General features: G+C 38.2%; 3 protein-coding genes across 3 annotated transcripts; 2 read left to right on the top strand and 1 right to left on the bottom strand.

The window, feature by feature from the left end:
* Nucleotides 1-4,279: 4,279 nt before the first annotated feature.
* On the bottom strand, nt 4,280-5,217 carry LOC124131934. Its single transcript, XM_046495467.2, has 2 exons — nt 5,133-5,217; nt 4,280-4,883 (listed from the first exon to the last, which is right to left on the bottom strand). Exons 1-2 carry the CDS (start codon nt 5,193-5,195, stop codon nt 4,491-4,493), a joined length of 456 nt encoding a protein of 151 aa, XP_046351423.2. The 5' UTR covers nt 5,196-5,217; the 3' UTR covers nt 4,280-4,490.
* A 25,124-nt stretch (nt 5,218-30,341) lies between these two features.
* Nucleotides 30,342-46,861, top strand: LOC125379964 (C3 and PZP-like alpha-2-macroglobulin domain-containing protein 8). The gene is made up of 5 exons (XM_048395884.1): nt 30,342-30,649; nt 31,448-31,538; nt 40,388-40,585; nt 40,886-41,320; nt 46,719-46,861. Exons 2-5 carry the CDS (start codon nt 31,454-31,456, stop codon nt 46,859-46,861), a joined length of 861 nt encoding a protein of 286 aa, XP_048251841.1. The 5' UTR covers nt 30,342-30,649; nt 31,448-31,453.
* A 10,466-nt stretch (nt 46,862-57,327) lies between these two features.
* Nucleotides 57,328-69,936, top strand: LOC124132029. The gene is made up of 4 exons (XM_048396473.1): nt 57,328-57,698; nt 58,369-58,459; nt 67,352-67,549; nt 67,851-69,936. The coding sequence occupies exons 1-4, from the start codon at nt 57,390-57,392 to the stop codon at nt 68,309-68,311; spliced, it is 1,059 nt and encodes a 352-aa protein (XP_048252430.1). The 5' UTR covers nt 57,328-57,389; the 3' UTR covers nt 68,312-69,936.
* Nucleotides 69,937-72,089: the final 2,153 nt, after the last annotated feature.

Genomic DNA, 72,089 nt, shown 5'->3' with positions numbered 1-72,089 from the left:
CAAGTGAACTTACCTTAAATTAGAAGGGAGAATTCCGTGAGCCAATGATCAGTCAAGGAAATGTTCCAGCATTTTTTGTGAGGTTCAATGTGTTGATATAAAATCAAGGACCTCTTTTTATAGTCTAAAAAGTACAGGAAACACCACTGATCAACGTCGGAATTCTCTTGATTTGCAAAAACAAACAATGTGTCCTTTAATTACAATTTTGGTTGGTTGAAATAGATTAGGTAATTTACTTATAGGAATTTGATTGGACAGGTCGAAATGAGTTCTTAAAGGATGTGTCACGTGACCGTGACACGATGGTAATTGCGTTAATTACATCAGATTAATTATGGTTTGTTTTTACAGCTGCTGTCTGGATGTCTAATAGCCGTCTCTTAATATTTATGCGTGACCCTGGGGTCAAACTCCAAAACGAGGCTAACCCCGCAAGCTGTCAAACTATGACATCATGGCCGCCGAGCACTGCTGTGTGCTTCAGTGCATGCCGGATGCACGTTACGACAAATCGGTCAGTTTCCACAGCTTCCCTCAGGATGCTGATTTGCGGAAACTTTGGATAGTGGCCATTCGACGCGACGAAGGACCGTTTTTTACGGTAGGTAAACTTTTTCATTCAGCTTTTTCCGTTTGCATCACTTGTAACTGTCACCTGTCAAACAGTCGTGTTGAGCATGATGCTGCTTGCATGCCGTTGTCATATAGTCCTCATATAGTCAACACGTAGTAATGAAAGTAAATTACAATCAGAGGCAGGTATGATACTAATAAAGTGAAAAAATGGGCAAATCGGCATGTTGCTCTTTTCAGCTTTTTCTTGTGCAACGAGTCGCTACTAGGAAACATCGCTCGTTCGTGACATTCGAGATACGTATACGAGACATCAGCGGTCTGCATCTAATTGTTGCCGTAGTTTTGTTTCTTAGATGAATAGAGATAATAAGACTTTTGTATGCTTTACTGGTGATTAAATCGGCACAGACTTAATTTCTGTTTATATGGATTAAGGCATATTCCGATGAGGTACTGACATTTTTATCATCTGTCTTCAGGTAACAAAGAAAACAACTGTCTGCTCCAACCATTTTCTGAATGAAGACTATAAGTACACGCCAGTCAGGAGAACCTTGGAGCAAGGGATTGTGCCATCCTTGTTTCCCTGGAGCTCTGCCAAAAAAACAAGGAAAGGTCCACCATCAAGACAACCCCTCCAACCCATAGCAAGAATGAGAAAACAAAGGTAATGGTTTATTAATGTCAAGTGATTGAATCAGACACAAGTCTATACATAAAACATGTCAAATACCATGTTTGAACATCAATGTGTAGTGTTCGCGTTTGATTTTGGGGGTCAAAGTAAGCAGGATTATATGTAATTCTCAGTAAGTTATTTTAATGAAATAAACTAGCAACATCATAAGCTTAAACCCAACAGGTCAGTTCATTTTCCTTTTGTTATACACTGACCAGAGACCATAAAATAGAGGGATGGTCCTCCCCTACATTTAATCATAAACCATCAGCACTATTTCATGGTCTAGCACAGACAAGGTTTCATAAAACTTTTTGAGAATTGAATACAACTTTATCATTACGGTAATCTCAGTTTGACAATGTTTATGTTTCAGTTTGGAGAACTTGCAACAAGAGCCTGCCTTTGTGAAGCCTGATGCTGGGACACAGACTGACCTCTGCCTTCCTGACATCCAACAGCTCCTGTTGCGGATCCAGCAGCTTCAGCAGGAGAAAGATGATCTCAGCAGGCAGCTTACTGTTGAGAGATTTGGTGTTGAACGTTTCTCCCATGATGATGGAGATTATCACTCTTTCAAAATATTTTTCGACTTTGTCAAACTCAGTGCTTTTAACATGTGCAGCAAATATTATGTATGTTCAGATGATATCTCTCTTGCAGGAAGACCACGCAGTATGCTTCTCATTGATGAACTTTTCATGTGTTTTGTACGACTAAGACTTGGCACACCCGATCAAGACCTGGCAGTTAGGTTCAATTGTCATATTTCAACTATCAGCAGGAAAGTTATCACCTGGGCCAATTTCATGTACTTTGTTTTAGGATCAATACCGATCTGGCCTTCTAGAGTGCAGGTGGATCGCCACATGCCCCAGGATTTCCGGTTGACATACCCATCCACAAGAGTTATTTTGGACTGCACAGAAATCAGGCTTCAAATTCCATCTGCCTTAGTGGTAAATTCCATGTTCTACTCCCACTACAAAAGCAACTGCACTCTAAAAGGCCTGATTGGTATTGCCCCACATGGAGCTGTAACATTTGTTTCATGTCTCTTCACAGGTGTGATGTCTGATGTAGAAATTACTAAACTTTCAGGGATCCTAGATCTTGTAGAATCAGGAGACAGTGTCATGGCTGATAAGGGCTTTACTATTGCAAGTATTCTCAGTGAGAAGGGTGTTGGTTTAAATATTCCTCCCTTCCTGCATAACTGTGGTCAGTTTACAGCTGAAGAAGTTGCAGAGACCCAGAAAATTGCATCTCTTAGGATTCATGTGGAGAGACTTATCAGACGAGTTAAACAAAATCACCTGTTTGACTCCACAATCTCTATTGCTGAACTGGGCAGCATTAACCAGTTGTGGACTGTTGCCTGTATAATATCAGGTTTTCAGGGACCTTTGATTAAGAGTTTTTAACATGTTTAAGTGACGAGTAGCTATAGCAACCGATTTAGATTATTCTTTTGCCAAATGTCCATGCTGCCTAGATTTAGTTCATGTAGCTACTGAATATGGTAATGTTTATCCCCCTTTATTTACAGAAAGTCGAAGATCAATGTGATAATCACATAATTGCTGCTATTAAGCTCCTGCTGTCTGTCATGATGCTACATGAAACCAAATGCTATACAGTGTTTTGACTGTTTGACAAATCATAAATCTGAAACTGGGCCAAGTGTTACGTGTCAATTCCCAAATTGAAACAGTATGTTAACCCAGAAATCTTAGTCTGAAACCAACAAACAACCAACAGGTGGTATACAATCAACAAATATATTACAAAATTAACTAAAATTGCAAATCAATACAAAGTACTGCACAAGTGCATACAACAGACATTATCAAATGCTCTGTTCAGGGGGTTAAAGTATCGTACAATTATTGTCACCTGTGTGACACGTAATCCTATCAGAATCGATGTAACTATCATCAACCAGTGTTTTAAAGCCAACTCATTGCTGAGTATTTTTTTTAAAATTGGCTAGCATTATGCACAACCACCAGTAGCTGAAGTGATGACGTAAATCCTGCTGTGGTATCATACAGGAAGCCGAGGCACTGTAAGTCCCCATGATCCCCAGCAAGGTGGCCTATAGTCTGTGTTTTAAAACTGTTTACATGAGATTGTTATGCCCAAATATGTTCCATAATTTGTTTTTGAATGTAACTTTGTATTCATGAACAAACTGTGTACATATCAACTTGGTCTCATAGCTATATAGCTGAAATATTGCGGATGTGACATTAAATTTTAACTCACTCACTCGCATACAGATTGCAAATGTCCATTTAATGATAATCACCGATAGTTATTTAGTTTTGCACCCCAAACATATATGTTGTAGAGAAGTGCATTTTTGTCATGTTGATATTAATAACTAATGTCGGTAAAAGTTGACGTCTGAAGTTAAACTTGATATTCAATTGGATATCAAAAAGAAAATTCAACTCTAAAACAGTGCTCCAGAAATATGATACATGTGGAATGGATGAATGGAAGTGATTCACAACACTTATATAAGTGTTTATTTTTGTACATACATTTAGTGCAGCTTTTACTCATTGAAAATTCATTCTTGTTGAAAACTGGTTGCAAAGATAAGCTGTGTTATTTATTAAATATTCTTGTTGATATATTAATAATAGGGCTGGCTATAGATATTGATCTGAGTGATTGATAATCATTAACTAAATATCGATCAATTATCGATAAATATTGGAGAAGTAACTTTTAGCAAGTATGCTAAAAGCTCAAGAGACAAAACAACATATTTCATTTCACTGTTGAGTGGTGACACATTTATGCATTACTTTGTGGACATGTCAGATATAACAAAATTAGTTGCTTTCCGTCTTTTGCAATGGACATAACAAGTCTGCTTCTGTAAATTAAAACTTTACTCATAACAATAGATTATATAAGATATTATCGATGACACAATTTTCATATCAATAATCGTTACAAATTGTTCACATCAACAATAGTTTTGATTATCAATCTTCTTTAGCCATCCCTAGTTAACGATGTTACATGACATTATGAATGGTCATTACAATTGTTTTTCAAGCTGTGATGTCAAATACTTGTAAAACAAGTGACAAATCGTTGTCTAATGGCCAGTATTAAAACAATACCTATCACACTTAATAAGTTTCTGATTTCTTATTCTGTAGTTACTAGTACCTGGTGGACGGAGATAATGACATATTTTTACAAGATAATTTTAGAATAGGATATAATCAAAGTAGAACTTATCAGCTTTGTCTTTAGTTTGCTGCCCGCTATCTCTGCAGAAGTATATTCTCTCTAAATGAGTGGCTTTTGTTGACCATACAAAAAAATCACACCACACCAGGCCAGACATGGCTAGCTGCATCTGTATTTGGTGATAGTAGTTGTCATTTTTCTTTAAGCAAAGGTTACCATTGACCATGGTCAGGTACTGTAGATCTTGGATGTCCTTGTTACTAAGGTCAGGGCACTTGATTTCCAGGAGGCCAAATGGTGGAATGGTGCTTGGGTCAAGCACCTTCCTGTCTGGTGAGGCAGCCATCCAGGAACACTTGGGGTTGATGACAATACCAGACGGATAAATATTTATCTTATCATCCTTCACCTGAAAGTCAATTTTAGATATTTTACCTATCTAATGTGTGCATGAATAACTTGTGATTGTCAAAATGGAGATAACTGTTTCAAAAACCACAAAAATGAAAACAATCAAGTTGAGTGATAGAATGGAATACACTTATGTACCAATTAGGTCAATATAATGAGGAGATACATATTCAAACATTCCATAAAATTGTTTTGTTGCATTTTACATGCACCAACACAGTCAGTGTCAAATTAAGAAATATCTCACTCTGCTGTATGCTGCAACAGCAACTGGCTCATTAGCAAGGCCTTCCCTCATGGCCTCAGTCATGACACTTCTCGTCGAGGTCCTCAGCTTTTTGGCATAGTTTTCAGGATCTGAATACAAATAAAAAGTATATCAGTTTCAAAATGAAAATCAATCAATATTTATTATAATAACTACATATAAGTTATCTGATTTGTGTGCTAATATTCTCATACACATTCTTGCCATAATTTTTAAATTTTAATTGTTTACCTTTTTTTCGCTTTGATATTTCTCCAACTTTGGATGCAGTTACTCCGTGGGTCCCCAATCTCTTCCACTTCTTATCTGCAGCCTGCAGCCTGGTAGCCTTCTCTATCTCCACAGCCTCCTCCTTGCTGATCAAGAGTGAGTCAAGCAGGGTAGTTTGAGACACATTAGTGACATGGCTGTAGTGATTGTCCCCAGTATTGTCACTGTTGACAGGAAGGTCTGGGAACAAGGCATCAACAATATTCAACAAATATGATGGTGAAAGTTTCTGTTGATGACTGATTGAGCTGCCCTTGTGAAACAAGCCAAACCTTGTATTCACAAGAGGTTGATAGGATTCACCAGTAGGGGGTACAGTGGTGAGCAGAGATGAGTCAAGATGAGACACAGTCAGCTTGTCAAACAAAAGCTCAAATGGAGGAAGTGGTGAACGGATTGGGTTGTACAGGGTAGATTTCACAGGTTTATGCTGCTCATCACTGTCTCTCTTGTAGCCAACAACTTCTACCTCCTGAACTGACATTCCACGAATCTTGTCTCCCCTTGGTATGTGCCATGTCTGTGGCAATGATGTCTTGGCAACATCTTGGGGGATAGACCTCACTCCACACAGCTTGTAATGAGCCACAAGATGTCCCAGTGATGTGTCCACAGCACTGACTCAGGCCAATTGCACATGAGCAGCTAGCAGAGCTGACACTCACCGGCTCAGAGTGGAGAATAATCTGCATATAGAGAGAAATAAACCAAATACTTGTACTTGTCTGCAACATAGCATGGTGTGGTGAGAGTACTGAAATAATTCAGTGGTAGTAATGGTTTTAAAAATAGATGTAGCCTTGTAGTGTTATTTCCATTAACATCATTAATTGTAATGCTTTGAATTATTTTCAGTAGCTGAAAATTCCAATCCATCCAATATACTGGCTGGTTCCAAAATAGTAATATGGTCATAAAAACGATTAATATTAGTCTTTTCACATGTTCACCCTAGCTGCTATCTACCTGCACTCCTGGTAATAACGTTGGGCAACATGGTTACAGGGATAAACTCAGGCAATTGTGAGATTCATTCGTACCTGAATATCATGTGGGGATTCGTTTTTCCGCTGTGAGCGATAGCACCTTGCAGTCAAGCGGCAACAGTTGTCATCACAAGAAGCTGCAAAATGGAAATACAAATGTATATTTTATATTTCTAGATCTATGGGTATTTAGTATTCACGCAAATAATAGATTAAGATTGTTCTTGTATACGTTACCTGGTACGGTTTGCATAATTTTGTTTCAATCGTCAACTCGGGAAATAGATGTAAACTTCGTCATGCATGCAAGGGAACGCTGTCAGCCGTCCGAACTGCGCACTGTGTGACCTTTGAGCGGCACTCTGGCCTGAAGTTATATTCCGTACTCGGTACTCACTTCCAATATGTATAATGACTTTGAATTTATGCATATGTTCCAACTTACAATCGACTATAATAATATTTAATACACATCTTTGAGTTCATGTAAATATATCAGCACTTGCGAGCACATGAATATGACAACGTCAGTGTGACCTGCCAAAGTGAAGTGATCGTCAAATTGGTATAAAATGAATGAGAAAGTTACCCTTTAGACTGGATATGAAACCCTCGCTGTAGCACTTGAACCCCTTGTTCAGCTGAGAAGTTCCTGCACTCCTAGAGTTAGCTTGAACAAAGTTCTCCACGAATGCAAAAGTCAAGCGCGGTACGCGAGTCAAGTCGCTTCCGGGGATTTGTTTTGACGCCATAGTTGTAGTATGCGGAGAAAGCCTCGTTTTGGAGTTTGACATTGGGGTCATGCATAAATATTAAGAGAGGTCTATGAGTTTTTAGAGGATTTGTCACGTGGCCGTGACACGATGGTTATTGCGGTAATTACGTTAGATTAAGAAAAGTTTGTTTTTACAGCCGCAGTCTGGATGTCTATACAATGGTCATTAAGGTAATTTACAGGTAAAGAAATCAATAGATTGGATTTTCAAGTAGACACTGGTGATAGCATCACGTTGATATTAATTAGTTTTGCTAGGTCAGCTTGGCCTTGACATTGTCAGCTTGCACAAGAAAAAATACCCATATATACAAAATATACAATTTTGTATATTTGATATTTCCAAAATATACAATTTTGTATAGTTGGTATTTCCAAAATATACAATTTTGTATAGTTGGTTAGATTTTACCACTGCTTCATTCAATTTCCTCACCTCTTATAGAATGTTTCACATAATATGTGGTTGCAAAGTTTACTAATGATACCGAACAGTATAATTATTGCATGTGACAATAATGCTTTAATACTATTTTCATTATGACAACTATATGATGTTATGAAATAATTTGTATTTCGTTATGTTTTAGAGATCTTAATAACAGTTTGATCAATATAAAATGCGTACGCCAGCAACAAGTAGTTGAAAGTAGTTTTAAACATTGATGTTTATCATTCCAAAGCTCTGTTCTCCAGCTCAGTTCATCTTTGTTTACGAGAACGTTTTTAATATGGGCAATTTTCTTCTTTCGGGACATTGGAGCAGTCATAATATTCATAACATCATAAATATTAAGATTACAGGAAATTTTAACAACTTTAGTACTCCATGAACTTTTACATAGTAACCATTTTCTTCATCAAAGCGTTACAAGTACTGTTATTAAATCTTGGGGTAGTCTAAAAACATTAGCATGTAATGTAACAAACGGGGAGGAGAGACCCATGTCTCCATTAGTGGCTATACATGGAGGTACCGTTACTAACACCAAGAAATAATTTACCGGCTCTATTTTGGATTAGATTAACGTTTTATCCTCATATACCAGAGCCATAGAACATTACCGGCTCAACAAGACTTTCATACAGTTTCATAAAAAACATCATAAGACATACACCCAACAGAATAAGACAAAGCATGGCTGGCAGAATTGTACAACTCTTTCACAGTTTCACATATCTAGATGCTCGTCAACCCGTAGTCCCAGATAACGATATGATTCTACATAGACCAGTGTTTGCCCAGCGTAGAGGAATCTGGTTAATCTGTATCACTTAACGAGTTTGAATAGCTTACTCTGCCCACAGTCGAGAGCAGCACAGTAATTAGTAGTTTAGACCAGGCGAATACACTGGTCACACTTGACTGGTCTGTCTGATGATTCGGTCACCTGCCAAATGGGATGTCTGACAATTGGGTGTGAACCTTACAGAGGAATTTATTTTATGAATGCGTCACGTGTTTCAAAAGAGATGACCATTATCTAAGTAAAATACTTCTAAGATCATAAAGGACATAACATTTAATAAAGTGAAATTCATTTTCGACAAACTTTTATGAACAATTTTAAAACAGTGCGGGCAGATTCTATTTTCTCAAAGGTTTGGGGGGTTGTAAATCGTCCTGTTTCGATCCAGATCTAAAACTAGCTAAAATGCGACGGTGGTCCCTGTATTTAGAACATAAGGAGCAACAACGTTACGATCATGAAAGTTCTTAATGTATTGCCCTTAACATTATGTTTATCGTTCCAAAGCTTTGTTCTCCAGCTCAGTTCATCTTTGTTTACGAGAACGTTTTTAATATGGGCAATTTTCTTCTTTCGGGACATTGGAGCAGTCATAATATTCATAACATCATAAATATTAAGATTACAGGAAATTTTAACAACTTTAGTACTCCATGAACTTTTACATAGTAACCTTTTTCTTCATCAAAGCGTTACAAGTACTGTTATTAAATCTTGGGGTAGTCTAAAAACATTAGCATGTAATGTAACAAACGGGGAGGAGAGACCCATGTCTCCATTAGTGGCTATACATGGAGGTACCGTTACTAACACCAAGAAATAATTTACCGGCTCTATTTTGGATTAGATTAACGTTTTATCCTCATATACCAGAGCCATAGATCATTACCGGCTCAACAAGACTTTCATACAGTTTCATAAAAAACATCATAAGACATACACCCAACAGAATAAGACAAAGCATGGCTGGCAGAATTGTACAACTCTTTCACAGTTTCACATATCTAGATGCTCGTCAACCCGTAGTCCTAGATAACGATATGATTCTACATAGACCAGTGTTTGCCCAGCGTAGAGGAATCTGGTTGATCTGTATCACTTAACGAGTGGTGAATCGCTTACTCTGCCCACAGTCGAGAGCAGCACAGTAATTAGTAGTTTAGACCAGGCGAATACACTGGTCACACTTGACTGGTCTGTCTGATGATTCGGTCACCTGCCAAATGGGATGTCTGACAATTGGGTGTGAACCTTACAGAGGAAGTTATTTTATGAATGCGTCACGTGTTTCAAAAGAGATGACCATTATCTAAGTAAAATACTTCTAAGATCATAAAGGACATAACATTTAATAAAGTGAAATTCATTTTCGACAAACTTTAATGAACAATTTTAAAACAGTGCGGGCAAATTCTATTTTCTCAAAGGTTTGGGGGGTTGTAAATCGTCCTGTTTCGATCCAGATCTAAAACTAGCTAAAATGCGACGGTGGTCCCTGTATTTAAAACATAAGGAGCAACAACGTTACGATCATGAAAGTTCTTAATGTATTGCCCTTAACGTTATGTTTATCGTTCCAAAGCTTTGTTCTCCAGCTCAGTTCATCTTTGTTTACGAGAACGTTTTTAATATGGGCAATTTTCTTCTTTCAGGACATTGGAGCAGTCATAATATTCATAACATCATAAATATTAAGATTACAGGAAATTTTAACAACTTTAGTACTCCATGAACTTTTACATAGTAACCATTTTCTTCATCAAAGCGTTACAAGTACTGTTATTAAATCTTGGGGTAGTCTAAAAACATTAGCATGTAATGTAACAAACGGGGAGGAGAGACCCATGTCTCCATTAGTGGCTATACATGGAGGTACCGTTACTAACACCAAGAAATACTTACGGGCTCTATTTTGGATTAGATTAACGTTTTATCCTCATATACCAGAGCCATAGATCATTACCGGCTCAACAAGACTTTCATACAGTTTCATAAAAAACATCATAAGACATACACCCAACAGAATAAGACAAAGCATGGCTGGCAGAATTGTACAACTCTTTCACAGTTTCACATATCTAGATGCTCGTCAACCCGTAGTCCCAGATAACGATATGATTCTACATAGACCAGTGTTTGCCCAGCGTAGAGGAATCTGTTTAATCTGGTTAATCTGACTGTTGGAATATTATCTATGCATTATCCTGTCTAAAAATCTAGATATATTTACAATATCATGTATGCATTTTTGAATCATTGTATTCCGGAGTGGTCTTCATATAAACTTCTTGACCAATCCGCTTCATGTACATTTTCAGAAAAACATAACATAACATGGGAATACCGTTCGAATTGAGCCTCGCCCAATTTCCCTGTGCGCTGTGATTTTTTATTTATTTTTTTTAAATGAAAATTTTTCAGGGACTAGCTGTGCTACCACACATGTTTAACCATTTTTACAGTTTTGTCTAATTTTAGCGATAATGAAAACTGAGTAGAGATAAGATATATTGATGAACAACGTCTTTATTACAGTTAGGAGCGACGCTTAGGTGTATGTTGTAACACCATTATCAAGCAAGTGATGTTGTTCATCCACAGATCTTATCCTCTCTCAATACTCCAACCTCCAAATTCCTCGCAAAGAAGATAATGATACTTGTTTTGAATCTTGCCATCGTACAAAATATTCTTCGCACAGTATTCAAGAAACAATGTAATATTAATATCATACTACGCCATCAGTATATGCTGTGCAATATTTGAGAGGTTGGCGCCTGTCGGGACGGTGTGAGATGCTAAAACTGTTCTTGTATAGTCTAGTATCCTTTGGCTAGTGACAGCTACCACTGTTTATTCCCATTCAAGTTGCTAACGGTGTTTCATCTAAACAGTATTATGGGAACGGAAATTAAAACATTACTTCATTCGTTATGCTACCATTTTTGAATATATGTCCATGAGATTAATCTGTTCATTTTTCCGTATTTTTATTACGGAACTTATAGCTTTGTGTGGCACAAACGATCAAATAGTAAGATGACTACAATTAAAGGGCATTAATAACGAGAGGCTGTTCACATATATGTACATCATATATGTATCACGCGAATCATTTCTGATTTTACTCGACGTAAGAGCTAGAAACGTTACCTACTTCCGGCGCAGCGGTTCTAGATGTTGGCGCTATCTAGATTGGGTCCCTGACACATGCAGCTGAACTTTTATAAATCTATTTTTTGCAAATATATACTGGTCACTCCAACTAATCATTGTTACTAAAATATATAGGATTGTTGTCTATAACGTGTCCATTTGTATGTCTGTTTTACGTCTGTTCTACTAATTATTGACACTAAGAAACTCGTACAATTTTTTAAATCATTACTAAACGTGTTGTACTTGTCTACATCTGAATTGAAAAGTGGGAGAAAAGTTGCTTTCTGTATTTTGCCGCCTTTGATGGTTCTGATGATCAAGATGACAACGTCAAAATCTAAGTGTTCAGGAGTCGATGAGGATCCGAAGTTTTTGAATTGATGCAGAATCAAGGTTGGGGGTTATTATAGGCCTAATAGTGCACCACGTGATTTATGTCCAGGCCCCCGTGACATGCAGTTGTCATGTGACATGTAATTAACTAATTGAATTGCAAAAACAATTCCGACAGCAAATAACCGCATCCACAACAACAATGCGTGGATGCAAAGAAAGAAACCATTTTAAACCCCTTTCTGTATATTTGTATTTGTATTCCTTTCTGAAACTATCATTCTACAAACAGTTGTGTTCACCGCCCATTGTGATACTCCTACTTAAGAAAATAAAAAAGGATGTTTATTTAGTCATTTGACATGCGTTCATTGTAAACAAGGATTAGTGTGAAAGGATTACTAAGTTTGTCATCCAGTATAATGCACTTCCTCGATTAGCATAATTAGAACAGAGTTTGTAATTAGTTATATCCTGACTCCAGTTAACCAAGGCAGCTACATCAGTTGTGATTTAGGAATTTGTGGAATCTTAATGAAAATAACGACCGTCTGTCCCAAAAATACAAACGAACATTGAACACGCACAGTTGCAGATTTTCCTTTCGTACATTTGAGGGTGAACGCGAACGAAGCCGTGCAAGATGCTTTACAGCGATTTGTCTTCAGAACACATATTGAGCTCAGGTAAGTTTATTAATGATGATATTTTCATCCATTCATAGATATGGCGATCATGAGCGCTGACACTATATGTATTCGCAATAGAACATTTGGAAGACTAGACACAAATTGAGTCACAATATGACAACATCAAATCAAAGGATTTGTTTAATGCAACAGATTTAAGGCATTGAAATTGTACATTATTATAAAATACATGAGTGTCGCTACGTCTCATGTCAAATACATCAATGAATGCTTTATAAAAAAACTTAATTTAATATTACTATGAATTTATAGCTAAAATTATGGAGTCTTGCATGTCGAGCCAACAAACTATAGTACATATTATTCACCTTGGAATTTCTGTTTACTGTGCTTGAATTGCGGTGGGGTCAACCCTATTCCCAAAATGGACAGTTCCAAATACTACTGCATAAAATATTAATGCCAATTTGGAGAAAATTACCAAATGAATGAATGCAAGTAAAACTTAATCCAGGGAAAAAGAAAACTGTTCAATATCACGTCAAAGTGTGCCCAAGTGCAAAACCTAATCTTAAAATGAAAGGACTTTGGTATTAATATTTCAGTCAGATTATGATATTGGCGAGTTAACGAGGTAAGCCCTATGATTAATTGTCTTAAATACCTTTCTGGTGTCCACCGCCGTGAACCATACTCAATCACTCAGATAAATAACCCCTTTTACATAAGTCATGAACAAGCATATATATATTGCCAATATTTTGCTCCAATGTTTTGGATAATTGTACCAAAGAAAAAGAATTAATCCTAGAATGTCTACACATTAATTCATTACGGACGCTGAAATAATGTCGATGAGACGTTAATTTTTACCTCGCCCACTCACTGATTACGGACTATTTGTTGGCCAATAAGAGGTACAAGCCACGTGAAAATGTAGAGTGAGACCAACGTAGCCATTACACCTTTTTACAAGATGGAAAACATCTTTGCTGTTAGTGATTACATATAAAGAAATCTAACCAATTCACAGGCTATACGTTGTAGAACTGAATGCAAGTCATTCCTACCTGATACCATTAATAATTGGAATAGTCACCGGAAAAAAAGGATTATTAAACTTAGACAATGTTATATTCAGTTAAGCCATGATACCAGATTTTGTCACTTTAAACTTCCATCGGCTTAAAAAACACATCTCAGATAATACATCATGCATGCTCTTGTGGCTGTCACAATAGTACACTGCATTAATTTTTACACATGCCCCAACTACAATATATTTAGAAACGATTCTATTCTAAAGGTTAAGTGAGTTTCTAATCAGTGGTTTATTGGAAACAATTTGAACAGTGCCTAATTTAGCTATTTTGAAATCGGCCATGTACATCCGACATTCGGGTGGATTTGCACATATATAATAACTAGTAGTAAGACTTAATACATACTTTGAGACACATATTAAGTATTAAAGAGTTAAATAACTTTTCTTAGAAAACCCCTTTCCATCAACCGCACTGTTGACCTATCTTTTTTGTTCTGTTTTGATGTATTGATGTATTATTTAATACAATATGTATATCTCCCCTCATCCCAATGTTAATAAAAGGAAGCTTGGTGGGGACTTTTGGGATATAAGAAATGAATACAGACTGCCATATTGTCTGAATGTCTTAACAATCACCGGGTGTGACCACGTAGACAGGATATCATTCGGGTTTCTCATAATTACTCCATGAGCATGCTTGGTATTGTAGCTTGGGGATATTAAATGTAAGTTTGTTATCAGAGGAGATTGATAGTGAACTTTTAGTACCAGTTAGATATGATATCTATATGACTTCTTTCTGTTTGACAAAGGATTAAGGGTATATGTGTGGGTAATCCTTCCACGCTGATGAAAGAAAGTCACTCTACTAGTTCATGTAATCTACGTCAAATAAGATCAGAACACATGCATTATTACAACATACTCAGGATACCAATAACAACGAAATGTACAAATTAACAAACATGATCAATATTATTATTACATGTTAATGCCATGTATGTAAATATAGCTATATAAACATATGTTTAATTTTTCAGCTTGTGTGAAGTCGTCCATAAATACAAGAAAACGTATATTTTCCCAAAATTATATTACCCTCAAAAGGGCAATTATATTCATGTTACATTTTTTCAGTCTCTTTTTTAATTCAAATGACGTAACATTTATGTTACTTTGATTTTATTAGACCCATGTTGTTGTTACAGACCCAGGGATTGACTAGGTTCATTACATGTCATAAAAGTGCCGGGACATAATATGGTGGCAATACATTCTCTAATTAACACCTGTCACAAAGGGACGGGCAATTTGGGTTTGTCCTCAGGGAATGTGTTATGCAATTTGTGTATTCACGAAATAACATTCAACAAATTATGTACATGGTCCTGTGATGTAGGATTGATGCATTCGTACTTTTTATAAATAAATGAATTGCATTTTTTTTCTTAACCGTGTGCGAAATACGCATAATGTCGGAAAGCGCAAGTTAAATACTGACTTCATCCCAAAATAAATCACAAACCCTCTCTTATAATTTGTATATTATTCTATATTTTAATTATGTAAATCACGTTCCTGTCACTTTTAAAGTAGAATACGTTAGTCACTCAACCAATTCCATTATTATTTTCCCAAAGATCAAAGATAAAAGCAGTTATCAAGATTTATTTTCCATATCTTTAAAAATACTTAATCTTTACATTGAAACTGCCATCATGATGTATTATTATTATTATTATTATTTTTACTATTATTATTGATGTACATATGGTTTGCACCCAACCATGCGCGTGCCAAATTATACAGCATCAAGCTTTTAGAGCGCCAACTAAGTTTTCCAAAGTAGAAATTAAGCCAAATGAATATATATCAAGTTTCCTTTTGCTAGAACATATGCATGCTGTTGTGTTTTTTCAAGGTAATCTTCGTTCTCGCATTGATAACAATATTTAAAGAACAAGTATTATAAAATATAATACGGGAATATATTACACACGTTATTTACGCATCCGGTTGCTCATAATACAATTTTCCCCAAGGCCACCGTTTTAAAAAACGCGATTTTCCGCGTTTCCGCCGAGATTTCACATTATAACAATGTATATCTACAATGAAACCGACAGCTCAGAACAAACCAAATTCAACACTTTTAAGTAGTGATAAAATAGTTTTCATCCTCTGTGCAATCCACTCTGTTGGCATATGTGCACGAGAGCATGTTACAAAACACATCGCGGCCTCCCCGTAAAACAAATCCAAGCTCAAACACTTTCAATACAGAAGTTACCGCCAAAGCAATCGCCCCCGACAGCTAATCCCCTCTGTGCATTTGACGATAAAGTCTACTCACATACCAAGCACCGCGCCAGGAAAAGTACCAGACGCCTCAACCGCCCACCCGTCAATATCATTGCAAGGACAGTATGTACTCCCGCTAACAGTGTGGAGTACTAATTAAACCTTCCAGTAATGTTACCCGCCACTAAATCAGTTTTTTGTAACTTGCTGATACTATTTTGCACATACAAAACATTTATAGAGCAATACATAGCAATTATCCTCCTTTACCAACATATACAAAGAAACACAGTGCTCAACTTAAAACACTTCAATTTGCACATATATCATAATTATACACAAATACATAATAATTATCTCCCTTTACCAATATATACAAACAAAACAAATTTGGATACACCATATATACAAATTTGTATATTTTGTATATGTCATATATACAAACTTGTATATTTTGTATATATCATCTTTCCAATCTTGTATATCCTTTGGAAATATCATCTTTCCAAAGGATATACAAGCTTGTATATATGGATTTTTTTTGCAGTGTTGGCCTTGTGACAAAAGTGACATTTCAATGTTACATGAAACATGGCAAATATGTGCAAAATATATACATACAAATAAAGTATAGAAATAATTACATGAAATATATGGCAAATATGTGCAAAATATAAATATACAAATTAATATAAATATGTGAAATATGTTATCGTAAATTGTGCACTGTCACACTACCAACACATGGAGAGAGGACAATGAGTTTCAGTTAGGCAACGCCCTATTCGTATTCAATTTAGAACCGCTGTCTTTCGACGACAGTTACCTTAACTTGGTAAAAACAGCCAACCTCAGACTCGAAGTTCACCTCAAGACAGCACAGAGCTGTCCTCTCAATCCGCGATGTTCAAAGTGGATGAAGTGAAGAATGTATTGGTGAAGTAAAACAAGCGTCATGAATAGTCTTCAGCTACACTGTGCTGTTAACAACGACCTTGCACTTCGAAAAGGTGTCGTTGGGGTGTATGCTAGGGACACTCTTTTGAAAGTCAAACCTCTTACACGCCAGCAACGGGAATGGGGTTGCATTGTGAACACTGATGCTGTTCAATTACCAGGTCAACACTGGGTGGCTTTCTCTTTTAAAAATACCCAGACTCCATTTTTTTATATTGACGGACATACGCCAGCGTTTTATAACAAAGACTTTGTACATTTCATGAAAAAGCATTCATCAACATTTAGATATAAGACAAACGTTCTTCAGCAGTTTATCTCGAGTGTGTGAGGATTTTAATGTTTGTATTATTTGATTCAGAAATGTAAAACCCAGTCATCACTTAACCATATAGTGTCACCCTTTACAGATGGTAAGCCTCACAATGACCTCTATGTATTAAATTATATTTGTCGTTATTTCAAATACTGTTGATCGCATGTATGTAATAGGCTTAATAAAAGTATTTAATCTCTCCGAATGTGATTATGTTTACAGTCTAAAGGGGGATTTCATGAACAACAGACCATGGCTTGTCATGTTCTAACCCATTACAACTTTTTGAGACATCTTACTCTACAAAATGATTATGAACAAAACACTAGGCGACATAGTTATATGTCTAGTTCACAAATCAAAGCCGTCAAAGCTATTGTTAGACGTCTGCTGAATGGTCCCATACCTGCAACACGCAATGAGAATCGAAGGAACTTGCAGCTAAATCTATACAACTCCTATTTGAGGATTTTACGGCGCATCTCCATCAACACCACTACTGATAATAGTGTCAAACGCAGTATCATTCGACATACACAAATGATACCGTTTATCTTTAAATATACTCAACAACAAAACTTCCTGTGATACCAATATTTTAGTGTATTTTTCAAACAAGTAAAGTTTGGTTTTCAATATTGTAATACATGTATGGAATCAAGTCACAAAAACACAACTGCAACAGAAAAGCATGCATTCAATGCAAAAGTTGACTTTTATGCAAGTCCCATGCATTTCACAACCCAAGAATGGGTATAAAACTTGTGCGTTAACGAGATTCCATATGCATTGTTTAGCATCGTGCTGACAACAACCACTTAGAAAAACAACAAAATTACGTAATTATTCAACATTACGAAATGCCACGCCTGTACCAAAAAACGCGTCTACGAGCCATTGGTATGCTTGAAGCAGGATCGAGTCAACGTGATGTTGCAAGACAATTTAACGTCAACAGCAGCATCAACGCCAAAACCGACACCAACAGCAGTACCCGCACCTAAACCATACCCGGTTGTAAAAAGTGCCAGAAAAAAAATTGATTACTAAAAAAATTCAGATCGTATGCTAAAGGGTCACCGTGACCCCATACAGATGTTTCCTGTCACTCACGGGGATTGTACGACGCTTCAGTATTGATCAGTCACGAGTTACTTCCCTTTGGAAGCTCTCCCGTCGAGAGAGATAATATTTGCGTTTTCACGCTGAAAGCACGTTGTGTTTGACTGCTATTTCTTTAGCTATGACAGAATTCAACACGTTTTATACAGTCCCCACAGTGTAAGTACAATCATTTGTGTTCCCTGATAATATTGGTTAGCATGGAAAATACTGTTAACGCGAAAATTTGTTTAGTTTTCTCAAAGTTTCGTTGTTGCCTTATCGAAGTTGAAGTGAGTGAAGTGTCGTAATATATCAAAGAACACTTGCTTAAGGTAGTTTTGTTCCCAAAAAATAATTATAAAGATATGTAACTTTCAAGTTATAATAATAGACTTAATTAGGCTTTATTTGTATTTTTCAGCCTTTTTACCACTATACCATCACCACTAAATCATGATTATCATGCCACCAACAGAATTAAAGTGATGTCGGTTATAGCTGGCTGTGCTTTTATGTTTATGGAACAACTGGTCACTGTACACAGATTTATAATCGTTTTGATACCTTGGAGGACGTGGATGTCTCTCCTCATCCCGGGCGCAACAGAAGTAAGTCGCCGCGAAATGGGAGATGTAGATCTCCTGTTCATCCACCAGTGACTTGAACATTATGAGTCCACTGATTCAGTGGAATTGCAGAGGTCTTAGGACCAATTTTAATGAACTACATTTTTTAATCAAACATTTTACGCCATCAGCAATCTGTCTCCAGGAGACATATCTCAAACAGAATGATAACTTTGATTTGCGGCAGTATAGTTCCAACCATTCATATTCTCCTCCATGTGTTATAGCTACTGGAGGATCTTCTGTTTTGGTGAAGCAGGGAGTGATCCACAGCCCTGTTTCACTTCATACCAATCTTCAAGCTGTCGCAGTACGACTGACTTTGCACATAACATTTTCGCTGTGTTATTTACATAGTTCACCTTCCTCTGTGCTTCAGAGATCGGATCTTCGATCCTTATATGATCAACTCCCTAAGCCTTTAAACGTCCATAACCCATTATGGGGAAGTGTTAACGTTAATTCAAAGGGGAAAATTTTCGGAAAGTAAATGTTAGGGTTAGGTTAGGGTTAGTCAGGGTTAGGGTGAAAAGTAAAGATTTTATTTCTGATAACAATTTATGCATTTTCAATGATGGATCAAATACCTATTTACATGCTGCTACTGGAACTTATTCCGCTTTGGATCTGTCACTAACACAATCAAATCTATGAAAACGAATTTACGTGGTCGGTAGATTAAGACCGGATATGTTCAGTACTGTTACCGACCCTATTTAATCTTTTTCGGATAAGCTGAATGAAATTGCTGACATAACCATTCCAAAGTCCTCTGCACATCCACACATTCCAAAACCATTGTCTGATAAACAGTGCAAACAGGCTAGGAAGTGCAGGAAAAAAGCAGAGAAATATTTCGGCCGACATCCAACTGTAAATTATTTAAATCATGTTAAAATCACAAATGCCAAGGCACGCCGTTCATTCAAACAGAATAAGCGTAAGTCCTGGAGGAATGATGTCACTAAAATTAACTCTCGCACACCAATATCCAAGGTGTGGAATATGATTGTAAAAATTAAAGACAAAGGCTCAAAATCGACTGTCCACCATCTCAAGGAGGGTGACCATCTTTTAACAGATAAACTGCACATCACAAATAAATTGGGTGAAACGCTAGCCAAACACTCTTCATCATCGAACTACGATCCCAAGTTTAAAAAATATCAGCAACAACAGGAAAAGAAGAGGGTTGATATTACTTCTCAAGATGGGGAAGATTACAATGAGCTATTTTCACCCCACGAGCTAAATACTGCCTTAGGTCAAGCACACGATACTGCAACGGGAGATGATAATATTCACTATCAGAAGGATGTGACCGATTCATGTTTAGACACACTTCTCGATATATTTTATCAGATCTGGACATCAGGAAATGTTCCTCCTCCGTGGCGTGATGCAATAGCTGTTCCCATACCTAAACCTGGTAGGGACCACACTGATGCTTCTATCAATACACTAATATCCCTAACCAGCTGTGTATGCAAAACCATGGAGCGAATGGTAAACAATCGACTGGTGTAGTACTTGGAAACCAACAATCTCAATACAATGTGGTTTCCGTAAAAAAAGAAGTACCATTGACCATCTGGTACGTAAAGAATCTTTTGTCAAAAATGCAATTCTTAATAATCAGCATGCAGTATCAATCTTTTTATCCCCCGCCATGAAGTGGAAGGGGGATTTCGGAATGGGTGCCGTCCGTCAGTTCTTCCGTCCGTCACATTTCGTTTCCGGAGCAGATCTTGAAAAACGTACAATATTTCTTCAACACACTTGGCACATAGATAGGTCTAGCGGTGAACTGGTGCCCTTTGATAGTTTGGGATTTGAAAAAAAACATTTTTTTGAGTTTCCATGGCAACAACTTTGATTTAGACTGAAAATGGTGGTAGTCCTCGTTTCCGGAGCAGATCTTGTAAACCGTAGCATACTTCTTCACCAAACTTGGCCGTGGTAAACTGGTGCCTTTTGATAGTTTTGGATTTCTAATAAAATAACAGAGTTATTGTTATATGCAATGTTATACGTTCTGCAACAGCCTGTAAGGAAGTATTTTGTGTAATAGGGCTGTGAAGGGTTCCCTGCTTCACTAGTATACTTATACCAGAGGCCTTACCATTTGTCACCCTTGCAAACAAACTTTAGTTTTCATACTGACGTAAAAGCAAATAGTTGATCATCTGTTAAAATGTTACCTTGAGGTTAAATGCCACGGGGTTATAATGTTTAGCTAAACGTTTGACTTCATCAAAATTAGCTTAAATTCCTCGGCAGTTCTCTTGTATAGTATTATGATTCATCTACCTCTACCCTCTTTCTTTTTTGAAGAGTGGCCATGTATATGGTCACTTTTGACTGATTGGGGAGTCACTTCCATGTCTTCTAGGAGACCAAAGCAATTGTAAATTTGGACAGGATCCTGTGGTCCTTTTGGACATCTGTCCTTTTCTGATTTGTTGCAAATTGTGATCCCTTTGTTTAATTAAAGGACGCACTACTTCTGCTCATGTTTCTTCTGGTTGAGGTGTTATTTCTATTGGAGCTATTTCTGGTAGTTGCTGTGTTTGCACATTTGTAGGGGATGTTTGAACGGAAACTGAAGATACGTTATTAGATTGATCTGTGTTTAGAGGAGGATATGAAGGACTGTCTGTCTTGACCCTTGTACAGTTTGTTTGACACATAACAGAACTTTTGGTGTTTTTTAGAGCTGATGCGTACTTTTTTTTGTTGGTCCTGCAGGATAATTACCCCTAACTATCTTCCTTGCATCAACGTAGCCAAGATTTTGTTCAGACTTGACCCACTGCACTGTTGACCAAGGTATTCAGAGGAAGATGCCATATGAGCATCGTGGCAATAAGTACATGTGATGATTGCATCAGAAACAGAGCTTTCATGGTCTTGCACTATAATAGTGATGCACAGGGTTTGGCTTGACCAGACAATTGATAGTCACTGGCCCATCCTACTACCCGTCCAGGCGAAGTAAGGGTCCCTGTGGTGTATTTGGCAAAGGAACGCTGTTCCTAGAACCAGTACTAGTGCCCTCAAACACCAGACTCCCGTCCTCCGTCGATACAAGGGCGCAACCCACGAAAAACGGGTTGCCCAATTTGGTCGCCTTTTACGACCAGCAATGTGGTGCTGAGGACACATTCTTGTTTATCTTTCCCGGGTCCCCATAGGGAGCATGATAGGAAAGGTCGTGGCATCATCATAGCTTGGGCTGGCATCACCTACGACAAAAGGACAGATATGATGATCAGGCAAACGAATATGACCGGACAACATTAATTTTGTCGAATTTGATTAATTTTACGGCCAGTGGCCTACCATTTTACCGGTGCGTAGTTCAGAACTTTTGGTTCTAGGATGACAAAGCTCGTGCTCACAGAGCTTGTGTTTTTGTTTATCGTTGTTGACAGCAAAGGTGTCTGAACATTGCACTGGCCCGCCAAATATCCAGACATGTCATTGATTGAACACCTTTGGGATGTTCTGGGTCGAAGGGCTCGCAACCGACCGCAGCGTTAGACGAAATGCATAACAGCTTGGACAGGCCTTTTAAGGAGGCAAAGGATACGACATACAATCCGACGTTTAATGTCCAGCCTATCCAGAATATGTCCTGGCTGCATCGATACTCATGGGACATGGGACAGATATTGACTTGAAGATTGAATTCCAAAATGTCTTTTTAGGACTCCGAGCCAAAAGAGTGGTAGAATTTCTTATTACAGTTATTTAAAGTAAATAATTTATGTGTTTACATTTTAGTTTCTCATAAACCAACTATTTGCTGGGCGTGTATATCCATGTATATTTTACATTTGCAAGTGCCTGTAACACTTTAATAACAACTACTACTTCTACCACTACCCCTGCAACTGACAAGCTCCACTCTTTCTCCACAATTTAGCAACATGCCATATCCTCAAATCATACATACCATGATAAATTCTAACAAATGCATATTTAGGAGATAAACAATATCTTTATTTCACATTTGCAAGTGCCTTGAAAGTGTTTTGAACCGAAGCCTTTAATGTATGGATGTATAAAGTGGGGATATTTGATACCATAATCCTACTTCGATCCCAGCTGTACTGACGTTCGATTCAAGACGTGCTCGATGACAGATATTTGTTTTTTGTATATTTTCTTTTGTAATTATTGCCAATTATCTCCTAGCACATTAGCCGTTCGTGATCAGAACATGCCTGTTGTATTGATTTATGTGGGTTTGTTGTTTTCATCTCCCTCGTAGGTATCCTATGTTTGTCGTAATGGGTGACGTAAGTGATATGGTTCATTAGGTGAGAATATATTTTTGTATGTGGACATGCTTCATCTGATACCAGTCACACTGTATTGTCATCAAAGGCAAATCGTTTGTTTGTTGTTTAACGCAGCACTCAGCAATACTCTAGCTATATGACCTGTGATCTGTAAGTTATCGAGTCTGGACCAGACAATCCAGTGATTGACATCATAAGCATCGATCTACGCAATCAGGATACATGCAACAAACCAACTCAGCATGGCCGTCCGATCCCGTTAGTCGCCTCTTAACGATGACAACAGTTCCTACACGGGAACGGACAGTATCTTACACATATGTTCAGGGTATATTGAGCTGTTTCTGTACATCAGTCGCCATACTCATCTCCAAGTTGTTAAGCTTCCTTCCCAATTTATTGTCTTACATTCATTTTCCAAGGTGTATGACACATCGTCAAGGATAGATAGATTTTGTGATGTTCTTTAATAAATTTTCCTAATTTTTGCTTTAAAGGTTGATCATCTCAAAGGCCTACAGGCCGGATGTTGTAGTTGTCTTTCATGTCTTTTACACATTATGAGAAATACATGTGACACGTTAATAAAATGTATTTCTTCCTACAAAGGTTGTTCATTTCATTTATGACATCGCGATGTTTTTCCTTTCTGTAGGTGTTGTTTCGTAATTTAAGAGGGTTATATTGGTATTGTTTCAATTCGGTACGATATTTAGTTTTACAATTGGTTCATTATTTATTTTTACCCTTCCTGTTTTATAAGTCCGGTGATGATTCGGGAAAAAATTGTTTTTCAGCAACCCATGTTTGTTGATAGGTTGATGCCAATCACTGGTTTGCCTGGTCCAGGCTCGACCATTTACAGACACCATTTATATGGCAAGAATATTGCTAAGTACGGCGTTACACGCACACAGATATTGCACACAGATATTGCACACAGACACATATGATAGTGTAGTCTTCCTACAGGATGGAGTCTTGATGTATTGGTCGCACTAAGTAACTATTAGGGACCTGAAAGAACGTTCGCATAACTGTGTCATATAAGTATAACTTAAATGTACACGTTGATCATTAAGAGACCACTTGGGTGAATTAAGTTTTTTTGGTAGCGGAGAGTAAACCCGGGTACTCACCCCATGTCAGTCAGGTGACTAGAAGGTACCAATCCGTGGGTACCGAGAACAATGGGGAACCAACAACGTGGCACTTGGTTGAAGGATGAAATACGTTGTGACAACGTTATCTTATGACCATACTCAGCGACAATGTTTTCCAAAACATTTCTCGACATGTCCAGGAAATGTTTTGGAAAATGTTTCACTCTTGTGAATGTGTATGATTCGAGAAACGTTTTGGCGATGTTTTGAAAACGAATCAGGGCGTCGAATCGCCCATTAACAGTTAGGTCGTGTTTTGCTGACAATGACCAAAATGATCAAACACCAATACACCGACTTAATGTTGACAATATACATATGACTCTGACAAATAATCAGACACCGTTACCCTTCGGTTTGTACTAAAGGAAACAAACAAACAATGTCAGAAATGGTGAAGACTATGCCTTCAAACTTCAGTCACGTGATGTGACCCTTTCATTTCAAGAATCCCGTTATGAGCAGAGAACACAATACAAATGCGATCTTTGCATTCATTTATAGCCACGAACCCACTAACATTAAATAGAACATGGAATTAAACAAGTGTACTTTTTACGTTACCATATTTCAACAATAAGCATATATCTATAGTTAATCCAAAGATAAAATATAATTGCCAAAACATATTGGGGAAAAACTTGTGCAAATTTAATTACCACATGCTTAACATCGATCGAAACATCTCAGCTTACAGATTTTAGATGTTCATAAAACATATTAACTATACTGTAAAGAAAGTATCATAATAAGAACCATGTAATGTAATTTTGTTTCCATGTCTTACTCCGGCCTGTAAAGAATGGAGTCTAGGCCATACAAACCTGTGATGCATATTATGAACCGTGTCCCACAACTCGGGGTACAATGACACCCAATCAAACGTCATTTTGTCGCAACTTAAAGAGCTGTTAGGACATATATGGATTATTGGGGACATATGCTAAACCGGAATTCAAACAAGAAAGGCATCGCTGAGCAATTTATAGCTACAGTACGATTTCGAAGCGAGTATTGCAACCAGATTCGTTCAGTTTGGAGCACCATTTGTTTTGTCTCATTGTGAAAGGTCTCAGTGAACCAAGTATCATATGAAATATATTACATTCATTGAACATTATGTAGTTCAATATAGTTTAATTCAGATATATATTCAGTTTAGTACATGAAAAGATTATGGTTATCAAGACCCCGAACGAATATGGTCGCAATCAATCTCAATGTATGTTGTAACATTGGCGCACTTTGCCCGCACTTATCACCTTGTTATAAAAGCATTAACAATCCCTTTTTATGTTAAAATAATCAACAAACGATGACCAGCTCACAGGCGATATATATTGTGTTAACTTTAGCTTATCACCACACCAGACCCGTGAAGATTCCGGGGTAGAATAGGTCTTCAGCAACCCATGCTTGCCGTAAAAGGTGACTATGCTTGTCGTAAAAGGCGACTAACGGGATCGGGTGGTCAGGCTCGCTGACTTGGTTGATGCACGTCATCGATCCCAATTGCGTGGATGGATGCTCATGATATTAATCACTGGATTGTCTGGTCCAGACTCGATTATTTACAAACTGCCGTCATATAGCTGGAATATTGCTGAGTGCGGCGTTAAACAACAAACCAACCAACCAATTATCACCACACCACCGAGGACCATTATCGCAAACAACCCGTTAGGCACGCGAATAGCGACTCGTTTTGCATAAGAGGGAGGTCGGACATGTTTATCTGAAAGTGATGAATGGATTCTTTTGGGAAAACGACAACCAGCAGCCAAGTATTTCCATTGTTTGGATTCCCTCTACGCGGTATAACAGAAATCTATGCAACCTTTCCTACGGACTGAAATTAGCGAAATTGCTAAAAGTTTGACGAAAATCAAAATTAGTAGGATAGTACAATAAAACTGAAAAAGCTGTAATGATTTTAGAAATAACAAATGGCGATAAATGTCAGTGGCCAGTGGGCTAAGCATACGTTTTTACACACACACGTCAAAAAACCAAACGTAATATGACGACAACAAAACGTATCCGACTAAATTCTAATATGTTTCTATACTGCTTGCCCTTGATAATTAGACCCGTGAAGATTCCGGGATAGAATAGGTCTTCAGCAACCCATGCTTGCCGTAAAAGGTGACTATGCTTGTCGTAAAAGGCGACTAACGGGATCGGGTGGTCATCGATCCCAATTGCGTGGATCGATGCTCATGATATCAATCACTGGGTTGTCTGGTCCAGACTCGATTATTTACAGACCGCCGTCATATAGCTGGAATATTGCTGATTGCGGCGTTAAACAACAAACCAACCAACCTTGATAATTACTCTTTGTATCCAACATAATAATATTATGGAACAAATCCCCTCAGGCCTTCTTCACTACTCTGAACATCGTGGTCTATGTCGTAACACCAAACATAACAACACTGAAAATCGGCGATAGTGACTGGCAAGGTACATTCTAAACCTCGTCTCATCTGAGTAACACCATATAGTAAACATGTGACCATATATGGCAGTGTACTGTATCATTAGAAGTTCATTGCATTGTATTTGGAAAGTGATTAGTTGTCAGGAAGTACTATTTTTACCCTGTCTGGCGTACTATTTAATGTAAGCTGTGGTGAGGGAGTTATTTTATTAATATGTTCGAATTATCTGTAAAATTCCGGAATACCGTGGATGGATGTCAAGCGTTATAATGTGGAATATTCTGTGGTGTTCAAGTGACACTGGACTGGTCTGGCACTCTGGAGGGAGCTGGTTGAACTGTCCTGCGCGTCCCTTTGTTATCTCACACTTCATCTGACATTACTTCACGACCAGCTTTTGTGTGAAGATCCCTTATCACCCGTGATTCCCACCCTAGGGCTATTTCGGAAGCTTGACCACTATTGCGGAAAGGTGAATTTTATTGCTGTGCAGTAAATTGTATTGATTTATAAACCTGGGAATCGACGCGTAACACAAGACTTTTGCAACTAAACATGCTCAGCTCACAGAACCTATACGATAGTGATCAGAACATAAGTTTCCAATAAAATGTAATGAAGCGATATTTTCAATGAGAAAAAAATATTGGCGACAAAAACTGAACTGTGACTCTTTGAATTAAAACAACACTATGAAAATATCAATGTTTATTGATAAATGTAATGGTTGTTTCAGGGATAGAAAAGTATTAGTTTTCTAATGTGCCAGACGACAATGAAACAGATATTGAGGTGTGCCCTTTTTATCAAAACAAGTCATTTCATTGTCAATACCCTTTTTATCTTCTTATTCCCCAGGCATCTCGGATGTGTATACGCTATACATTTATCCATCACCTCATCGTCATTACTATCCTAATTAGGATTCTGCTTCAGTAACAGATGTTGTCATTGTCATTCCTAATTTTCATTAACTTACTTTTGTGGTTGTGCAGTGACGATATGATCTCATTTTACGTGTGCTTCTTTGAGCCAATATGGTTGCCTAACATGGCATGGATTTAATTTATGACTATCTTTTCTTGATACGCCACCACCTCTCCTAAGGGCTACTATATCTAACAACTTTACTGTTACCACAGGAATCGGACCGGTTTTCGAAATTAGCTAAAAGTTTTAGCAAAGCAGCCACTGTGTCTGAAACAAGACAACATCTTCAGTTAACGTAAAGAAAAACAAGTTCAATACACCAGGGAACAAATGCGCTCCATACGTTACCAGGCTGCGTGTGCTTGTGGTAATTGACAATGGGCAGAAAACTATAAACCTTTGTCTACATCTACACAATACAAGTACCCCATGCACTTTATTGATTAATAGCTCTGTCTTTGCAAACTATGAATTAGTGATATATCTGTGAAAATCAATAGTTAAAAAAAACCTTACAGTATCATGTATTCAAAAACAGAAACTGTCAGTAACGTATTTATCACAATAGCTTGTGCATGTGCCCTCACCTGTTACGAGGGCACGAGTGGCCCAGGCGTCTAAGGTGTCGCAATTAGCTGTGCAGAGTTGCGTCTCTTGGTCACGGAATAAAGCTGATATCGTGGGTTCGCATCCCGGTTAGTCATGTGTTCATGTGCTCAGGGGTTTCACCAAAGTGGTGACCGTCTACGACCTAGCTGCATCACTTCCGGCTTTCCTCACAAGCTGACAGACCGTCATATAACTGGAACACTGTTCAAAGTGGAGTTAGTAACAACTCCCTCACTAACTCACACTCGTCACAGTTGTACACATTCTTATATATGGTCACAAACATTTCATTCTCCATACTAGCTGTAAGAAATTCTTCACATTTCGCGTATTATCGCTTTGAGGCTGTACTGAAATACATGCATAGAATCAGGTGAGGTGAGGTGAAATGGGGTTTAACGTAGCGTCCAAGATTATTACACTTTTGTAGTGACGTGCATGAACGTGTGTGTGTGTGTGTGTGTGTGTGTGTGTGTGTGTGTGTGTGTGTGTGTGTGTGTGTGTGTGTGTGTGTGTGTGTGTGGCTGCCTGTACTAGTCCGGACTGATGCCGATTTATAGTGCTACCACACTGAGATACCATGCCGCAAATAAACATGAATACCCCAGACTCCAAGCCGACCAGTCCTTGTTTTAGCCCCTTAATGCCGAGCGCCAGACAGGGTAACAACAAATACCATCTTTTAACGTCTTTGGATTGACGCAGCCGGGGATCGAACCCCGGACCTTCCGCTCTCCGGGCTGGCGTTGTACCTCAAGACCATGGAGACACTCGCATAGCATCAGCGGCGATATAACAAAAATAATGCCACAAGTACATATAGAATTATGATATATTTCATGTGAAAGGTGTGGAAATCGAAAATCAAGGACATACTATACATCATATGTTTATTGCCTAACGTTAGAAACATATCTGGATGGAACACTAGATGGTCCAACAATACAATGTAGAGAACCCCAGGTGACCTGAAGTTGAATCGCTGCACATGCATTTCAGTTCATGACAATAAATGTATCTTTATTTAGTAGATACTGTCCACACACCAGCAGTAACAATACTGGCAACCGTGAAGAATGCACTGGTCAATAATCCGTCTAAATATTACAACAACAGCTCCAATGGCGCACGCGACATGTATTACAATCTAAGATTTTAACGTCTCTCCCAGCAAGGACAGGTGGTTGGGGGCCTGTATCGGCACCCGGAATCTACACGTGTGTTGTCACAGACCCCTTGAAATGACCCTTTTAACAGGACTATGCTGGCAATTTATCCATAACTCAATAACTGACTTCGTTTCGTGGCATGGTTTCATACGTAGGAGATAGTAATTCTAGGCCATACTAAGTCCTACGTAGGAGATAGTTGGTCCTACGTAGGAGATAATAAGTCCTACGTAGGAGATATTAAGTCATATGTAGGAGATAGTGATTCTAGGCCGTACGAAGTCCTACGTAGGAGATACTAAGTCCTACGTAGAAGATAATAAGTCCTACGTAGGAGATACTTAGACAAAAAAAAAATCACCGTGGCCCTACTACGCTTCCGTAGTATCGAGTCTACTGAGCAGGAAATTATAAAATCTTTTAGGTATCACGTAAATTGTTCAAATGTATAAATGCAGACAATCCAGAGGATCCATGTTGTCGCGGAAGACTGACACATCCTAAATATTAGTTGGCTGTGATCCGGAAACCACACAGGGTTATTTAAGTGAATATATATATCAACGTCAGAGAATAATCAGTCTCGATTTCCGCCGAAACAGATCCAGTTGCGTGTAAACGGCAAAAAAGCGGTGTAAACTATATGAATGGATGCGGAAAATCGATGCTTTGGAAGGCTATATAAAACGTCTGTCTAACAGAATATGTACAGATGCGACGCATGGAACTATAGCAGTACAAAGGAAGCCGTGTGACTAGTACATGTGACAATAAACTGAAATCCTTTAAGATGGTGCCGATAATATTATATTTTATAGTAACTTGTATTTGTCCAGTTCAACTACTTTGCTTCAATGAAGCAGGTATAATCGCAGATAACAGTTATTTGGAAAACAACTTATTTGGCATCATTAAGAGGAGAGTGTCCTCTGCACTTGAGTGTGCCGTGGAATGCCATGCCCATCTTGATTGTTTATCATTCGGATTCGAACCTGTACTTCACATTTGCCACCTTAACAAGAACGACAGTTCAACAGCACCAACCGACCTTGTTGCGAAACCACAATGGAAACACAGTGATATTTCTCTCTGGCCGAAGGTATGTATGCATATGTGTTATATTTTATGTTGTCTATATGTATGCGTACGCGGAACCAGAGATCGGCAGCAGGAGTATGTACCCCCATTTTTAATACATGCTGATCACGATGACGTATGACAAACACAAGACCAAATCACATACTGCTGTGTTCAGGGAGATATTGCCGGAACCGTACAATTGACACTGTTGTTTTCGGCTAACGATGCATATTGTTTAAACATGTATTTGTGGGGGCATGGATGGACCGGTCGTCTAAGGCGCCGCGATGCGTTGTGCAGAGTTGCGTCACTTGGGAACGCCGGAAACCTATGATTGTTGGTTAACAATACAATGTAGAGGAGCCGAGGTGACCTGAAGTAGAATCGCTGCATATGTGTTTCAGTTCATGACAATAGCTGTGTCTTTATTTAGTTGACCCGTGAAGATTTCGGGTTAGAATAGGTCTTCAGCAACCCACACTTGCTGTCAAAGGCGACTATGCTTGTCGTCAGAGGCGACTGACGGGATCGGGTGGTCAGGCTCGCTGACTTGGTTGATGAATGTCATTGTATCCCAATTGCTCATGATATCAAACACTCAATATTTACAGACCGCCATCATATACCAGTAATATTGCTGAGGGCGGCGTTAAGCAACAAACAAACAAAAAACATTTGTTCTATATATTAAGTGCACCACACCTTTTCCAAAAAGCTGTATCCACTCTTGCTTATATAGGCGGTGGGCATTTTAAAACATAACATTAACCATGGGAATGTAGATAACTGTTACGACTGATATTTTGTTTATTCCAAGGAGCTGATGGGTCCGTGCGCAGATCACACGTGTCCTCCAGGGACGCGATGCAGTGTGCATCGTGCGACAAAGGCGCCGCTCTGTTTGGAAGGTAGGACTTGGTTCTTAATGACATCATTGGTGTCCATTTACCCAGAGATTGATTCTGACAATAATAAAAATAATTTACCATCTGCGTCCAAAGAGACGTCAGTTTACAATAGCTCTTCACTGATTCGGGGACCCCCGTTTGGGGTCCTGGTTAGAACTGATTTCCAGGGATCTCTGTTGGTTGTTAACGGCGACTTAATGAATCGTGTGACATGCATCGATAGCGTGCCATTGTACCACGGCGGCGTAAGTTGTTGCTGATTGTTATGGTGGCCGAGAGGGGACATCGCTTTCTCGCTTTATCGCTCTATCGCTTTATCGCGGTTAAGCAATTTCCCCTCTTGACCACTATACTATAGGGGCCGCATGTGATATCTGCTGCAATTGGGAGGGAATGTTGAACTTTTCTCACTGTTTACTTAAAACATAATATAACTGTACAGACGTAGGTGATTTTAAAACAATCCAGAGTTTTGCGTAAAATGTAATTGATTGATTTACGGCCCTATTCAGTTGTATATGACCATCACGCCGAAAGCGCATGGCAGAGCACATATTCGGCTTCAATTCCAAATTTAATGACCGAAAAAATAATTCTTTGGAACGTTCCAAACAATACAAACAATGGCTGATAAAACTGACAATTATTTGTCAATATATGATCTCTTTTTTTATCAGTTTTAAGATTGATGGAGGAATATGGGTGAATGGGTATGTGGGTGGGGGTATGATGAACAAAATGAAAATATGAACAGTGACTATTCTGTTGTAGTCTTTGAATCTTGCTTATTTACCACATTACAGGAAAATAAGCACGCGTGTATATACAAGCTAAACGAGAGAAAAAAATGTATGTATTTGTAACATATTCATCTACTACAAGATGTCAAAAATTCTAATTATAAAAGGCAAAATAGCGGGGAGGATTATAGGAATGGATCACCAAATATCAGCCAAAACAGTTTTAATGTACGGCATAAAGGGAAATATCGCTTTCTCACTCTATCGCTTTATTGCTTTCTTTCTCTTTTGCTTTCTCGCTCTATCGCTTTCTCGCTCTATCTCTTTCTTGCTCTATCGCTTTCTCACTTAATGGCTTTCTCGCTCTATTGCTTTGTCAGCGCGCTATTGCTTTCTCGCTCTATCACTTTCTCTAATAACCATAGTCATATGAAAGAATCAGGTGTTCTTTAACTTCTTTTGAATAGTATGTACTGTAAATCTGGAAATTAACGTTAGAGTTAATTATAAATGTAAAAAAATGAGAGTAGACTTAATTGATTAAACTTTGCAATTATGTATCAGAAATGACTGTTGATAAGACGGCCTCACTGCACACTTTGAATAACGGAAATACCAAATTGAATATAAAACCAATCAACTATCCATTTCCACATTACGGTTACTGAGAACAATATGTCATCCAAAAACTAGAAATTACATAATGGACATCCGGTAGTATTAACGTTGCTTGGGTGAGGACTTCAACTTTGATGACATCTACTCTGCAAACAGAATAAACATTGATATAACCTGAGTGTTGTTTTTAGGAAAACACGTCTGCACTGCTAAATTATGTTTAAGTAGATAGTGAAAAATTTCAACATTCCATCCATATGCATAATTTGAAATTTGACTGGAAAAATCTCAACTCTCTTTTATGATTAAAACCCACCTCAGCCACTGAGGTCAGGTTTTGCAATTCATTAATGTTGTTTTACGTATATGCTTTTTATCGTATAGAAACACATAACACATGCGACCCATATAGTGGCCAAGAGGGAATATTGCTTCACCGCGACAAAGCGATAGAGTGAGAAAGCGATAAAGTGAGAAAGCAAGAAGGTGATATAGCGAGAAAGTAATAGAGCGAAAAAGCGAAGAAGCGATGTCCCCCCTCGGCCGCCATAGATTGATGTGTCTCGCACCATAGCACCAATGTATGTTAAACATGTATACACGTTGGAAGATTTTGGTGATTGTGACAACTTAAAGTGTAAATGAATTGCACGTATTTTCGCATAAGTTGATTTACGACTTCTTCTTTTCTAAACCTGATAACGCATTTATTTTTTGTCTTTTGTGAATGGTCGGTAGGTATTGAACAAAAATATACTACTCAAATATAGTTAAGAGTCATGATACGCCGTAAAAGGCGACCATGCCTGTCGTAAGAGGCGACTAATGGGATCGGGTGGTCAGGCTCGCTGACTTGCTTGATGCATATCATCGTATCCCTATTGCACGGATCGATGCTCATGATGTCAAACACCGGATTGTCTGGTCCACACTCGATTATTTACATACCACCGCCATTTAGCTGGAATATTGCTGAGGGCGGCGTAAAAAAACAACCAACCAAACAACCTTTGTCTTTTGGATACACGGCAAAATCCATAACAAGTAATTATAACACGTTTACTATTTGTATTGTTAGGGATGTTTCAAAATTAAACATATGTATTTCATTGAGTGATTATTGTATATCGTCGCATCAACAATCATCCAACTGTTCGCGTCGATTGTTCCTCAAGATCATGTCTCACATTTAACCTAGATAAGTAATCATGGGCGTCCTGTTATCTCGCAGATTGTTTTCTTCATTGGTGTCACTTTATTATAAAGTCACACATTAAAATCTTACTTCCCTAAGCATGGTCAAATGTGTTTAAATGCTTGCAAGTAAACAGATTAACATGTATTTACGATATTTGAAAAGAGCTTGATTTAATGGCATGTGTCAAGGTTATCCTTGTGCTGTACTATGAGGCGTAGTTCAGATGAAATATTATTAGATAATCATAAACTTTTCCTAAAGACTAGATTTAAATCTCACAGGTGATGTAGGAATCGGAATAGTAGTTAGAAATGGATATGCAGATCATATAACTGTGATTGACACTGAAATAGACCGTGTTATGTGGGTAAAGAACTCAGGATCTCCATTTGGCTTGTCTCATGATCTCTACATAGGAGTTGTGTATGTGCCCCCTGAGTTATTCAAGTATTCATATGAAGATATATTTCAGGACTTTGACAACAGTGTCGTGAATATGCTTTGTGAAAGTGACTTAGTTATGCTGATTGGTTTCTATTCGATAGTGATTCATCAGCACCAACTCATAATATACTATTGGATAGTGATTCATAAACACGTCATGATATAGTCGGAATCGTACAATCGACTCTGCTTTATGCAGAAATTTCTATTGGATAGTGACAGGTTTTTTTGGCTTTATTTAATGCCGGAACAAGACTTCTTTGAGATTATTGCACATTTGACAATCACATTGTTCATGGCCCTGATACAGATGTTGATATGATGAGACAAACTTGATCCCGGGTCAGTGTATGTATGCTAAGAGAAAGATCCAACATGGAAACACAAATGCATACAACTGTTCATTTAAGCTGGCTGATATTTTTTAAATAATTGTAATTTATTTATTTGTAATGGAAGAATTGGACAAGATAAGAAAGTGTATAAGGTAACATGTTGGGACACAGTGTGAATGATTATGTTGTTTCTTCTGATAAGTGTTTACCTTTTACTACAAGTTTTGCTGGCGAAGGCATACATATTGTCGTAACTGCTTTCGGGCGTCAAGTGCGACCCTACTACAGTTACTAAATATATTGCTGTTCCTGGTCATCATGGTTAATTACGCCATGACTTTGCCCCTCGCCTTGTCCGCAGCGGCTCGGCTCCGTCAAGGAATGATTGGTCTAACGACGCTTACTCCAAGTTGTCTCTATCAGTATTCATACTCACATAATAAAGAAACGCAACACCAGCTTTATACTCACATAGTTTTACTTACTCTCAACCCATCTATCAATACAGGACAGGATCAGACTGGCCAGACTCGTCACTAAATGGGGAAAACTTAGAACGATCGGGATTCGACTCGATCGATTTCAAACTGCGCTCTCCTCTCCTAATGTTAAAGTATCATTTTATAGTGTTCGGGCCTGGCCTGTCTTTGTCACATGTCACAATACTTCATTTTGATTCGTTAAAAGTTAGATCTGACCATGAACTCATGTGTGTCGTAATCGGAAAAATACAGAAACCTACGTGCCAGATTGCTCATCTCTCTATTGATTGTGACTCGCTCCGGATGCTCCAAATGACATATATCTTGCATCTCTCTGCTTGATTCAGGAACTAATGGACGATAACCTGGAACCAGTCCAATGATAAATATGAACTGTCAAGAATACACTTGTGATAAATGTGAAATGTCTTTTATCTATTGATTCCTTACGAACTAAAAGTTCTCTGTTACAAACTATATCTAATGCAACTCCTCGCTGCAGCTATAACAGTTTTATTTGTTACCATTTTCTTATGTTTTTTAGATGCATATTTAACCTTATAACAATATTTATTAGTATACGAAATCTATTTTATCATTGACAGTGCTTATAAATATACACAGTTATACCTGAACACAATAGTATTGTATGACCGTAAATGTAACACATCAACACCACAGAATAATTTGCCACGATTATCTGCCGAAAAGGGGGTAAAAGTCAACCTAGCGGTGAAAATTATGTGAAAAGATCACTGAAACTGAGAGATGACATCAGGCGTTCGCGATAAGGTTAAAATGTACTTTTCGCTAAAAAATGTTTTATTAGCCATATGTTGGCATAAACTCATTTTTCCAGCGAATTTTTTAAAGATTCCCGTCTAGATCTGGTCTTGTTTTTATTTTATTGAGTGAGTGAGTTGGGTTAGTTTGAACAGTATTCCAGTTAATTCACGGCGTGTCAGTTTAATGTGGAGGAAAGCCCGAAGTGGTGCAGATTTGTTACGTTTACTTATGGAATCTTAGAAGGGACATGTCGCATTGTCACACTGTCGCCCTAACAAAAACAAGCAAAAAGTGTCAAAATAAACGACAGCCCAACAATGCAACAAAGTTATATTTTGGCCATTTGTCGCATTGTTGTGCTTTAAGTAATCTTTTTTATTTTACCGAAAGGCGACAATGCAACATTATGCAAAATGCAAAATTATGTCGCATGCTGGATATCATGCTCAAAGTGCATATTATTCCGGTCTATACAACCCAAGCTGCCTTTGATGTAGGGTAACTGTAGGTATATGTTTAGTAGTGGCATTGCCAATATATTGCCACCATACAGCGATGAAGCGAAAATAATAAAACCATTCACCATATTCAATCAGTAGAACAATGCACGCTAAGTATACACAATATCCGGTATACAAATTAATGAGTTTGGTAGTAGCTGTAATTGCGGAGTCGAGCCACACCAGGTAAACAATGACAGTCTTTGCCAAACTACAACGTAAACAACTGACATGTCGAGGATCATTATTCATCAGAACAATATCGATTTAGTTGTTTGTGATGTTAAACTTGTCATCGGTATAAAACTATTACCATTTGGTTACTAGGGACACATGTGTTTTGTTGATAGGCAACCAACTCCCTACACGCCAGTGGAACACTTGAGTTGTATTGAAAACCACTCAATCCAAATACTTAAGTTGAGAAACCATGAGAATCTGAATCGAGTGATTTCTCCAACGTAAACTGGTTTGTGGTTGTTGCCTTTGCCCAACATTCACGTTCAAAATGGCACGTCCACATGCACGTTATCATATTGATTCTATTGTTAACACATATAATTCCATTTTTCCCGCTTTTACATGTCTTGAACGTTACCCAAACACAGGCACCCAATAATCTTTCCTATCTTGTCAATAATTGACTTTCAACGACTGAAGCATGAAGACCCGTGGGAGAATAAGTCTTCAGCAACCAATGCCTGTCTGGTCCAGATTCGATTATTTGCAGACCATCTTCATATAGCTGCATTTAACAACAAACAAACAAACATGAATAAGTGATCAGCTGAGTAAATGAATCAATCTAATGTTACCTTTTGAGCTCCTTGTTCACATCACAAGCATGGCAAAGGCTGTAATGTTTGTATGTTGTTTACTGCCTCATTCAGCAATATCCCAGCTATATGGCGGCGGTCTGTAAATATTCGAGTCTGGACCAGACAATCCAGTGATTGATATCATGAGCATCGATCCACGCAATCAGGATCGATGACATGTATCAACCAAGTCAGCCAACCTGACCACCCGATCCCGTTAGTCGCCTTTTACGACAAGCATAGTCACCTTTTACGGCAAGCATGGTTTGCTGAAGACCTATTCTACCCCGGAATCTTCACGGGTTTATAATCAGGAACAGGGTGTCACACAATGCAGAATTTTTACGGCTCTTTTTTTTAAAATAGCATGTCAAAGGTTTTATTTGATCCAGTAGATGGATCACTTTTTTGTGGATGATTTAAACATTTCTTGTCGTGGTAGAAATATGCATACGATAGAGAGACAGTTACAAATCTGTCTCAAAATTCACAAGAGGTCCCTTGAAAATTGGTTTATTAAAAAACAAATGGTACACATATCTGCTGAAAATAGAAGCCGAATAAGGACCCTAACCTATTTTTGATTGGCACCACTAAAGTGGTACAGGAGGCCAAGTTCTTGGGACTTATTTTCGGTAGCCATCTTACTTTCTTACGGCTTATAAAATACCTTAAAGGGCAAGTTCACACGGAAATGAACCAATTTTTCTTGTACTTTTTCCACATTAAAAGTGTTAACATAGAAGTGTCATAGACAAAAATATAAAAACATCATATTTAATTAACATATTTTTTGCATTAAACGATTTATATTTTTCACATTTACTAAGTGTTCTATTTCCATAACAAAAACACCATGGCTTATGCCCCTTGCAATATGACGTCATTGGTGCCAATTGATAAACATTATGACGTCATCATGTTTTGTTAGAGCCGCTTCACGTGGTGTAGGTACAGTTTTGTGATTTTAGCGTCTCAGATGCCAGCCAGAATTGTGTTATACTGAGTCACCACTGCGCCGGAGTGTGTCGTAGACCATGTTGTTTTACATAAAAACTGGTCCTTGATATCTTTTGCGTTGAGAATAGACAGGGACCCAGTTGAATTAGCACCAATTACGTCATAATCTAAGGGGGATAACTCAGGCCTGTTTTGCTCGTAAAACGAAGGCCTCATAACGGCATATCATTTTAACACTATTGTGAGCTTCCTACTTTCACTGTGAGAAAAAATGAGTGTATATTTTCAAACACAGATACTAACTAATTCTAAAATTGCGTTTTGTTTAGAAAAAGAAAGAAAGTGATTTTTGCGTGTACACTTCCCCTTTAAAGCCAAATATCTGAAGAGACTTGGTTTATTGAAACTAGTCTAATTCAAAGTGGGAAAGGGATCAGACAACCCTCTTATACTTGTACTGATCAGTGATCCGTTCTAAACTTGACTCCACGGTGGAGCTTGTAAAAGTAATTTACAAAAACTAGATACTATCCATCATCAGGGTCTGAGAGGCCTTTAGAACTTCTCCCATTCAAAGTCTACATGTGAAAGCAGATGAGCAGTCCCTTAACCAACGCTGTCTGAAATTGTCCATACATTTCATCACTAAATTATATACGTATCAGTTAAATCCAGGTTTTGGGTGCAACTCTTATTCGACCACTTGGAATAAGAATTAAATCTGTCGTTTCCGCTGCCAAAATTAACCTTTAAGATATAGCTCCCATTCAACTTTTGTCATCCAACTTAAGAAACTTCGGGATGGTGGCGCATTTGTGGGTGCCACTGTCATTGGATCCATAACAATTTCTTTACGATTGCCATATATCAGCTCAATATTCACAGCAGAAGCAAACGCCATTTTAACAGCACTTAAATATATCCATAACCAATCCATACATAAACAATCCATTATTTTTTCAGATTCCCTGTCGTGCCTTCAGGCTGTTGAAACTATTTCATATAAACATCCACTTCGAATCCAGATTTTTTAATTATTTAAGGAGTTTGCTACTGGCAAATATGACATCGTCTTTTGTTGGTTACCCAGCAATGTTGGAATCATTGGTTGCCAAATGACCGATGCTGCTGCAACAGGAGCACTCAACAAATCTGAGCGTCCACTTCTGATCATATACACTGATTATAAACCCGTGATTAAATCTCACATCCGAGATCTAGCAAAAGAAGTCGGACACCCAAGTAGGTATTAATAAATTACATGAAATTTAACAATATATCGGTGAAACCTACTCCGGTTGTCAGTCAATATATTAAGGGGCATTTTACAACGATGTCATATTGGCCATACCAGATATACACGTGAGTGAGTTAATGAGTTAAAATTAAAAAAAGTGGATGCTTGCTGTGAATGGTGACTTTGCTTGGCGTAAGAGGCGACTGACGGGATCGAGTGGTCAGGCTCACTCACATAGGTGATGTATGTAATCGTATCCCAACTGTGTAGATCGATGCCCATGATGCCTATCACTGAATTATCTTGTCCAGACTCGACTTTCATACAGACAGCCGTCATATAGCTGGGATATTGCTGAATGAGGCGTTAAACAACAAACAAACATTACAGCCTTTGCCATGCTTGTGATGTGAACAAGGAGCTCCATAGATAACGTTGGACTGATTCATTTACTCAGCTGATCACTTATTCATGTTTGTTTGTTTGTTGTTAAATGCCGCACTCGGCGATATTCAAGCCTGTCACTGAATTATCTTGTCCAGACTCGACTTTTTACAGACCGCCGTCATTTCGCTGGAATATTGCTGAGTGCGGCAATACACAACTACAAAAAATAAAACAAATATCATTCCTTCTACTATGTCAATCAATAAATCTAACTGTCGAGATGTGAAACGCATGCATGTGCGCACCAAAACCCCCACATTTAAGAGAATGTTTCTACTACACAGCTGATGTCTATAAACCGGATGTATGTTCCGAAGACCCTATTCCAAACGCAACCTGTAGTTCTGAGTCCAAGATGGCAGGGAGTATCAGATCTTGTACCTGTAAGACCAACTACAGAGATGTACCGCTGGACGTCGTCAGTGTCAACAACACCTGCCTGGTCAATGGCAGCTGGACTCCACCCTTGATTAACTGCACAGGTAAACCTTAATCATTATGTAAATCATCGTGGCTTTGTTTAGTCAGCAACTATTTGTTTTGTTTTGTGGTGTAATCATGGACACTTGTTAGCCGAAGTGCAGTGATTCAGCATCCCTTCATTGCCAAAACCTGCTGGTCGTAAGAAAGAAACCCGAATCAGATCCTAGTAAATTACTTAATATGTAAGCAGTCTTGGCTTGCACAGTTGAACATCAGTTTAAAGCAACGTTAATTAAACGATCACGTTTTTCGTGACTTTCACTATTAATTATTATCAGTCTAAATCATTTCATTTCCAGGTCCATACATCAGACTGACCACGCCTAGTATCAGCACATACACCTTCCAACAGATATCTGCCAGCAACCTACACACAATAACAGGCGGCACCTCTACCATGGTGTTTCTGGTCAAGGCGTGCCACAATGCCAACTTTGCTCTACACAAAAGTCCTAACAACTACACCACTGATGTGTATGAAGTGGGCTTTGGTGGGTATGCGAACACGAAATCCTTTATTCGTGAATGCATTCAGTGCAGTATCATGGATTCCCATATTGAATCATCTATTGTATCATGTAACGAGTACAGACCATTTTGGCTCAGCTGGAAGAATGGCGTCATCTCTGCGGGAAGAGGACCGGTTGCTGGGACACAGAAATTCTTGCAATGGACGCCAACTCAAGCCATTGTGATAAATCACGTTAGTATCAGTACCTTTCGTAATAATCCTGGTACGTGGCTCTTCCGAGGGCAGTAAAATACTCACCAATGAAGAACCTCATGACTGTGCTTTTTGTCACCCTTCAACCCCATGTTATCATTTACTTGTTCCCTATCCTTACTCTCGATATGCAGCCTTTTATACCCCGAAATATACAGACACTATGATCAAATCCCACCGTTGACAAAATATATATAGTGTTGTCTGCTGGCATTAATGATACTGGCTACAACAGGGGAACTACACTGAAGGACATTTCGCATGGAACCAGGAACAACGGTAATTGGAGGCAGGGTGAAGAAAACTGAATTGACTTTCGGCCTCAATCACTCCGCCCGAGCACGAGAGAGAAGACAAACTATAGATAGAGGGGTGGCCTGGGCCAAGATGATTGTAGGGTGTTTCAAAAAGGTTCACCTACAATTTCCCCTTTGTTGACTGGGTCCATAAAATTTCTGGGAGCTCCCTGGGAGATCTAGATTTTGGGGACTTCCCAGAATCTACGCCCCTTTCCCAGAATCTACCCCCAGGGGGTATAATCTGGGAGTTCCCAGAATCTACCCCGGTGTATAATCTGGGAGCTCATCCCAGAATCTACCCTGGGTTATAGCTATAATCTAGGGGCTCCAAGAATCTACTAGAGCCCTGTTTGATTGAAACATTTAAACATTATTTCATGAATGTCCTTGTAGTTTTCTTTTGGGGGATGCATCTAACTCAGTCTTGATCTCTCCTGGTCAATTTCCGTAACAACATTGTCATCTCATGTCTCTAATTAGTTTTAAAACATTCATATCCCAGAATCTACCCCCAGGGGATATAATCTGGGAGTTCCCAAAATGGTGTAGATAATACCAGTAATGAATTGTTATCGAATTCAAATATTCAAAATGTTGTTTTATACATGCAAAGAAAAAATAAATATTGTTTAAACTAACAAAAAAATATCTTACAAATCACATTGACTGTAACTCATTGTAGTCATCATCAATTTGTAAGTTTAAAGTTGGTGTTGAGAATTGTGTGAGGAAATGTCTTACACTTATGTTATTGAATAAGCTTTAATATGCTTTGTGAATAGACCTAGCTACTTTTGATTGCATGTAAAATCATTTTGAAACCAACTTGTGTCTGTAAGTACCTTTGTTTGGGGAGGCATGTATCACAGTATAAAGAATATATTCTGACTATAGAAAACCATCATTAAAACCATCTAATTATTTGTCCATTTACATTCTATTTCTTCTAAATATAGTCAGATGGGTGTAATAAATTTCACGAAGCAATTGTCATTGTTTTAGTCAGAGTTTTTATATTATTATCAATAACAAATAGAGAAAACTAACATAAAATATGAGAGCAATTTATTCTGAAAACCAATATCCATTGATTCCTTGAATTATTTAATGTCGCTGGACATTTATTACAACGTCAAAGTGTTCATGGAGGTTGGTCAGATACACAGCACCAATGGACAGTTTCTCAAGTGTGAATGATGCTGGGTAGCATAGCCATTTCAGCTCCTTTCCATAATGCGTATAGACAACAATGTCAGTTTGCAGAAGAGAAGCAGTGGCCATAATCTCTGCATCCGACTGCATAGACCTCTTGTATACACGGGCGGTCGGGTAGCCTAGTGGTAAAAGCGTTCGCTCGTCACGCCGAAGACCCGGGTTCGATTCCCGACATGGGTACAATGTGTGAAGCCCATTTCTTGTGTCCCCCGCCGTGATATTGCTGGAATATTGCTAAAACCGGCTTAAAACCATACTCACTCACTCACTCACTTCAACCTGGTATAATAGCCCGTTACATCAATGTAAAAACGACATCTCACAAGATGATCTTTTGCATCTGCTTTCTAAATGTGATAATGTGTATGTTAACATCAGAGTTGATTTCAACTCTAGGACTGGCACACTACCTGATTTTGTTGAAGATGATATCCTTGAATTCTTGGAAGAGTGTGAGTATTACATAACTTTAACATAAAACGATTTTCGGTAGGTTCTGCTATAAACAGGTTTGGTAAATGTTTGTCAGATATGTGCAGTATTCTTAACATTTATATTATGAATGGAAGATGTGAATCAGACCGCATCGTCAGTGGTATGATAGTTGTTGTGTTTTTAATATAAAAAAAAAGGATGTAGATGTTTACATATATTTCGAAGGAAAAAAGATTTGGTTTCATAAGAAAATTATCAGTGCATCCGGAATCAGTATAACGAAACATGTAGAAAAAAGAAAGTTTAATATTATAAAATGAAACAGGAACTTCTTGAGAAAAGCGTTCATAATTCAAAAGTCTTTTGGTCAACTCTTAAAAAGCTCCTAATATTCATAATGATATTGGTATTGAAAATTGGTATGATCAGTTTAAAAAGTTATTTATAGCTCATGATGACAGTGATGATGACTTTCTTTCTGGATTTGAAGATGACAGTAAAACATATGATGATATCCACTTATAACGAGACATCGATTACGAGTGATGACATAGGAGAATGACAAACTTATTTCAGATTTTTTAAACATTCTACAGATATCCTTGTACCATTGTGAGGCATTGTGTTATCAAGCATTTTTAGCAAAGTGTTCATATATATTAATAACAAAAGGTTAATATTCTGGGCTGATGCTTCGGAAAAGATTAATGAGTCTCAGTCTGGTTTTAGGCAAGGATACTCGACAACTGATAATATATTGTTGTTGCAAACAATATTACAAAGGTACCTAGCAAAGAAGGGTTGTAAATTATACGCATATTTGTAGATTTCTCAAAAGTTTTTAATTCTGTTAGCAGAAATAAATTATGGTCACGTTTCAAAGCACATGGTATTCGCAGTAAATGGAAAGTTAATGTGCTGTGTATCAGAACGTAAAGCTTTATGTGCGAAATAACAGTACTGTGTCTGACACATTTGAAAACAAAATTGACGTTAAGTAAGGGTGCATTTTAAGTTCGTTTTTGTTCTCCTTCTGTATCAATGAATTAGCTCAACAAATTCTGCAGAACTGTTCTGATGGCATCCAACTTCATCCGGGCACTATAAAGTTATTTATTTGTCTGCTGGTGATATAGTTATGTTTTCAAGCACAATACCTGGACTACAAAAGCAAATTAATCAGCTGGAATGTTATTGCACAGAATGGAATTTATCTGTCAACAAGAATAAAAAAGTTATTGTTTTTAAAACTGTCGGTACACTAGCTAGAAGAGAGAAATGGTTTTATCAAGGACATTCATTAGATGTTGTATCGTTTTATAAGAACTTAGGTGTATATTTTACAAATAGATTGTCATGGAAGATGCATGCTTACCAAGCTGTTGTACAAGCTAAGATGCTAATTGGAATTCTTCAACATATGAAAGTTCTTGGAAATATCGTCTAAGCTTATGGTCTATGGAGAATGTTGATGTTATAACATGTTATTACCCTATGATCAACAAAGACACACTGACAGGATACGAATATACCAGATCATTTCACTCAGACCCTGAAAGATATGTACATTCAAAATTGGCATTTTTACTTATTAGTATCAAAGAAACTATCAAGTTATTCTGTCTTTAAAAACAGCTTCTGTGGAGAGCAATACTTATTAGATGTGACACTAAAAACATTTCGAATTGCACTTGCATGATTCAGATGTGGTTCAAACGCACTCTTTATCGAGACGGGAAGATATATGGTGAGCATGAGAGAACACACAATTTTTGTGAATTAAACACTGTAGAAAGTGAATACCATTTCTTTCTTCTTTGTCAGTTGTATGCCGAATTCAGAAAACAGTTCATCGGTAAATATTATATCCATTATCCAAGTCTACAGAAATTTCCTGCATTAATGTCAAGTAAGAATGAAGTAATAACGAAAAAGCTGTCAATGTACATATTGCATGCTATGAAGCTAAGAAGCTCCAAATGTATTACCTTAGAAATGTATATACACTACATAACATTAACTATAGAGAAATGGATATACAAAGACTCACATATAGAGGTAGTTTTATCTTATACTTACCTTGGAATATTGTTTACAAGGACTTTGAGTTGGAATGAATATCTAGAATCTACATCTGTTAAAGCTAAGAAAGTGTTGATGTCAATCCTACAAAGTTTGTTAAAATATGATAATCTGCCCTGTAATTTATACTTTCAGATTTTTATACAAAGATAATGCCAATGTTACTTCATGGATCAGAAATATGGGGTTATAGAAAATATGAGTGTATAGAAAAAGTTCATCTTTATGCGTGTAAACGTGTAATTGGGGTTCGATCGTCCACCCCAAATGGTATTGTACTTGGGGTATGTGGCAGATATCCGTTGTTTATATTTTCGCTTAAGCGCTGTATAAATTATTGGTTAAAACAAACGAGTCTTTCATCCATGCAATACCCAGTAAAAGCCTATAACATGCTGTTCTATCTGGATCAAAATGCCAGTCACTCACGCAATAAAAATAATTCGGCAACAAATATCGAAATCACCAAATCACCCAAATATTCATTTGTTTTGCATACTCATGTCAACCCTAAATATGACTTTATTACAAAATATTGCATTGTACATACATCATGCATTGTTAGTTAGAAGAAACACCCATACGTTGTAAATACGTGGAACTATGGCCCATGGCCTTTCAGTTTGCAATGAATAAAACAATTTAACTATAGGCCTATGGCCTCTCAGTATTATGAATAAACACATTTACAACAATTTGCATTTCTCACGTTGGAGTTGATTAATTGACTGATTGATTTCCCGTTAGCTGAAGCATTACATTACTGTATTCATGCTAAAATCCAAACCTCGACATTATAGAATTTAAGAACAAGGTCAAAGTGCAAATGTAAACATAAGTATAAAAACACGTTGAACCCCACTAATAACTACCGTTTACCGATCTTGAAAAAAATAATAAATGAAAATTACTAATGGCCATTAGAGAACGTGAGCTGTCAGTATGGTTGAAGTCCACAGTTCACATGAAGGTCAACATTGCAAAGGTCACCAAAAACGGAACACATATTAATCCCCATTACTCGATTTACCCGACCCGTAAAGATCCGGGTTAGAATTGGTCTTTAGCAAACCATGTTTGCCGTAAAAGGTGACTACCAGGGCTAGATGGTCAGGCTCGCTGTCTTGGTTAATGCATGTCATCGATCTCAATTGCGTGGATCAATGCTCATGATGTCAATCACTGGATTGTCTGGTCCGGACTCGATTATTTACAGATCACCGCAATAAGCCTGGAATATTGCTGAGTGCGGGGTTTAACAAAAACACAACAAAAAAACGATTCACTGGTACCACATTTCATCAAATGTTGAACAAAATTGAGAAATGGCCATTTTAAAAATTGAATTTCTGATTTGAACCTCTGTAATAAATGCAGCCGCCTTCAGTGGAGGGATGGGAGCTTCAGATTTGAACCTCTGTAATAAATGCAACCGCCTTCAGTGGAGGGATGGGAGCTTTACATTCATTGGTTCCATGGTTTCAGAGGAGAAGCTGTTTACAGATGACGACCCAGGATAAGCAGGCAATGTGCTAAAACTTGATCAATACATTGACCCCATGTGAACATTCAATATACATTCTCTTCTTGATGACAATGACAACGGATACTTGATCAATTGATGGTTCTTCAAATGAAACTATTGACGAATTCACAGCTTTGCTTAATTGATTATCAAGTGTTTGTTGAGACATGACGACGAATGATAATAAGGGATAAAGCGAAAATGTGTTGATCACAACATGGAGAAGTAGAAGCATACCAAGATGAACCAAACAACATCGATTACATAAGAACACAATGCAAATTAACGAGCAAAGAAACTGCTGGAATAAAACAGGAAAGACTTTTCATCCATAGCAAACTGTAAAACAGGGGATAAGGTAAGCAAATACCTTTTAGCGATGGAATCCATATATTGTATAAATAAAGCACAACCCACGTTTGAGAAAAACAAGAATGTCTAAATTGTTTTCTTATAAACAGGTTTGATTGGAAATGTAAGGTAAATTGTAACATTTTGCATTGTTTTTGCTTGGTTTCCTATAATTATTCGCAATAAGATATAGTCTTCTCAGAAACTACATACAGCAGAGCCATGGCACTTTTGTAAGTGATGTCAGTCACTGGGTTGTCTGGTCCAAACTCGATTATTTTACAGACCGCCGTCATATAGCTGGGATATTGCTGAGTGCGGCGTTAAACAACAAACATTACAGCCTTTACCAAGCTTGTGATGTGAACAAGGAGCTCCATAGGTAACATTTCATTGATTCATTTACTCAGCTGATCACTTATTCATGTTTGTTTGTTTGTTGTTAAATGTATTGACTTGGTCTTGTATTGAAGTTGCAAAACGTATTGAACGCCCCTCGTATTGTAGTATAAAGCAGGAATCACGTTTGAGAAAAACATGACGAAAGAATGTCTTAAAAAATTGTCAACTTTTGACTTGACTCTAAAACCTGAAGTCATGTCGATTCTTCTTTTGTACTGGAATACAAAGTTCCATAATAACCCGTTCAAAGAGAGATGTTGCTGGGTCTAGCAAATGTACCACGAAATCCGACTATGCTTGTCGTAAGAGGCGAATAACGGGATCGGGTGGTCAGCCTCGCTGACTTGGTTGAAGCATGTCATTGTAACCCAATTGCGTGGATCGATGCTCATGATGTCAATCACTGGATTCGATTCAAGACATGCTCGATGACAGATATTTGTTTTTTGTATATTTTCTATTGTCATTATTGCCAATTATCTTCTAGCATTATCCGTTCGTGATCGGAACATGCCTGTTGTATTGATTTATGTGGGTTGTTTTTTTTATCTTCTTACAGAAGATTATTTTTGTTTTTGTCTCTATGCTTGTTGTAAGGGGTGACGTAATTGATAAGGTTCATTAGGTGAGAATATACACTGATGGAATAAAATAAAGGATCGAATAGATGGTGCAGACATAAGATTTTAATACATCATTTGATCAAATGAAAGACTATGTCGTAAATAATGACTTAATCTCAGTTCTTCAGTATGACGTGTGACCACCACGAGCTCTCACAACAGCCTGACAACATCTCGGCGTACTCCGAATTAATGCCCAGATTGTAGCCCTTTGAACAGTATGCCACTCTTGTCTTAAACAGTCAAACATATCGTCCAGATTACGAGGTTGATTAATGCGATCTCGCACCCGACGACCAAGAACGTCCCATAAATGTTTTATCGGATTAACGTCTGGTCTTTTAGCCGGCCATGGAAGCACAGCGACCTGGTTCTGCCTAAAAAAATCGGCTGAAACGCGATCAGTATGTGGCCTTGCATTGTCCTGCTGAAACTCGAACAACCGCCCAACTCTGTTAGCGAACGGAAGCACCACTGGACGTAACACTTCATCACGGTAACGAACATCAGTTAGACGACCATCCACACGAATCAAATCTGTTCGGTTGTCGTAATTGATTCCACCCCAGACCATCACTGATCCACCTCCGTATCTGTCATGCTGTTTGACAGTGCATGCTTGGTATCGATCTCCAAACACGTCTCCAAACACGTATCTGACCATCTGCATTGTCCATATTGAAACGAGACTCCTCGCTGAACATGGTGTATCGCCAACGGCTCCATGCTGCCTTGCCCACTGTAACCTTCGCCGTTTGTGTTCTTGAGTCATCCTGATTCCTACCACGGGACGGCGACTTTGTAAACCCGCTCAACGCAGCCTGTTACGTACTAAGCGATAACTTAACCGTAGATGTGTGACAGCTCTGAACTCGGCATTCACTTTTGGGGCAGGTTTAAAGCGATCCCTTAAACAAATCAGCCGAATCTGACGATCTTGACGAGCTGTAGTTTTCATTGGTCGTCCACGCCCACGTCTCATGACAACATCGTCGGTCTGCCGGCAGAGGTTCCACAGTCGTGAGAGGACACGAAATAGTCTTGCAACTTCTCGCAGTGACTAGCCTGACCTCACCATCCCGATTGCCTGCCATTTCTCCTTCAAACACATGTACTGTCTTGGCATGTTTCACGCAGTTAATGTCAATGAGATCGGTCTTACAGTAGAAGACTTTATACCCCATTGTGCCATGAAAAACTACTGAAACACGTGCACTGCAGGTCTTTCTATAGGTGATAGCCTGCGTTTTGGAGATGTTGACCATGTACTTCAGAAAAACGGCCACAAAAAAATAACAACATTCGGACTCATTGACCAAACACACTATGCGATCCCTTATTTATTTCCAACAGTATATTTATTTTGCGGAGATGTTTCATCTGATACGAGTCACACTGTATTGTCATCAAAGGCAATTCGTTTGTTTGTTGTTTAATGCCGCACTCAGCAATACTCTAGCTGTATGGCCTGTGATCTGTATGTAATTGTGTATGGGCCAGACAATCTAGTGATTGACAACATAAGCATCGATCTACGCAATCGGGATACATGCAACAAACCGACCCAGCATGGTCGTCCGATCCCGTTAGTCGCTTCTTACGATGACCATAGTCGTCTCTTACAGCAAAATAGGTTGCTAAAGACCCATTCTAACCGGGAACGGACAGTATCTTACACAGATGTTTAGGGTTAATTGTGCTGCTTCTGTACATCAGTCGCCATACTCATCTCCAAGTTGTTAAGCTTCTGTCCCAATTTATTGTCTTACATTCATTTTCCAAGGTGTATCACTCATGGTCAGGGATGGATAGATTTTGTGATGCTCTTTAATAAATTTTCTTAATTATTGCTATAAAGGTTGATCATCTCAAAGGCCTACAGCCCGGATGTTGTAGTTGTCTTTATGTCTTTTAAACATTATGTGTAATAAATGTGACACGTTAATAAAATGTATTTCTTCCTACAATGGTTCTTCATTTCATTTATGACATCGCGACGTTTTTTCCTTTCTGTAGGTGTTGTTTCGTAATTTAAGAGGGTTATATTGGTATTGTTTCAATTCGGTACGATATTTAGTTTTACAATTGGTTCATTATTTATTTTTACCCTTCCTGTTTTATAAGTCCGGTGATGATTCGGGGAAAAATTGTATTTCAGCAACCCATGTTTGTTGATAGGTTGATGCCAATCACTGGTTTGCCTGGTCCAGGCTCGACCATTTACAGACCCCATTCATATGGCAAGAATTTTGCTAAGTACGGCGTTACACACACACACACACAGATATCGCACACAGACTTCCTACAGGATGGAGTCTTGATGTATTGGTCGCACTAAGTAACTATTAGGGACCTGAAAGAACGTTCTCATAACTGTGCCATATAAGTATAACTTAAATGTACACGTTGATCATGAAGGGACCACTTGGGTGAATTAAGTAACTTTGGTAGCGGAGAGTAAACCCTGGTACTCTCCCCATGTCAGTCGGGAGACTAGGAGGTACCAATCCTTGTGTACCGAGAACAATGGGGAGTCTAACAACGTGGTACTTGGTTAGAGGATGAAATACGTTGTGACAACGTTATCTTATGACCATACTCAGCGACAATGTTTTCAAAAAGACATCCCACAAAACATTTCGCGTCATGTCCAGGAAATGTTTGGGAAAATGTTTCACTCTTGTGAATGTGTATGATTCGAGAAACGTTTTGGCGATGTTTTGAAAACGAACCAGGCCGTCGAATCGCCCATTAACAGTTAGGTCGTGTTTTGCTGACAATGATCAAAATGATCAAACACCAACTTAAGGTTGACAATATACATAAGACTCGGACAAATAATCAGACACCCTTACACTTCGGTTTGTACTTGAGGAAACAAACAAACAATGTCAGAAATGGTGAACACTATATCTTCAAAGTTCAGTCACGTGATGTGACCCTTTCATTTCAAGAATCCCCTTACGAGCAGAGAACACAATACAAATGCGATCTTTGCATTCATTTATAGCCACGAACCCACTAACATTAAATAGAACATGGAATTAAACAAGTGTACTTTTTACGTTATCATATTTCAACAATAAGCATATATCTATAGTTAATCCAAAGATAAAATATAATTGCCAAAACATATTAGGGAAAAACTTGTGCAAATTTAATTACCACATGCTTAACATCGATTGGAAACATCTCAGCTTACAGATTTTAGATGTTCATAAAACATATTAACTATACTGTAAAGAAAGTATCATAATAAGAACCATGTAATGTAATTTTGTTTCCATGTCTTACTCCGGCCTGTGAAGAATGGAGTCTAGGCCATACAAACCTGTGATGCATATTATGAACCGTGTCCCACAACCTCGGGGTACAATGACACCCAATCAAACGTCATTTTGTCGCAACTTAAAGAGCTGTTAGGACATATATGGATTATTGGGGACATATGCTAAACCGGAATTCAAACGGGAAAGGCATCGCTGAGCAATTTATAGCTACAGTACGATTTCGAAGCGAGCATTGCAACCAGATTCGTTCAGTTTTGGATCACCATTTGTTTTGTCTCATTGTGAAAGGTCTCAGTGAACCAAGTATCACATGAAATATATTACATTTATTGAACATTATGTAGTTCAATATAGTTAAATTCAGATATATATTCAGTATAGTACATGAAAAGATTATGGTTATCAAGACCCCGAACGAATATGGTCGCAATCAATTTCAATGTATGTTGTTACATTGGCGCACTTTGCCCGCACTTATCACCTTGTTATAAAAGCATTTACAATCACTTTTTATGTTAAAATAATCAACAAACGATGACCAGCTCACAGGCGATATATATTGTGTTAACTTTAGCTTATCACCACACCAGACCTGTGAAGATTCCGGGGTAGAATAGGTCTTCAGCAACCCATGCTTGGCGTAAAAGGTGACTATGCTTGTCGTAAAAGGCGACTAACGGGATCGGGTGGTCAGGCTCGCTGACTTGGTTGATACACGTCATCGATCCTAATTGCGTGGATGGATGCTCATGATATTAATCACTGGATTGTCTGGTCCAGACTCGATTATTTACAAACTACCGTCATATACCTGGACTATTGCTGAGTGCGGCGTTAAACAACAAACCAACCAACCAATTATCACCACAGCACCGAGGACAAATTATCGCCACCAACCCGTTAGGCATTAGAGGGAGGTCGGACATGTTTATCTGAAAGTGATGAATGGATTCTTTTGGGGAAACGACAACCAGCAGCCAAGTATTTCCATTGTTTGGATTCCCTCTACGCGGTATAACAGAAATCTATGCAACCTTTCCCACGGACTGAAATGAGCGAAATTGCTAATAGTTTGACCGAAATCAAAATTAGTAGGATAGTACAATAAAACTGAAATAGCTGTCATAATTTTAGAAATAACAAATGGCGATAACTGTCAGTGGCCAGTGGGCTAAGCATACGTTTTCACACAAAAAAAACAACGTAATATGACGACCACAAAACGTATCCGACTAAATTCTGGTGAAATATATTTCTATACTGCTTGCCCTTCATAATTACTCTTTGTATCCAACATAATAATATGATGGAACAAACCTCCGCAGGCCTTCTTCACTACTCTGTACATCATGGTCTATGTCGTAATACCAAACATAACAACACTGAAACTCGGCGATAGTGACTGGCAAGGTACATTCTAAACCTCGCCTCATCTGAGTAACACCATATAGTAAACATGTGACCATATATTGCAGTGTACTGTATCATTAGAAGTTCATTGCATTTTATTTGGTAAGTGATAAGTTGTCAGGAAGTACTATTTTTACCCTGTCTGGCATACTATTTAATGTAAGCAGTGGTGAGGGAGTTATTGTATTAATATGTTTGAATTATCTGTAAAATTCCGGAATACCGTGGATGGATGTCAAGCGTTATAATGTGGAATATTCTGTGGTGTTCAAGTGACACTGTACTGGTCTGGCACTCTGGAGGGAGCTGGTTGAACTGTCCTGCGCGTCCCTTTGTTATCTCACACTTCGTCTGACATAACTTCACGACCAGCTTTTGTGTGAAGATCCCTTATCACCCGGGATTCCCACCCTAGGGCTATTTCGGAAGCTTGACCACTATTGCGGATAGGTGAATTTTATTACCACTGAACTTTTTGATGTCACTGATGTCATCATATTTTGTATTTGATACTGCCACTGAATATGGTACTTCCAATCTATTGTGTACTGACATTTTTATTGCTGTGCAGTAATTTGTATTGATTTATAAACCTTGGAATCGACGCGACTTTTCAAATTAAACATGCTCCGCTCACAGAACCAATACGATAGTGATCAGAACATAAGTTTCCAATAAAATGTAATGAAGCGATATTTTCAATGAGAAAAAAATATTGGCGACAAAAACTGAACTGTGACTCTTTGAATTAAAACAACACTATGAAAAATATCAATGTTTATTGATAAATGTAATGGTTCTTCCAGGGATAGAAAAGTATTAGTTTTCTAATGTGCCATACGACAATGAAACAGATATTTAGGTATGCCATTTTTATCAAAACAAGTCATTTCATTGTCAATACCCTTTTCATCTTCTTATTCCCCAGGCATCACGGGTGTGTATACTCTATACATTTATCCATCACATCATCGTCATTACTATCCTAATTAGGATTCTGCTTCAGTAACAGATGTTGTCATTGTCATTCCTAATTTTCATTAACTGACTTTTGTGGTTGTGCAGTGACGATATGATCTCATTTTACGTGTGCTTCTTTGAGCCAATACGGTTGCCTGACATGGCATGGATTTAATCTATGACTATCTTTTCTTGATACGCCACCACCTCTCCTAAGGGCTACTATATCTAACAACTTTACTGATACAACAGGAATCGGACCGGTTTTCGAAATTAGCTAACAGTTTGAGCAAAGCAGCCACTGTATCTGAAACAAGACAACATCTTCAGTTAACGTAAAGAAAAACATGTTCAATACACCAGGGAACAACTGCGCTCCATACGTTACCAGGCTGCGTGTGCTTGTGGTAATTGACAATGTGCAGAAAACCATACAACTTTTGTCTACGTCTACACAATACAAGTACCCAATGCACTTTATTGATCAACAGCTCTGTCTTGGCAAACTATGAATTAGTGATATATCTGTGAAAATCAATAGTTAACTTACAGTATCATTTATTCAATAACAGAAACTGTCAGTAACGTATTTATCACCATAGCTTGTGCATGTGCCCTCACCTGTTACGAGGGCACGAGTGGCCCAGTCGTCGAAGGTGTTGCAATTAGCTGTGCAGAGTTGCGTCTCTTGGTCACGGAATAAAGCTATTATCGTTGGTTCGCATCCCGGTTTGTCATTTTTTCATGTGCTCATGGGTTTCACCAAAGTGGTGACCGTCTACGACCTGCATCACTTCCGGCTTTCCTCACAAGCTGACAGACCGTCATATAACTGGAACACTGTTCAAAGTGGAGTTAATAACAACTCACTCACTAACTCACACTCGTCACAGTTGTACACATTCTTATATAAGGTCACAAACATTTCATTCTTCATACTAGCTGTAAGAAATTCTTTACATTTCGCGTATTATCGCTTTGAGGCTGTACTGAAATACATGCATAGAAACAGGTGAGATGAGGTGAAATGGGGTTTAAGGTCGCTTCCAAGATTATTACACTTTTGTAGTGACGTGCATGAACGTGTGTGTGTGTTGCTACCTGTACTAGTCCGGACTGATGCCGATTTATCGTGCTAGCACACTGAGATACCATGCCGCAAATAAACATGAATACCCCACTCGATACCACAGGAATCGGACCGGTTTTCGAAATTAGCTAACAGTTTGAGCAAAGCAGCCACTGTATCTGAAACAAGACAACATCTTCAGTTAACGTAAAGAAAAACATGTTCAATACACCAGGGAACAACTGCGCTCCATACGTTACCAGGCTGCGTGTGCTTGTGGTAATTGACAATGTGCAGAAAACCATACAACTTTTGTCTACGTCTACACAATACAAGTACCCAATGCACTTTATTGATCAACAGCTCTGTCTTGGCAAACTATGAATTAGTGATATATCTGTGAAAATCAATAGTTAACTTACAGTATCATTTATTCAATAACAGAAACTGTCAGTAACGTATTTATCACCATAGCTTGTGCATGTGCCCTCACCTGTTACGAGGGCACGAGTGGCCCAGTCGTCGAAGGTGTTGCAATTAGCTGTGCAGAGTTGCGTCTCTTGGTCACGGAATAAAGCTATTATCGTTGGTTCGCATCCCGGTTTGTCATTTTTTCATGTGCTCAGGGGTTTCACCAAAATGGTGACCGTCTACGACCTGCATCACTTCCGGCTTTCCTCACAAGCTGACAGACCGTCATATAACTGGAACACTGTTCAAAGTGGAGTTAATAACAACTCACTCACTAACTCACACTCGTCACAGTTGTACACATTCTTATATAAGGTCACAAACATTTCATTCTTCATACTAGCTGTAAGAAATTCTTTACATTTCGCGTATTATCGCTTTGAGGCTGTACTGAAATACATGCATAGAAACAGGTGAGATGAGGTGAAATGGGGTTTAAGGTCGCTTCCAAGATTATTACACTTTTGTAGTGACGTGCATGAACGTGTGTGTGTGTTGCTACCTGTACTAGTCCGGACTGATGCCGATTTATCGTGCTAGCACACTGAGATACCATGCCGCAAATAAACATGAATACCCCACTCAGACACAGTATACTGACTCCGAGCCGACGAGTCCTTGTTTTAGCCCCTAATGCCGAGCGCCAGACAGGGTAACAACAAATACCATCTTTTAACGTCTTTGGTATGACGCAGCCGGGGATCGAACCCCGGACCTTCCGCTCTCCGGGCTGGCGTTGGAACTCAAGACCACGGAGACACTCGCATAGCATCAGCCGCGATATAACAAAAATAATGCCACAAGTACATTTAGAATTATGATATATTTCATGGGAAAGGTGTGGAAATCGAAAAGCAAGGACATACCAGACATCATATGTTTATTGCCTAACGTTAGAAACATATCTGGATGGAACACTAGATGGTCCAACAATACAATGTAGAGAACCCCAAGTGACCTGAAGTTGAATCGCGGCACATGCATTTCAGTTCATGACAATAGCTGTATCTATATTTAATAGATACTGTCCACACACCAGCAGTAACAATACTGGCAACCGTGAAGTTTGCTCTGGTCAATAATCCGTCTAAATGTTACAACAACAGCTCCAATGGCGCACGCGATATGTATTACAATATAAGATTTTAACGTCTCTCCCAGCAAGGACAGGTGGTTGGGGGCCTGTATCGGCACCCGGAATCTACACGTGTGTTGTCACAGACCCCTTGAAATGACCCTTTTGACAAGACTATGCTGGCAATTTATCCATAACTCAATAACTGACTTCGTTTCGTGGCATGGTTTCATACGTAGGAGATAGTAATTCTAGGCCATACTAAGTCCTACGTAGGAGATAGTTAGTCCTACGTAGGAGATAATAAGTCCTACGTAGGAGATATTAAGTCATACGTAGGAGATAGTGATTCTAGGCCGTACGAAGTCCTACGTAGGAGATACTAAGTCCTACGTAGGAGATAATAAGTCCTACGTAGGAGATACTTAGACAAAAAAAAAATCACCGTGGCCCTACTACGCTTCCGTAGTATCGAGTCTTGTGAGCAGGAAATTATAAAATCTTTTAGGTATCACGTAAATTGTTCAAATGTATTAATGCAGACAATCCAGAGGATCCATGTTGTCGCGGAAGACTGACACATCCTAAATATTAGTTGGCTGTGATCCGGAAACCACACAGGGTTATTTAAGTGAATTTATATCAACGTCAGAGAATAATCAGTCTCGATTTCCGCCGAAACAGATCCAGTTGCGTGTAAACGGCAAAAAAGCGGTGTAAACTATATGAATGGATGCGGAAAATCGATGCTTTGGAAGGCTATATAAAACGTCTGTCTAACAGAATATGTACAGATGCGACGCACGGAACTATAGCAGTACAAAGGAAGCCGTGTGACTAGTACATGTGACAATCAACTGAAATCCTTGAAGATGGTGCCGATAATATTATATTTTATAGTAACTTGTATTTGTCCAGTTCAACTACTTTGCTTCAATGAAGCAGGTATCATAGCAGATAACCGTTATTTGGAAAACAACTTATTTGGCATCATTAAGAGGAGAGTGTCCTCTGCACGTGAGTGTGCCGTTGAATGCCATGCCCATCTTGGTTGTTTCTCATTCGGATTCGAACCTGTACTTCACACTTGCCACCTTAACAAGAAAGACAGTTCAACAGCACCAACCGACCTTGTTGCGAAACCACAATGGAAACACAGTGATATTTCTCTCTGGCCGAAGGTATGTATGCATATGTGTTCAGGGAGATATTGCCGGAACCGTACAATGGACACTGTTGTTTTCGGCTAACGATGCATATTGTTTAAACATGTATTTGTGGGGGCATGGATGGACCGGTCGTCTAAGGCGCCGCAATGCGTTGTGCAGAGTTGCGTCACTTGGGAACGCCGGAAACCTATGATTGTTGGTTAACAATACAATGTAGAGGAGCCGAGGTGACCTGAAGTAGAATCGCTGCATATGTATTTCAGATCATGACAATAGCTGTGTCTTTATTAAGTTGACCCGTGAAGATTTCGGGGTAGAATAGGTCTTCTGCAACCCATACTTGCCGTCAAAGGCGACTATGCTTGTCGTCAGAGGCGACTAACGGGATCGGGTGGTCAGGCTCGCTGACTTGGTTGATGAATGTCATTGTATCCCAATTGCTCATGATATCAAACACTCAATATTTACAGACCGCCATCATATACCAGTAATATTGCTGAGGGCGGCGTTAAGCAACAAACAAACAAAAAACATTTGTTCTATATATTAAGTGCACCACACCTTTTCCAAAAAGCTGTATCCACGTGCACTCTTGCTTATATAGGCGGTGGGCATTTTAAAACATAACATTAACCATGGGAATGAAGATAACTGTTACGACTGATATTTTGTTTATTCCAAGGAGCTGATGGGTCCGTGCGCAGATCACACGTGTCCTCCAGGGACGCGATGCAGTGTGCATCGTGTGACACAGGCGCCGCTGTGTTTGGAAGGTAGGACTTGGTTCTTAATGACATCATTGGTGTTCATTTACCCAGAGACGGATTCTGACAATCATAAAAAGAATTTACCATCTGCGTTCAAAGAGACGTCAGTTTACAATAGCTCTTCACTGATTCGGGGACTCCCGTTTGGGGTCCGGGTTAGAACTGATTTCATGGGATCTCTGTTGGTTGTTAACGGCGACTTAATGAATCGTGTGACATGCATCGATAGCGTGCCATTGTACCACGGCGGCGTAAGTTGTTGCTGATTGTTATGGTGGCCAAGAGGGGACATCGCTTTCTCGCTTTATCGCTCTATCGCTTTCTCGCGGTTAAGCAATATCCCCTCTTGACCACTATACTATAGGGGCCGCATGTGATATCTGCTGCAATTGGGAGGGAATGTTGAACTTTTCTCACTGTTTACTTAAAACATAATATAACTGTACAGACGTAGGTGATTTTAAAACAATCCACAGAGTTTTGCGTAAAATGTAATTGATTGATTTACGGCCCTATTCAGTTGTATATGACCATCACGCCAAAAGCGCATGGCAGAGCAGATATTCGGCTTCAATTCCAAATTTAATGACCGAAAAAAATAATTCTTTGGAACGTTCCAAACAATGGCTGATAAAACTGACAATTATTTGTCAATATATGATCTCTTTTTTTATCAGTTTTAAGATTGATGGAGGAATATTGGTGAATGGGTAGGTGGGTGGGGGTATTATGGACAAAATGAAAATATGAACAGTGACTATTCTGTTGTAGTCTTTGAATCTTGCTTATTTACCACATTACAGGAAAATAAACACGCGTGTATATACAAGCTAAACGAGAGAAAAAAATGTATGTATTTGTAACATATTCATCTACTACAAGATGTCAAAAATTCTAATTATAAAAGGCAAAATAGCGGGGAGAATTTTAGGAATGGATCACCAAATATCCGTCAAAACCGTTTTAATGTACGGCATAAAGGGAAATATCGCTTTCTCACTCTATCACTTTATTGCTTTCTTTCTCTATTGCTTTCTCGCTCTATCACTTTCTCGCTCTATCTCTTTCTTGCTCTATCGCTTTCTCACTAAATGGCTTTCTCGCTCTATTGCTTTGTCACCGCGCTATTGCTTTCTCGCTCTATCACTTTCTCTAATAACCATAGTCATATGAAAGAATCAGGTGTTCTTTAACTTCTTTTGAATAGTATGTACTGTAAATCTGGAAATTAACGTTAGAGTTAATTATAAATGTAAAAAAATGAGAGTAGACTTAATTGATTAAACTTTGCAATTATGTCTCAGAAATGACTGTTGATAAGACGGCCTCACTGCAAACTTTGAATAACGGAAATACCAAATTGAATATAAAACCAATCAACTATCCATTTCCACATTACGGTTACTGAGAACAATATGTCATCCAAAAACTAGAAATTACATAATGGACATCCGGTAGTATTAACGTTGCTTGGGTGAGGACTTCAACTTTGATGACATCTACTCTGCAAACAGAATAAACATTGATATAACCTGAGTGTTGTTTTTAGGAAAACACGTCTGCACTGCTAAATTATGTTTAAGTAGATAGTGAAAAATTTCAACATTCCATCCATATGCATAATTTGAAATTTGACTGGAAAAATCTCAACTCTCTTTTATGATTAAAACCCACCTCAGCCACTGAGGTCAGGTTTTGCAATTCATTAATGTTGTTTTACGTATATGCTTTTTATCGTATAGAAACACATAACACATGCGACCCATATAGCGGCCAAGAGGGAATATTGCTACACCGCGACAAAGCGATAGAGTGAGAAAGCGATAAAGTGAGAAAGCAAGAAAGTGATAGAGCGAGAAAGTAATAGAGCGAAAAAGCGAAGAAGCGATGTCCCCCCTCGGCCACCATAGATTGATGTGTCTCGCACCATAGCACCAATGTATGTTAAACATGTATACACGTTGGAAGATTTTGGTGATTGTGACAACTTAAAGTGTAAATGAATTGCACGTATTTTCGCATAAGTTGATTTACGACTTCTTCTTTTCTAAACCTGATAACGCATTTATTTTTTGTCTTTTGTGAATGGTCGGTAGGTATTGAACAAAAATATACTACTCAAATATAGTTAAGAGTCATGATACGCCGTAAAAGGCGACCATGCCTGTCGTAAGAGGCGACTAATGGGATCGGGTGGTCAGGCTCGCTGACTTGCTTGATGCATATCATCGTATCCCTATTGCATGGATCGATGCTCATGATGTCAAAACACCGGATTGTCTGGTCCACACTCGATTATTTACATACCACCGCCATTAAGCTGGAATATTGCTGAGTGCGGCGTAAAAAAACAACCAACCAAACAACCTTTGTCTTTTGGATACACGGCAAAATCCATAACAAGAAATTATATAACACGTTTACTATTTGTATTGTTAGGGATGTTTCAAAATTAAACATATGTATTTCATTGAGTGATTATTGTATATCGTCACATCAACAATCATCCAACTGTTCGTGTCGATTGTTCCTCAAGATCATGTCTCACATTTAACCTAGATAAGTAATCATGGGCGTCCTGTTATCTCGCAGATTGTTTTCTTCATTGGTGTCACTTTATTATAAAGTCACACATTAAAATCTTACTTCCCTAAGCATGGTCAAATGTGTTTAAATGCTTGCAAGTAAACAGATTAACATGTATTTACGATATGTGAAAAGAGCTTGATCTCATGGCATGTGTCAAGGTTATCCTTGTGCTGTACTATGAGGCGTAGTTCAGATGAAATATTATTAGATAATCATAAACTTTTCCTAAAGACTAGATTTAAATCTCACAGGTGATGTATGAATCGGAATAGTAGTTAGAAATGGATATGCAGATCATATAACTGTGATTGACACTGAAATAGACCGTGTTATGTGGGTAAAGAACTCAGGATCTCCATTTGGCTTGTCTCATGATCTCTACATAGGAGTTGTGTATGTGCCCCCTGAGTTATTCAAGTATTCATATGAAGATATATTTCAGGACTTTGACAACAGTGTCGTGAATATGCTTTGTGAAAGTGACTTAGTTATGCTGATTGGTTTCTTTACTATTTGATAGTGATTCATTAGCACCAACTCATAATATACTATTGGATAGTGATTCATAAACACGTCATGATATAGTCGGAATCGTACAATCGACTCTGCTTTATGCAGAAATTTCTATTGGATAGTGACAGGATTTTGTGGCTTTATTTAATGCCGGAACAAGACTTCTTTGAGATTATTGCACATTTGACAATCACATTGTTCATGGCCCAGATACAGATGTTGATATGATGAGACAAACTTGATCCCGGGTCAGTGTATGTATGCTAAGAGAAAGATCCAACATGGAAACACAAATGCATACAACTGTTGATTTAAGCTGGCTGATATTTTTTAAATAATTGTAATTTATTTATTTGTAATGGAAGAATTGGACAAGATAAGAAAGTGTATAAGGTAACATGTTGGGACACCAGTGTGAATGATTATGTTGTTTCTTCTGATAAGTGTTTACCTTTTACTACAAGTTTTGCTGGCGAATGCATACATATTGTCGTAACTGCTTTCGGGTGTCAAGTGCGACCCTACTACAGTTACTAAATATATTGCTGTTCCTGGTCATCATGGTTAATTACGCCATGACTTTGCCCCTCGCCTTGTCCGCAGCGGTTCGGCTCCGTCAAGGAATGATTGGTCTAACGACGCTTACTCCAAGTTGTCTCTATCAGCATTCATACTCACATAATAAAGAAACGCAACACCAGCTTTATACTCACATAGTTTTACTTACTCTCAACCCATCTATCAATACAGGACAGGATCAGACTGGCCAGACTCGTCACTAAATGGGGAAAACTTAGAACGATCGGGATTCGACTCGATCGATTTCAAACCGCGCTCTCCTCTCCTAATGTTAAAGTATAATTTTATAGTGTTCGGGCCTGGCCTGTCTTTGTCACATGTCACAATACTTCATTTTGATTCGTTAAAAGTTAGATCTGACCATGAACTCATGTGTGTCGTAATCGGAAAAATACAGAAACCTACGTGCCAGATTGCTCATCTCTCTATTGATTGTGACTCGCTCCGGATGCTCCAAATGACATATATCTTGCATCTCTCTGCTTGATTCAGTAACTAATGGACGATTACCTGGAACCAGTCCAATGATAAATATGAACTGTCAAGAATACACTTGTGATAAATGTGAAATGTCTTTTATCTATTGATTCCTTACGAACTAAAAGTTCTCTGTCACAAACTATATCTAATGCAACTCCTCACTGCAGCTATAACAGTTTTATTTGTTACCATTTTCTTATGTTTTTTAGATGCATATTTAACCTTATAACAATATTTATTAGTATACGAAATCTATTTTATCATTGACAGTGCTTATAAATATACACAGTTATACCTGAACACAATAGTATTGTATGACCGTAAATGTAACACATCAACACCACAGAATAATTTGCCACGATTATCTGCCGAAAAGGGGGTAAAAGTCAACCTAGAGGTGAAAATTATGTGAAAAGATCACTGAAACTGAGAGATGACATCAGGCGTTCGCGATAAGGTTAAAATGTACTTTTCGCTAAAAAATGTAATGTCCGTTATTTTCATCATAATCATGTAATTAGCAAGTTTTATTAGCCATATGTTGACAACAACTCATTTTTCCAGCGAATTTTTTTAAGATTCCCGTCTAGATCTGGTCTTGTTTTTATTTTATTGAGTGAGTGAGTTGGGTTAGTTTGAACAGTATTCCAGTTAATTCACGGCGTGTCAGTTTAATGTGGAGGAAAGCCCGAAGTGGTGCAGATTTGTTACGTTTACTTATGGAATCTTAGAAGGGACATGTCGCATTGTCACACTGTCGCCCTAACAAAAACAAGCAAAAAGTGTCAAAATAAACGACAGCCCAACAATGCAACAAAGTTATATTTTGGCCATTTGTCGCATTGTTGTGCTTTAAGTAATCTTTTTTATTTTACCGAAAGGCGACAATGCAACATTATGCAAAATGCAAAATTATGTCGCATGCTGGATATCATGCTCAAAGTGCATATTATTCCGGTCTATACAACCCAAGCTGCCTTTGATGTAGGGTAACTGTAGGTATATGTTTAGTAGTGGCATTGCCAATATATTGCCACCATACAGCGATGAAGCGAAAATAATAAAACCATTCACCATATTCAATCAGTAGAACAATGCACGCTAAGTATACACAATATCTGGTATACAAATTAATGAGTTTGGTAGTAGCTGTAATTGCGGAGTCGAGCCACACCAGGTAAACAATGACAGTCTTTGCCAAACTACAACGTAAACAACTGACATGTCGAGGATCATTATTCATCAGAACAATATCGATTTAGTTGTTTGTGATGTTAAACTTGTCATCGGTATAAAACTATTACCATTTGGTTACTAGGGACACATGTGTTTTGTTGATAGGCAACCAACTCCCTACACGCCAGTGGAACACTTGAGTTGTATTGATAACCACTCAATCCAAATACTTAAGTTGAGAAACCATGAGAATCTGAATCGAGTGATTTCTCCAACGTAAATTGGTTTGTGGTTGTTGCCTTTGCACAACATTCACGTTCAAAATGGCACGTCCACATGCACGTTATCATATTGATTCTATTGTTAACACATATAATTCCATTTTTCCCGCTTTTACATGTCTTGAACGTTACCCAAACACAGGCACCCAATAATCTTTCCTATCTTGTCAATAATTGACTTTCAACGACTGAAGCATGAAGACCCGTGGGAGAATAAGTCTTCAGCAACCAATGCCTGTCTGGTCCAGATTCGATTATTTGCAGACCATCTTCATATAGCTGCATTTAACAACAAACAAAAAAACATGAATAAGTGATCAGCTGAGTAAATGAATCAATCTAATGTTACCTTTTGAGCTCCTTGTTCACATCACAAGCATGGCAAAGGCTGTAATGTTTGTATGTTGTTTACTGCCTCATTCAGCAATATCCCAGCTATATGGCGGCGGTCTGTAAATATTCGAGTCTGGACCAGACAATCCAGTGATTGATATCATGAGCATCGATCCACGCAATCAGGATGGATGACATGTATCAACCAAGTCAGCCAACCTGACCACCCGATCCCGTTAGTCGCCTTTTACGACAAGCATAGTCACCTTTTACGGCAAGCATGGTTTGCTGAAGACCTATTCTTCTCCGGAATCTTCACGGGTTTATAATCAGGAACAGGGTGTCACACAATGCAGAATTTTTACGGCTCTTTTTTTAAAAATAGCATGTCAAAGGTTTTATTTGATCCAGTAGATGGATCACTTTTTTGTGGATGATTTAAACATTTCTTGTCGTGGTAGAAATATGCATACCATAGAGAGACAGTTACAAATCTGTCTCAAAATTCACAAGAGGTCCCTTGAAAATTGGTTTATTAAAAAACAAATGGTACACATATCTGCTGAAAATAGAAGCCGAATAAGGACCCTAACCTATTTTTGATTGGCACCACTAAAGTGGTACAGGAGGCCAAGTTCTTGGGACTTATTTTCGGTAGCCATCTTACTTTGTTACGGCTTATAAAATACCTTAAAGGGCAAGTTCACACGGAAATGAACCAATTTTTCTCGTACTTTTTCCACATTAAAAGTGTTAACATAGAAGTGTCATAGACAAAAATATAAAAACATCATATTTAATTAACATATTTTTTGCATTAAACGATTTATATTTTTCACATTTACTAAGTGTTCTATTTCCATAACAAAAACACCATGGCTTATGCCCCTTGCAATATGACGTCATTGGTGCCAATTGATAAACATTATGACGTCATCATGTTTTGTTAGAGCCGCTTCACGTGGTGTAGGTACAGTTTTGTGATTTTAGCGTCTCAGATGCCAGCCAGAATTGTGTTATACTGAGTCACCACTGCGCCGGAGTGTGTCGTAGACCATGTTGTTTTACATAAAAACTGGTCCTTGATATCTTTTGCGTTGAGAATAGACAGGGACCCAGTTGAATTAGCACCAATTACGTCATAATCTAAGGGGGATAACTCAGGCCTGTTTTGCTCGTAAAACGAAGGCCTCATAACGGCATATCATTTTAACACTATTGTGAGCTTCCTACTTTCACTGTGAGAAAAAATGAGTGTATATTTTCAAACACAGATACTAACTAATTCTAAAATTGCGTTTTGTTTAGAAAAAGAAAGAAAGTGATTTTTGCGTGTACACTTCCCCTTTAAAGCCAAATATCTGAAGAGACTTGGTTTATTGAAACTAGTCTAATTCAAAGTGGGAAAGGGATCAGACAACCCTCTTATACTTGTACTGATCAGTGATCCGTTCTAAACTTGACTCCACGGTGGAGCTTGTAAAAGTAATTTACAAAAACTAGATACTATCCATCATCAGGGTCTGAGAGGCCTTTAGAACTTCTCCCATTCAAAGTCTACATGTGAAAGCAGATGAGCAGTCCCTTAACCAACGCTGTCTGAAATTGTCCATACATTTCATCACTAAATTATATACGTATCAGTTAAATCCAGGTTTTGGGTGCAACTCTTATTCGACCACTTGGAATAAGAATTAAATCTGTCGTTTCCGCTGCCAAAATTAACCTTTAAGATATAGCTCCCATTCAACTTTTGTCATCCAACTTAAGAAACTTCGGGATGGTGGCGCATTTGTGGGTGCCACTGTCATTGGATCCATAACAATTTCTTTACGATTGCCATATATCAGCTCAATATTCACAGCAGAAGCAAACGCCATTTTAACAGCACTTAAATATATCCATAACCAATCCATACATAAACAATCCATTATTTTTTCAGATTCCCTGTCGTGCCTTCAGGCTGTTGAAACTATTTCATATAAACATCCACTTCGAATCCAGATTTTTTAATTATTTAAGGAGTTTGCTACTGGCAAATATGACATCGTCTTTTGTTGGTTACCCAGCAATGTTGGAATCATTGGTTGCCTAATGACCGATGCTGCTGCAACAGGAGCACTCAACAAATCTGAGCGTCCACTTCTGATCATATACACTGATTATAAACCCGTGATTAAATCTCACATCCGAGATCTAGCAAAAGAAGTCGGACACCCAAGTAGGTATTAATAAATTACATGAAATTTAACAATATATCGGTGAAACCTACTCCGGTTGTCAGTCAATATATGAAGGGGCATTTTACAACGATGTCATATTGGCCATACCAGATATACACGTGAGTGAGTTAATGAGTTAAAATTAAAAAAAGTGGATGCTTGCTGTGAATGGTGACTTTGCTTGGCGTAAGAGGCGACTGACGGGATCGAGTGGTCAGGCTCACTCACATAGGTGATGTATGTAATCGTATCCCAACTGCGTAGATCGATGCCCATGATGCCTATCACTGAATTATCTTGTCCAGACTCGACTTTCATACAGACAGCCGTCATATAGCTGGGATATTGCTGAATGAGGCGTTAAACAACAAACAAACATTACAGCCTTTGCCATGCTTGTGATGTGAACAAGGAGCTCCATAGATAACATTGGACTGATTCATTTACTCAGCTGATCACTTATTCATGTTTGTTTGTTTGTTGTTAAATGCCGCACTCGGCGATATTCAAGCCTGTCACTGAATTATCTTGTCCAGACTCGACTTTTTACAGACCGCCGTCATTTCGCTGGAATATTGCTGAGTGCGGCAATACACAACTACAAAAAATAAAACAAATATCATTCCTTCTACTATGTCAATCAATAAATCTAACTGTCGAGATTTGAAACGCATGCATGTGCGCACCAAAACCCCCACATTTAAGAGAATGTTTCTACTACACAGCTGATGTCTATAAACCGGATGTATGTTCCGAAGACCCTATTCCAAACGCAACCTGTAGTTCTGAGTCCAAGATGGCAGGGAGTATCAGATCTTGTACCTGTCACAGCAACTACAGAGATGTACCGCTGGACGTCGTCAGTGTCAACAACACCTGCCTGGTCAATGGCAGCTGGACTCCACCCTTGATTAACTGCACAGGTAAACCTTAATCATTATGTAAATCATCGTGGCTTTGTTTAGTCAGCAACTATTTGTTTTGTTTTGTGGTGTAATCATGGACACTTGTTAGCCGAAGTGCAGTGATTCAGCATCCCTTCATTGCCAAAACCTGCTGGTCGTAAGAAAGAAACCCGAATCAGATCCTAGTAAATTACTTAATATGTAAGCAGTCTTGGCTTGCACAGTTGAACATCAGTTTAAAGCAACGTTAATTAAACGATCACGTTTTTCGTGACTTTCACTATTAATTATTATCATGTCTAAATCATTTCATTTCCAGGTCCATACATCAGACTGACCACGCCTAGTATCAGCACATACACCTTCCAACAGATATCTGCCAGCAACCTACACACAATAACAGGCGGCACCTCTACCATGGTGTTTCTGGTCAAGGCGTGCCACGATGCCAACTTTGCTCTACACACAAGTCCTAACAACTACACCACTGATGTGTATGAAGTGGGCTTTGGTGGGTATGCGAACACGAAATCCTTTATTCGTGAATGCATTCAGTGCAGTATCATGGATTCCCATATTGAATCATCTATTGTATCATGTAACGAGTACAGACCATTTTGGCTCAGCTGGAAGAATGGCGTCATCTCTGCGGGAAGAGGACCGGTTGCTGGGACCCAGAAATTCTTGCAATGGACGCCAACTCAAGCCATTGTGATAAATCACGTTAGTATCAGTACCTTTCGTAATAATCCTGGTACGTGGCTCTTCCGAGGGCAGTAAAATACTCACCAATGAAGAACCTCATGACTGCGCTTTTTGTCACCCTTCAACCCCGTGTTATCATTTACTTGTTCCCTATCCTTACTCTCGATATGCAGCCTTTTATACCCCGAAATATACAGACACTATGATCAAATCCCACCGTTGACAAAATATATATAGTGTTGTCTGCTGGCATTAATGATACTGGCTACAACAGGGGAACTACACTGAAGGACATTTCGCATGGAACCAGGAACAACGGTAATTGGAGGCAGGGTGAAGAAAACTGAATTGACCTTCGGCCTCAATCACTCCGCCCGAGCACGAGAGAGAAGACAAACTATAGATAGAGGGGTGGCCTGGGCCAAGATGATTGTAGGGTGTTTCAAAAAGGTTCACCTACAATTTCCCCTTTGTTGACTGGGTCCATAAAATTTCTGGGAGCTCCCTGGGAGCTCTAGATTTTGGGGACTTCCCAGAATCTACGCCCCTTTCCCAGAATCTACCCCCAGGGGGTATAATCTGGGAGTTCCCAGAATCTACCCCGGTGTATAATCTGGGAGCTCATCCCAGAATCTACCCTGGGTTATAGCTATAATCTAGGAGCTCCAAGAATCTACTGCAGCCCTGTTTGATTGAAACATTTAAACATTATTTCATGAATGTCCTTGTAGTTTTCTTTTGGGGGATGCATCTAACTCAGTCTTGATCTCTCCTGGTCAATTTCCGTAACAACATTGTCATCTCATGTCTCTAATTAGTTTTAAAACATTCATATCCCAGAATCTACCCCCAGGGGATATAATCTGGGAGTTCCCAAAATGGTGTAGATAATACCAGTAATGAATTGTTATCGAATTCAAATATTCAAAATGTTGTTTTATACATGCAAAGAAAAAATAAATATTGTTTAAACTAACAAAAAAATATCTTACAAATCACATTGACTGTAACTCATTGTAGTCATCATCAATTTGTAAGTTTAAAGTTGGTGTTGAGAATTGTGTGAGGAAATGTCTTACACTTATGTTATTGAATAAGCTTTAATATGCTTTGTGAATAGACCTACCTACTTTTGATTGCATGTAAAATCATTTTGAAACCAACTTGTGTCTGTAAGTACCTTTGTTTGGGGAGGCATGTATCACAGTATAAAGAATATATTCTGACTATAGAAAACCATCATTAAAACCATCTAATTATTTGTCCATTTACATTCTATTTCTTCTAAATATAGTCAGATGGGTGTAATAAATTTCACGAAGCAATTGTCATTGTTTTAGTCAGAGTTTTTATATTATTATCAATAACAAATAGAGAAAACTAACATAAAATATGAGAGCAATTTATTCTGAAAACCAATATCCATTGATTCCTTGAATTATTTAATGTCGCTGGACATTTATTACAACGTCAAAGTGTTCATGGAGGTTGGTCAGATACACAGCACCAATGGACAGTTTCTCAAGTGTGAATGATGCTGGGTAGCATAGCCATTTCAGCTCCTTTCCATAATGCGTATAGACAACAATGTCAGTTTGCAGAAGAGAAGCAGTGGCCATAATCTCTGCATCCGACTGCATAGACCTCTTGTATACACGGGCGGTCGGGTAGCCTAGTGGTAAAAGCGTTCGCTCGTCACGCCGAAGACCCGGGTTCGATTCCCGACATGGGTACAATGTGTGAAGCCCATTTCTTGTGTCCCCCGCCGTGATATTGCTGGAATATTGCTAAAACCGGCTTAAAACCATACTCACTCACTCACTCACTTCAACCTGGTATAATAGCCCGTTACATCAATGTAAAAACGACATCTCACAAGATGATCTTTTGCATCTGCTTTCTAAATGTGATAATGTGTATGTTAACATCAGAGTTGATTTCAACTCTAGGACTGGCACACTACCTGATTTTGTTGAAGATGATATCCTTGAATTCTTGGAAGAGTGTGAGTATTACATAACTTTAACATAAAACGATTTTCGGTAGGTTCTGCTATAAACAGGTTTGGTAAATGTTTGTCAGATATGTGCAGTATTCTTAACATTTATATTATGAATGGAAGATGTGAATCAGACCGCATCGTCAGTGGTATGATAGTTGTTGTGTTTTTAATAAAAAAAAAGAAAGATGTAGATGTTTACATATATTTCGAAGGAAAAAAGATTTGGTTTCATAAGAAAATTATCAGTGCATCCGGAATCAGTATAACGAAACATGTAGAAAAAAGAAAGTTTAATATTATAAAATGAAACAGGAACTTCTTGAGAAAAGCGTTCATAATTCAAAAGTCTTTTGGTCAACTCTTAAAAAGCTCCTAATATTCATAATGATATTGGTATTGAAAATTGGTATGATCAGTTTAAAAAGTTATTTATAGCTCATGATGACAGTGATGATGACTTTCTTTCTGGATTTGAAGATGACAGTAAAACATATGATGATATCCACTTATAACGAGACATCGATTACGAGTGATGACATAGGAGAATGACAAACTTATTTCAGATTTTTTAAACATTCTACAGATATCCTTGTACCATTGTGAGGCATTGTGTTATCAAGCATTTTTAGCAAAGTATTCATATATATTAATAACAAAAGGTTAATATTCTGGGCTGATGCTTCGGAAAAGATTAATGAGTCTCAGTCTGGTTTCAGGCAAGGATACTCGACAACTGATAATATATTGTTGTTGCAAACAATATTACAAAGGTACCTAGCAAAGAAGGGTTGTAAATTATACGCATATTTGTAGATTTCTCAAAAGTTTTTAATTCTGTTAGCAGAAATAAATTATGGTCACGTTTCAAAGCACATGGTATTCGCAGTAAAAATGGAAAGTTAATGTGCTGTGTATCAGAACGTAAAGCTTTATGTGCGAAATAACAGTACTGTGTCTGACACATTTGAAAACAAAATTGACGTTAAGTAAGGGTGCATTTTAAGTTCGTTTTTGTTCTCCTTCTGTATCAATGAATTAGCTCAACAAATTCTGCAGAACTGTTCTGATGGCATCCAACTTCATCCGGGCACTATAAAGTTATTTATTTGTCTGCTGGTGATATAGTTATGTTTTCAAGCACAATACCTGGACTACAAAAGCAAATTAATCAGCTGGAATGTTATTGCACAGAATGGAATTTATCTGTCAACAAGAATAAAAAAGTTATTGTTTTTAAAACTGGTGGTACACTAGCTAGAAGAGAGAAATGGTTTTATCAAGGACATTCATTAGATGTTGTATCGTTTTATAAGAACTTAGGTTTATATTTTACAAATAGATTGTCATGGAAGATGCATGCTTACCAAGCTGTTGTACAAGCTAAGATGCTAATTGGAATTCTTCAACATATGAAAGTTCTTGGAAATATCGTCTAAGCTTATGGTCTATGGAGAATGTTGATGTTATAACATGTTATTACCCTATGATCAACAAAGACACACTGACAGGATACGAATATACCAGATCATTTCACTCAGACCCTGAAAGATATGTACATTCAAAATTGGCATTTTTACTTATTAGTATCAAAGAAACTATCAAGTTATTCTGTCTTTAAAAACAGCTTCTGTGGTGAGCAATACTTATTAGATGTGACACTAAAAACATTTCGAATTGCACTTGCATGATTCAGATGTGGTTCAAACGCACTCTTTATCGAGACGGGAAGATATATGGTGAGCATGAGAGAACACACAATTTTTGTGAATTAAACACTGTAGAAAGTGAATACCATTTCTTTCTTCTTTGTCAGTTGTATGCCGAATTCAGAAAACAGTTCATCGGTAAATA

The sequence above is a fragment of the Haliotis rufescens genome, unplaced genomic scaffold (genome assembly GCF_023055435.1).
Source record: "Haliotis rufescens isolate VD_foot unplaced genomic scaffold, xgHalRufe1.0.p SCAF_15, whole genome shotgun sequence".
In the NCBI taxonomy this organism is placed as follows: domain Eukaryota; kingdom Metazoa; phylum Mollusca; class Gastropoda; order Lepetellida; family Haliotidae; genus Haliotis; species Haliotis rufescens.
Note: the sequence above shows the minus strand (reverse complement) of the source record. Positions and strands in the feature narration are given on the sequence as shown.

What these genes read in the sequence shown, in the direction of transcription:
- LOC124131934 (XM_046495467.2), bottom strand. Translation starts at nt 5,195, where the DNA reads ATGACTGAGGCCATGAGGGAAGGCCTTGCTAATGAGCCAGTTGCTGTT. An exon ending in CTGTTGCAGCATACAGCAGA is followed by an intron (nt 4,884 to 5,132) that starts GTGAGATATTTC and finishes ATTGACTTTCAG; the next exon opens with GTGAAGGATGATAAGATAAA.
- LOC125379964 (XM_048395884.1), top strand. Translation starts at nt 31,454, where the DNA reads ATGGGTCCGTGCGCAGATCACACGTGTCCTCCAGGGACGCGATGCAGT. An exon ending in GGCGCCGCTCTGTTTGGAAG is followed by an intron (nt 31,539 to 40,387) that starts GTAGGACTTGGT and finishes TCTACTACACAG; the next exon opens with CTGATGTCTATAAACCGGAT. An exon ending in ACCCTTGATTAACTGCACAG is followed by an intron (nt 40,586 to 40,885) that starts GTAAACCTTAAT and finishes TTTCATTTCCAG; the next exon opens with GTCCATACATCAGACTGACC.
- LOC124132029 (XM_048396473.1), top strand. Translation starts at nt 57,390, where the DNA reads ATGGTGCCGATAATATTATATTTTATAGTAACTTGTATTTGTCCAGTT. An exon ending in ATATTTCTCTCTGGCCGAAG is followed by an intron (nt 57,699 to 58,368) that starts GTATGTATGCAT and finishes GTTTATTCCAAG; the next exon opens with GAGCTGATGGGTCCGTGCGC. An exon ending in ACCCTTGATTAACTGCACAG is followed by an intron (nt 67,550 to 67,850) that starts GTAAACCTTAAT and finishes TTTCATTTCCAG; the next exon opens with GTCCATACATCAGACTGACC.